Source organism: Solea senegalensis, linkage group LG3 (assembly GCF_019176455.1).
Source record: "Solea senegalensis isolate Sse05_10M linkage group LG3, IFAPA_SoseM_1, whole genome shotgun sequence".
Taxonomy (NCBI): domain Eukaryota; kingdom Metazoa; phylum Chordata; class Actinopteri; order Pleuronectiformes; family Soleidae; genus Solea; species Solea senegalensis.
Window position 1 is genome coordinate 32,900,128 of NC_058023.1, and position 55,263 is coordinate 32,955,390.

The window sequence follows — 55,263 nt, forward strand, 5'->3', positions numbered from 1 at the left end:
GTCGGAGTCTGAAAATAGTGCGTCCACAACGAATATGACACAAATATTCCAACAAAATCAACACAAAGAAAATTTGCCAATTTTTTTTGTCAAATTAAAATTCTAATATGGTAAAGTTCTTTCTCAAATAACGTGGAAAAAATACGCCAGCCCCCGCCTCTAAGTCGCGATACATTTTTTTTGCATATTTGGATCCGGAGTTATAATAACGGGCACTTGATTCATATTCACTCAACAGAAACCTGAGAAGTGTTGGCGCCATCTGGTGGCGACAGCTAATAAAAGCTAAATAATGGTTATTCACTTGTAGATGGAGCAACAACAAGAAAATGTACTGTAACAACAGCAGAATTCATAAATAACATAATATTTAAAGGGTTTTTGACTGTTGGGAAACCGTGGCACGTTCCAGTTGTCGTCAGAACTCGGAATTTTCAAGTTGTTTCTTTTTTTAAGTTAGGAAACTGAATATATGTACGCTGACTCAGATCATTTGTTTTTTTTTTGGTGCATTCCAGTTAGTTGGAAGTCGGAAAATTCCAACCAAAACGCTCTCCATAATTTGGATTTCTAACTCGAAACTCAACGTGAACAATGGCTAGTGTGAGATACTTTGCTCTTCCGACTTATAAACTGGAAAGTGGAGGCGGTGGTGAAGCCACTCCCATTTCTGACTTCTGACTTTCTAGACAAAACTTGTAAATACTAACTCCTCCCAAATGATCGGCCGATTTTGACCGTAAAGGGCATCAGCGCTAGTCCACAGCTTTTCACATTAGTCGTCGTAGATTCCGAAATATCTGAAATGATCTAAGATGCTAAAGATGATGCTAATGATGCTGTTTGGCAGAACTTTCCATCGGGATGACTTGCACCAAAGTTAGTGTTTGTTGCTATGACATCAACACTAAATGTGTGTGTGTGGGCGTGTTCTGGGTGGGCGTGGCATGGCGAGATACTGAAGGCACAAAGTTACTCCTAGACTCAGCACTCCTCACTTTAAAAAAACAACAAAAAACGTAAGAAAAACTTTAAAAACACAATCAACAAACCAATCAAATCTTTAGAAAACAAACACAAACATCAGAGAGGACCGCCCCCCACACGTTCTCCTCATCCTCCTCCAAGAGGGGGCGGAGCTTCCCCTGAGATGGGCGGAGCAGGTAGTGTCTGTGTTGTACGTTAGAAGTTCCTTCTGTGAGTCGCATCTTTGTCACCGCCCTGCGATCTTCTTCATCTTCCAAGTCGTCGTCGTCACTGCGTGGCCCGATTATCGGGGTACGTTAAGATACGTTAGCGTGTTTTTTTATGTGTTTGTGTGAGGGAACAAGCTTTTCAAAAACATCGCACATACCCACATTCAAGTATACGATATAAACGGCACTCGATCGTAAATATTTAGATAAATAAATATCAATTAAAGTGTACTCAATAAATAAGAAGCATCTTTTAAACAATCCTCCCCTTCTCGCGCCAATCACACGGATTGATCTTTAATACTAAACTGATCGACACTGATTGATCAGAGTTTCTATAACTGGTCATTTTGATATTTCACACGTTGGCTGATGTCTACGATATCTTAGGAACATGTTTCACGTCTTTATCTCAGCGCTAAGTCAAGTTTGTAAACCGCTCACTCTCCCACACCAAACCCCATAGAGAAAACCAGTGATTTTAGCTCACGGGGACACAGGAGCTGCTGGTCTACTGCTGCCTCGTGTGGTCACTTTGTGTCATTGAGTTAAGTCTCAACGATGGATTTCAAACGCCAAAGTCACAAAATAAGACATTTGAACTTATTGATGGAGGCAGCAGTGGATCAACAACTGCTGTGTGCTGTGACGTTAAAATCGCTGATTTTCTCAATGGAGTTTGGTGTGAGTTTGAAAAACAGTCTAACAGTGAGATTAAGTGGTAAACTTTTTTTTAATTTTATTTTTTAAATAGCGTAGAATGCAGTACGTGTTCTTTACTTGGTATGGACTCGTGTGCGTGCGTGTGACCAGTGTGGAAATTAAAATCTTGGTTCAATGACATGCAGAACCAGAAGGTTAGGTCTCTATAAATGGCAAACTTCTTCAGACCAACAGTGCAGTAATGCAGTGCTACAGTCTTTGGTCCTAAAATATGACTCCGGACGGAGCCTGTGTGTGTGTGTGTGTGTGATAATTTGAGGCAGCTGAGCTCAAGTTACAGTAAAGTTGAAGAACTCTTAAACTCCCAAAACTTAACAGTCGTCTAAACAATACAACTGTGCTATGATGAGACTTCTCTGCGCCTGGAATTTGACTCGCTTAAACAATAGCTGTTCCTTTTAAAATGCTCTTACTGTTCGTTGTCTGTCTCTCATTCATATAAACAAGACTTTGGTTTCTAAAACTTTTTTATTTTCTTTTAAATTATAAAAGCCCTTTGATTTATATATTTTTTTACTTCCATTAAACCTCCTTTTGTCGACTTTCCTCTTCTTTTTCAGCAGCCATTTTGTGTCAGATGTGGTTGATTGAGTGAAAATGCTGCTGGTTAACCTGTTTCCCTTCTCTTTCACCTCCTGACTCACTCTGCTAACCTTCACAACACTTTTTAAAAACACAAACATATTAATATGAGGAGTTAAAAAAAGATTTCATCATTCTGTCTGTGCTTTGTAAGGCTGGGCAGTGGAGAGCTAACAGGCTATGGCTAAAAAGAGGCTAAGGCTAGCTACCCAGACTGCCAAAAGAAGGCAAATATTGAGCCAGCTGTTGCTAGCCGACCGAGTCAAAGTTTGCTAGGCTAACAGTGTGACGGCTAAACACAAACCAGTAGCTGCCTAACGACGACCACTGTCGGTAAACAGTTAGTTAGCTAATCTGACAGGCACAAGGCTAGCTAAGAGAGTTAGCTGCTAACAGGTAGATCAGGTGCGTAAGTTAACCAGGCGCACTAGAGTGAGTAGCTTTAGCATGCTACTCGTTTTGTAGCCTCAGTATTAAAAAAAACATGGCTGGGCACTGAAACCTGGTTCCAATATGGCACCAGTTGTTGTCGTTAAAATTGCAGTTAGCATTTAGCATTTAGCATCACTGCCTCCTTCACTAACCACTGAATCACACTGTAAATGAGCTTTATACCTTACTTAATTTGAATGCCCTTATTTTAAGGGTGTATTTTGAATTATTTGTCAGTTTACTTCATGGACCTTCTTTGGTGTTTTACGTCGTTTATGTTGCAACACTGCCTTCTTCTCTTTTCTTCCCTGGCGACGCCTCACACAAGCACAAACAAGTCTTTGCAGATGATTAACTGAAGGTTTTATCGCTGATTAACCTTCAGAGTGGTCAGAACAGACGTGCTGCCGCAGTGTCAACCGAGGATAACATGCATTCAGAAAGATAACTATCCCCTGTTATTATCAACTGTAACCTTATTTTATTGAAAGGTTTGAGGGTTTTTTTCATGTCTAGGTGAATCCAATCTGTCTGTGAAGATTCCCAGTCATCCAGGTCAATGTATCTTCCGGAGTGTAGATCCAGGCAACTGGACTTAACCCTTCACCTCTCACCAGATGTGGCCTCTTTGGTCCTGAGAACCCTGACCCATTTGGATGAGAGGTGAAACATCTAAACTCAAGCAGGTCCAGATGCCTACATGTACGCTCGAGAACGGTCCTTCAAACCTGAAGAAAATAAGGAAACCATTTTATTTTTGAAAACTGAGTCCAGAAATCCGTTCAGTGTTTGAGAAAACTGCAGTTTGACCTACTTCTTTGACCCAAGTATCAAACGGCGCCCTGTAAGCACTCGCTATATTTGAGAGTTGCATTTTTTTCCCTCTGTGGTCGCGTTAAGGCAAAACTCGTCCAGTTTCTCTCAGACTTGTGTAGCCCCACAAGAACCTTTGGAGCCCTCTAACGCGATGCAAAGGCTATCCTCAAGCTGGACACGCTACATAGCGAGTTGAGACCAGGCTTAAGTTCAACTAAATGGATTTATGCTAAAAGAAAACAAAAAAGCCTTGTTCCCTCCTTCAGCACCATGTTTATCAGAGTGTGTTGTATTTGTGTTTGGAGCTACAGAGAAGTGTAGTGTGTTAAATATTTGTTGAGACTGACAACGCACCCCGGTTGATCAATCAGGTTTCCTCATGCTCCACTTACGTCCAAGTCTTGCCTTTCTGCACACGTTAGCATCCCAGTGCAAAGCTCCTACGATTGTGTTAGTTTTGAATGCACCCCAACAACGCTGTGAAAAATCACTGCGAAAAAAAACAAGCACTCCTCAGAAATGGATGAACCAGCTGTTTTCAGGTCAGTCTGGTTGCTCACCACAGCGAGTGGGGTGCATTCAATCTCAGCTGACCAGTTTGGGCAGAACTGTTCTAGGCTGGATGTTTCCATTGGCGTCAGTAATTGTGGCTAAGTTAGTCCTGGTTTTGGAGGTGGATGATATGGTGGTTGAGGAGGTGGTGGCTAGTTTGGGGATGGAGGTGTTGGCACCTTCGGAGTTGCTTGTGGCCCGTTTGGATGACGAGCTCTTGTCCCCTGTGGTGGTTCCTGCTGGCGGCTTCGGAAGCCGCCTCCTTAGCCATGCGTGGCGCAGAGCTTGACTGGGCGTCATCCTGATCGCCGGGTCCCACTCCAGACACTGTTTGAGGAAGTCAAGGAACAGTGGGTCATCGCAACCTTTCAGGGCTGCATTCAAGTTTTTGCTGCCTGGCGGGCCGCGCACTTTCCCCCGCCGCGACCGTCCGCCGTTCAGCACAGTGGTGCCGTCAGGCAGCGTGGTGACAGTGCAGTACCGTGGGTAGCCTTTGGATGACACAAAGTTCTTGGCTCGTTTGGAGGAGTCGAGGAGCTTCTGGCTGGGCATGCCCAACAGTTCGACGATGCAGGCCATCTGGTCAGATTCATCCTCACCTGGTAACAACGGGTAACCAGTCAGCAGCTCAGCCAGAATGCAGCCCAGGGACCACATGTCGATGGGCATCCCATACCTGGAACCTGGAGGAGAGGGCAGAGGTCAACCAGTGCTAATGAATCATTTTCCAGACCAAACCAAAGGACTATGTTACCTTCCAGGCAGACTCCATACAGAACACTTCCATAAAAATCGACTTCCAGAGAGGTTCTGGAAGTTACTGGCACTGTGACTGACTTTGAATTCAGGATTTTTGTCACAGTAGCAGTTAGCCACCCAGGTGAAATTCTGGTGGTTGCAAAAAAAACCTCAAAGATTTGACTAAGGGTCTTACCTAGAATGACCTCTGGAGCTCGATAGAACCTGGACTGGATGTAGGTGTAAACTCTTTGATGTTCATAACAACTAGAACCAAAGTCGATGACCTTGAGACACAAGAGACGGACAACAAAAATGTTTCAGAACAACCTTTAAAAACTAACACAGGTAAACATCAATCTCTTGGCTGTTTTACCTTGATGCCACTGCGTCCCTGCTGCTTCAGTAAAATGTTCTCGGGCTTGAGGTCGCAGTGAATGATGCGGCTCTTGTGCAGCGAGTCCAGGCACTGCAGGATGGAGTGGGCAAACTTCCTAACCAGCGGAAGGCTGAAGCCCTGGTACTTGTTCTTCTTGATGAGCTCGTACAGGTTCATGCTGAGCAGCTCGAAGGTCATGCAGATGTGGTTCCGGAAGGTGAAGTTTTCCAGCATGTGGATGACGTTCATGCTCGAGTCCTTGTCCTGCTTCTTCAGGTGCTCCAGGATGCGGATCTCCTCTGCCACCTGCCGGTGGAAGCGCTTCTCGTTGCGCACCATCTTCAGGGCCACGTGGGTCTGCGTCTTGTGGTCGAAGGCCTTCACGACCTGCAGAGAAGTTAGAAACACAACATAATATGTTGTATTAGTCTTAAATATACAATAACTTTAAACGTTGTGAAATCAAAAAAGGAGCTCATACTTGTCCAAAGCTTCCTTTGCCGATGACCTTTAGGGCCTCGAAGCGGTAGGAGATGTGGTCATGTGGGACGTGGATGTACGACCCTTGATCGTCGTCATATCCCCCGTTGTTGGCTCCGCCCATCACCCCTGTCCTCTTCTTAGCATTGGGACCAACAAAATATACTGGAGAGAAAAAGCAGTTTTGATATCAACCAATGGAGATGAAGGAATAGTTGACGACACAGGTCTACGATTTCTTAAGAACAATATCTCTTCAGATATCGTAGACTGAAACTGACGTTTATTTTGGAAGGCGAGTGTTTTGTTAAGTGGCTAAAACCCTCACCTTCAAGGTAACTGAAAACCTCGTGATGTTCATACGTGGACATTTTGGACATGAACTGCTTCATGGCCTGCTCCGGAGACATGGGGGTGGGCTTTGGCTTGCTGTCCGCCGACTTGTTGGAGGCAGCGCTACCCTGGCGGCAGTGGTGGGCGGGGTCTGAGCCTGAGGACGGCCGGTCGGACAGTGGCGGGCCCGGCCGCGAGGAGCTGAGCGGAGCCAGGCCGTTGGGCTGCGAGGTCAGCACGGGCCGCTTGTTCGTGTTCTCCTCGTACAACTGCGTGATGTGCACATGTGACTGGACCGAGTCTGACATGGTGGTTTTAGAGCTTCCCTAAAACAGATTAGAGAGAGCTATTTAGCCTCTTTCATGCTAAAAAAGCAGGTTTTTTATCTGCTACAACCTGAAACACACCAGAAACAAAACGAATCAGGCGAAAAAAAGAAACCGACAACACTATGAGGCTCAGTGACGATGTTACCTAACTCCCGGTGGACTGTACGCTGAAAGGTACAATATCGCCCTCCTATGTTCAAAGTTCTTATTACAACATATTTATTCTTGTTCTGGCAAAATCTCGCCACAACAGAAACCCCACATAAATCATACTTTACGATACGTGGTTTTCAGTCGGGAAAAGTGCGCTAACTTCTCTAACCGTTTCTTTTTAAAACTGCGTAAAGAAAATTGCGATAAAGATTTCCCATAGGAATAAACAGGGAGTGTCATGTTACAGCAGTTAATCCTTCCTCTGCTGCGATTTGTTTACCGTTCGTTCTCTCGTCTCCCTTCGTACCTTTTTCGGACACCAACTCCTCCCACACCCATTCGGATAACAAAACTTGTGGCTTTCACAGGTTTTTGTAATTATTATTATTATCTGTCGTCGTTGTTGCTGTTTTACTGAAACATCGCATCACTGTCTCCTCCCACTTCTTCTCCTTCTATCCCCGATGATCCTTAACAGGTTTCACGTGCTTTTCCAAACATTCTGCGCCGGCTGCCATTTTGTTTCCCCCATTGAAAAAAAAAATGAACGCAGACAAAAAACACGGTCGCCTGCCTCGTCGTCATCTGAGCACAGAGAGCGGTGGTGACCATCATCTGCCTTTGATCCACGCCGGCAGCAGACGTGGATCAAAGGCAGCGGCGTGCATCCTTAAGAAGACGAAGAAAACTTTGAAATCATCTTTAAACTGTGACTGAATAAACGCTTACGAACAACTGAACTGAAACTAGACTTTCAAAAAGTGATACCGATAATAGTCCGACCGTCGTTTCAGACCATTCATGAACGTATGATGCCGAGTCATTTCAAATACAAACATAAAAGACAAAAATAAACAGCCCAAACATGACTCAGCTAAAATGCATTCGTCATAGTCCATAATAAAGCGTGGTATATATATATATTTTTTCATCGGTCTTGATATCCGATAAACCGATATTCCCTGTTTTTTTTGCCGATAATAACTGAATAATACACTTTATTTGAAAACACCCACGGACACAAAAAGCAAATAAAGTATAAAAACAGTAGCGATGCACGATGTTATCAGCATCATATCGGCATATTTGATACATATCGGCAAACACTTAAAATCCCTTGATGTGATTAAGCTGCTAGTGCCCTCTACAGCCATTCATTTGTTTTACGTCTATTTATTTTTGCACAATTTCACGACAGGTAAAACATACAAGAGAACTATAAAATAAAATTATAACTTAATGTTAATGACAAACATTGACAACATTGAAATTAAATCAAATAAACGTTCACCAAACTGCTGTCGTGTATAGGCACGTGAATAAAAATAACGTTAAAAACAAAAAATACTGTAATTATACCGCAAAGAAAACGTCCATTTAAATCTATTTTCTTCAGAGAAAATGCAGGTAAACAAGCAGCTCGATCAATTTAATAATGTCATCATAAATAATCAATATCGGTCTGTCTTTGTCTCCTGCTCAGTGAGTCACTCCCTGTTGCCACAGCGACCAGCACACCTGGGCCCTTTCACATGACAGGCGGAGCCTTTGGATTCAGTTCAGTGTTTAAGCACACACACACACACAGAGACACACACACAGACACAGACACAGACACAGACCCACACACACACACACAACCAGTTTCTCAGAAATGCCTCATTAGGACCAGGTTTTAGTCTCTTGGTCCTGACAAGGTCAGCATTTATTAAGGTCCTGAAGAGGAAACAAGTACAGGAACACACACACACACACACACACACACACGGCAAAGTGACCCAGTTCTAAGACCGTGTGTGTTATTGTTTGAATAATTTCCTTATTTTTACACCACACACACACACACACACACACGTGTGATTGTGTGTGTATATGTTGTCACTAGTTACAGTGACACGTGAGAACAGAATGTTTGGCTCTCATCTGACTCACACACACACACACACACACACACACACACACACACACACTAACACACACACACACACGACCAAAAGTATTTGTTCCATATTGATCGATCAGCTGACTTCCTCCTTGATTGAGTGATCGTACATTCAGTCCTCAATAATTAAATAGGTCAGCCTTATTCAACTGTGTGTTATCATGACTGAGCTGTGAGCGCCCCCTGCCCTGAGAAGCAGGCAACTGATGTTTGTAAACCACTCCGCTCACTCCCCCCACACCAAACCTCATAGAGAAAATCAGTGATTTTAACCTCACACACAGGAGTTGTTGATCCACTGCTGCCTCCATTGCTAAGTTTAAATGTCTTATTTTGTCACTTTGGCGTTTAAAATCCTGCATTTGGATTAACTTCAGTGACACAAAGTGACCACACGAGGCAGCAGAGGACCAGCAGCTCCTGTGTCCCTGCGAGCTAAAATCGCTGATTTTCTCTATGGGGTTTGGTGTGAGTGAGTTTACAAACTTCAGTTTCTTGTTGATGAGTATGGGTGTTATGAACGTGATGATGATGTAATATCCACGCGCGCACACGTGTGTGTGTGTGTGTACCGTCAGTGGGTGGTGGTTGTTGTTCCGCAGCGGCGGCAGGGCGGCGGGCGACGTCGTCTGAGAGCCGCTGTGACCAGGAGAGTAGACCGGCTCGCCCACTTTGCCTGGAAATAAACCACAAAAAAAAGATGAGTTTCATCATTTTATTTTGGAGGGTGAGTGCGATTTCCTGTCGGTACAAAATATGAGTCCAGTGTGTTTTTGCTCTGATGTTTGAGTTTAAATTTGCCTTAAAAGGGCTGAGAAACACAGGCAGGATGAACATTAGTGTTTGATTTTTCTTCAGAAGTTAACCATAAACCAATTATTTTCTTTATTATTTTCATAAACTGTCAATTAGTTTTAGTTGTTTGTTCCATAAAAAGTTGAAAAATGTTTCTTGTTTTTGTACACACACCAAAAAAGGATTGAGTTTTAATGATTTCTTCGTTTTGTGGCGCAAAGAAACCAGAGAATATTCACATTTGTGGATCTTTTTGCTGTTTTCTGCCCATAATGTATTTTAAAATGACATTTAACACACTTCTTCAACTTTTTAATCCCAACAATTATCATTACTGACTGATTTTAATCCGTTTATGTGACCAATTAGTGATAAAAATAATCAGTAGTTGCAGCTGTAGTGAAATGTGATGCTGGTTCTGCTCAGACCGGAAAGACCCAGGACCGGATCACATAAGAGGATGAAGGTTTTAATATAGACTGATAATCCCACACACACACATTCTCTCGCTCAGGTTTGCATCGTCTGCCTCAAACACCAACAGTCGTCATCTTATCAAGGAACTATGGCGATCACAAGAAGATTAATCTACGATCACAGGCGCGTTTGTCTGCTTTCAGTCAGGACGTGATGTCACAGAGGGGACTGCGGGCGAGGGGCGGAGCCTCGCAGACAGATGGCGCGTGCTGCCGCCTTTAATCTGAGCGAATAATCCTGTTAATGGAGATGAGTACGAACGTCACACTGTGACCCAACTACACAGCAGAGAACACACACACACTTATTTACTTTTTTCAAACAAGGAAGCCCCTTTAATCTGAAAAATACATTTTATCCATTTGACTAAAAGGTTCATGTAATAAAACTACATCAGTTTAAGTCTACAGTATCGTTAGAACACGTTTCACGTCTTTATCTCACTGTGAGACGGACTTTTCCAACAGGAAACTGAAGTTTGTAAACCGCTCACTCTCCCACACCAAAGCCCATAGAGAAAACCAGTGATTTTAGCTCACGGGGGACACAGGAGCTGCTGGTCTACTGCTGCCTCGTGTGGTCACTCTGAGTAATTTAAGTAAATATGAACGCCTGATTTTGAATGCCGAATTCGCAAAATAACACACGTGAACTTAGTGATGGAGGCAGCGGCGCATCAGCAACTCCTGTGTGCTTGTGATGTTAAAATCACTGATTTTCTCTATGGGCTTTGGTGTGGGAGAGTGAGTGGTTTAAAAACTTGAGTTTCTCGTCAGAAAATTCTGTCGACATGTTCTTCAGACATCACAGGCTTTAGCTGATGCAGGTTTTTATTCACGTGTCCCTCGCAGACACAGGGAGTGCCCTCATGTGTATGTAACAACAATTCAGAAACTACCCCTTTAAGGCACATCTGAAGATGCAGTGTAACCTATCGTGACCTATATTCAAATTACACCTCAATCATTTTTTTTCGCAGCTCTGTCCTCCGTCAGCGCCGCCTCCACACTGTACGGAACACCGGAGAACACGCGCGCCATTCCTCGCCACGGGCCGCCTGACAGATGCACGCTAACAGAGTGTAACAGCAGCGCGCTGTATGTGAACCCGACACCAGGCTGGAAATGCCAGAGTGCCGGCGAGCGGCCGCGGCATGCTGCTCGACCGGACGGGTGGGAAAATCTGGAGCAACGTCTGTGTGTGTGTGTGTGTGTGTGTGTGTGTGTGCAGCTCAGAGAGGTTCACACAGTGACCTGTAAAGTACGAAGGAGGAGGAAGTAAGACATAATGTCCCTTTAATCGTTTTAACTGTGTCTACGTCCCAACGAGGCTCCTGTAGAAAAACACCTGGCCACAACTGTCAAAAAGCATGAACTCGATAATAATTCCCACAACATCTTTACACTGTAAAACTTCACTGAACCTGCATTAATTTAAATCTGCGATATCTGCTTTCACAGAACACCACTCACTCTCCCACACCAAAGCCCATAGAGAAAATCAGTGATTTTAACATCGCAGCACACAGGAGTTGTTGATCCACTGCTGCCTCCATCACTAAGTTCAAATGTGTTATTTTTGTGAATTCGGCATTTGAAATCCAGCATTCAGATTTAGTTAAATGACACATTCTGACCACACGAGGCAGCCGTAGACCAGCAGCTCCTGTGTCCCTGTAAGCTTAAACCATTGATTTTTGGTGTGGACCTGGATAGTCCATAATATTTAGCATTTGTTGGCTCAACTTTAGACATACTAAGCTAAAGTGTGTTTGAATATGTGTTTAATTTCTTCAAAATAAGAATATTGTTTCGTTTTTGTAGACTTAGAAAGAGCCTTTTAAATGTACTTTGCACAGAAGAGTCAACTGTTTATGCAATCTGCATTCTCACCATTACATGTCACTAAAGGCCTCATCGACACGGAAAAACTTCCCCAAATACGATCTTTATCCTTTTTCGTTCTTTACAACATTTTCTGTAAACACAGTAATGTTTTTAAGAAATTCATACATGGTAAAACTCTCCAAAAATGACTCTAAACACTGTCGTACATTTGCCGGGCCTGTATGTGGCGCTGTAACACTGCTATGGAAATGATGCTAGCACTGTGTACAAAACTTCAGGTCTTGCACTTCAGGTCTCCTAAACGCAGATTCCGCGTATCAGACTAAACGTTACGATACGTTACAAAACTTCTGCGGACTGTCACATTCTTTGTTATCGGAACCCGGAATTTCTGGATACCCACCATACAAACACATGAACACTTCTGTCGTATTTGTTTCACGATTAAATCAGTCGTACACGTAGTACTATTAAATGTTTAGTCGTAAACATGTTGCTATGCTATTAATGTGCACTTAATACCACATTCAGCATCCATGTTCAACGGGAACACAGTAAACGCTGACTTCCCAGTTCCGATTTTAGCGGAAACACAACGTAGCATTGTTCTCACACACTGGACCTTTAACTCCGAGTATTCACAACAAACTATTTCTGATTTTTCTTAAAAATGCACACAGATTGCTAGATACATTTGTTACTAATAATATACTTTTTACGACTTCTCAATCAGAACGCGATACACTCCCAGTTCCGACTTCCCAGTTCCGATGTAAGCGGAAACAGAACATAGCACACTGGACCTTTAACTCCGAGCGTTCACAACAAACTATGACCGATTTTTCCAGGTAACCAGGTTACGGGCAGAACGTGACATTGACACTCGTAATAACATACCATAATAACAACATTACGAAGCTAAAACACCGGGTGACCTCACACTGAACCGAACCGGAGCTGGAGGCCACGGATTTACCCCAGCAACCGAAAACACCCTCACGAAAACAGCCAAACACGGTCCCCACGAAGCAGAAAAAGACAAAAAGACACGGGGGGGAAATGTGTCCACGGGCCGCGGTGGTGTTATAAAGGCATCATACAGCGTCACAGTGTGGATTAAAGTGGCAGTAAAACACTGGAGAGCTGTCTCGATCTGCTGGTTAGCTCTCTAAAAATAAACCTGACAGACACAGAGAAGAAGAAGCTGGAGACGCTTTCATTCTCCTGTTTTTTACCCCTTTAAATCCACACATTCACACCGCACACGTCTCCCTTTCATGACATTATACTGTTAATTAAATTAACACGGGGGGACACAAAAAAAAGACAATTTCTGTGATAATCCCTGTCTGTTTTGTTAGTGATTGACCGCAGCTGCTAGCTTCATTCACTCATCCCCTGTCATTTCTCGTAGACCACACTCGGCGGCGCGTCCCTGACACACTGCCCGGGCTGAGGCGCCCCGCGGCCGGATACACAGGCTGTGCTCACCCGTCGGAAGGACCGAGGCTCCGGGCTTCTTGGTTAACATGGCGGCCGCTCCTCTCCTCTCCTCTGGGCACACAGAGGCAGGACGCCTCCTCTTCCTCCATCCGCAGCTCCTCCTCTTCCTCCTCCCACTTCCCCCTCCCCTCCGGAATCACTCGTCAACTCACGGCGTCACTGACGAAACAATAATAATAACACTTATGTCAACAACACCGTCATAATGCACGTTTTTCCCCTTTAAATTCACTGTTTGTACACGTGTCGTTACACACTTTGAATTTGTTTTCTAATTTAAACGCATGTCTTCAAATCTTATACGATTTGTATGATTAGAAACTTTGTGAAATAATATAAATGAAAATATTATGATGATATTGCACTGATATCACAACAAAAACTGTACACTAAGCTAAGGACATTACAATTACTACATTATTATTAGTACTATTTAAAATGTACTTACAAACAAATTTACGATTCGAAAGTTATTGGTACGCTTTCTCAAAGAAATACATTTTGTGACTGTGCAGACTGGACAGTGTGCACTGACTGTGTATGATCGCCATCTGCTGGACTGGAATGAGAGCACAAATACGCGTGTGCAGAATGCTAGACTGATGCGTACCTGCGTCTTATTACAGCGCCCCCTACACGTAGACCTTGCATAGGCAAGCTCGCTCTCAGACTTTTCCAACAGGACACTGACTTGTTTCCACACCAGAGTCCATGGAGAATATCACTGATGGAGCTGCTGGTCTACTGCTGCCTCCTGTGGTCACTTTGTGTCACTGAGGCAAATCTGAACAAAGGATTTCAAAAGCCGAATTCTCAAATGGATCAGTGCAGTGGATCAACAACTCCTGTCTGCTGTGAAATTAAAATCACTGATTTTCTCTATGGGGTTTGGTGTGGGAGAGTGAGTGGCTTACGAACTTCAGTTTCCTGTTTTAAATGTGTTCGCAAGACATTGCAGACGATCAAAGATTGAACTTTGTGTCAATATAACACAAATATCACAAAATATCAACCAATCACTCTACCACACCAAAGTCCATAGAGAAAAGCAACAATTTTAGACACAGGAGCTGCTGGTCTACTGCTGCCTCGTGTGGTCACTTTGTGTCACTGACGGAAAATCTCAATGAAGGATTTCAAAAGCTGAAGTCGAAATAATAACACATTTGAACTTACTGATCGGAGGCAGCAGTGGATGTGTGTGTGTGTGTGTGTCTGTGTGTGTGTGTTAAAGCCTGTTGTTAATTGGCCGAATCGTTCTGCTCGTCTTCATTCACTGTTTTCCATCATCTTTTTACTCAGTATGTGTGTGTGTGTGTGTGACATTGTTGCCTAGAGACCAACAACATGTTTACATCAGAGAAACAGTTTCGCCGACCTGCTGTTGCTCCTGGGCCATGAGACGCTGACAGTCATGTTTGTTCTCCCTGTGTGTGTGTGTGTGTGTCTCAGGTTTCACAGCTTTTAGTTAAATTACAGAGTGGATCTCACTTATGCAACACTGACACACACACACACACACACAAACATGATCTGACTCAGCAGAAAACACATGACATCATCCTCTGTCTGACTCTGTCTGTCCCAGGTTTTAGTAGAAACGTCCTGGATGACGTCACTGAAGATTTTGTCTGTGTGTGTGATGTCATCACCACTTAGTCTTCACTCCCAGGTCTGTTTATTTTATTACTGTGAATATGATTAATAAACAAGGTGTGTTCGTATTGGAGAGCACATTGTTCATGATTTTTAAATGTTAAAGGACATATTTATTTGCTATTTGCATGAGCCTTGTGTTCGTGTTGTCACCTGAAGCAGACAACACGTCGAAAAGTAAAACTTTCTTTAAAAGGAGCCTATTTTATGGAGAATTATGTAATTAATTTAAAAAGACAGAGCAGAATTACTGTATATTTTACTATAAAAACATTATTACATTAGTTTAGAAATATAGAGCTGATAATTATTCTTTAAAAAAATGTCAAATTGTTTTCCAAAAACAGCTGTTTTCTTAACATTTTAAAGAAAGAAATATTAAATTAACAATACTTTTATGGGAACAAATATTTCATTCATTTACAAAGACAGCTTAATTGTATTTGACTATAAAATTGTTTGATTTTGAAAGAAATCTAACTCAAGAAAGAACTTTGCTAATTTTCCATCAAATAACCTCATTAATTTATAGATTTTCACAAATAAAGAATAAATATATCATTATTTCACAAACACGGGCCAGAAATTCAGTTTTCATGAAAAAACCTTTGACATAAATTCAGCTTTCTGTGATTCTGTTTTTTACAATGATTTAGAATTATGTTATAATGGCAAATTTCTAATTTTATTAGAAATGATGTCATTGAACAAGAAAAACACCAGATTGTTTTATTGAAAAAGTGTCTCATGAATTCAGAAAACTGCATAATTTCAGTCTGATATTAGAAAAAGTGATTCATTTATTTCAGAAAACACGCAATGGTTCTTAAATTGTTCATAAAAAGTGTTTTGTCACAATTACGTATTTCATGTAGAAAAACAGACCTTTTTATTCAATCCGCTCGTAGAATCTATAAAACCACAGTTTTTAAGATACAAGACTGCCATCTGGCGGTGTGGTGGTGTTATGACTGCGGACGGAGGAGAAATAAAGTGGCGGCAAAAACCAATCACCGGTGTCAAAATGGCGGCCGGACGCGGCGAGTTTTACTCGAGTGTTGCGGAGGGTTTTCTGAGGCTGTCTGCTCAGCTCGCTCCACCGGCTCCTGGTACACGAGCACCGGCTCTCAGCAGCAGAGGAGTGCCCGGTCCCGGCAGACGACAAGCCGAACCGGAGAGAAGACGCGCAGGAGGCCGAGGGAGGGGGAAGAAGAGGGGGAGACAACTGCCGCAAGCAGAACCGCCGGCTGGCAAGGTTGAAACCAGGTGAGCCGCCCGCCATGTTGACGTCACTGTTTTACACTTTTAATTAAGGATAAGAAATATTTCCTCTTGTGTTTATTAATAATTTTATTTATGTATGTATTAGCAACCCAAAAGAAGGAACACGCACAAAACACGGAGCAGATTTACTCAAAGTCAGAGATTCTTCATCTAAAGACAACTACTTGGAAAGGTGAGTCAGCAAATTAATGCTGCCGCCATCTTTGTTATTGTGCTTTGAAATACATTTAAGCAGTTAGCAGATGCTTTTAATCCAAAGCAACTTACAAAAGAGGAATAAACTACATATACTTCACTAGATAGGAGCGTGTTTGATTGTTAAATGTGTGATATTTACGCAGGTTTATCGGCAGGAATTTTACTTATTATACATGGATAATTATATTTAAAGTAAAAAACCGTGTGGTTTGAAGTCATTTCCAACTTCAACCAAGACATTATGATCCTAAAGTTGTGGTTTTGCGTGGATAAAAAGCTACAAAACTTTTGCAAATTCTCCTAAAACTTGTTGTGTATAAGCATTAACTGTGTGTTCCATTTGTAGTCGCAACTTGGAATTTCCTACTTGTTAACCTGGTTAATAACACTTCTGTCTTATTTGTTTTTCACGGAAATCAGTCGTACACGTAATACTGTTCGATATTTTTTTTTTTTATCTGTGGACATTTTGCTACATGGTACCGACTGATATTGCTAAGAACGACTAGCCCAGGATTCGTTTGTGCCAATATTTTTGTTTTTGCACTCTAGCTGTCGAGCTAAACAAAACATGATATTAATGTTAAAGGGATAGTTCTTTTTTTTTTTTGAAGAGTCATTTAACTCCATGCTACCATGTTTTCAGTCTAATGATATTTGTCGTGCTTCAACCTCCCTAATTGTCCGTGGTTTTTGATTGGCTAAATCACACGTGGAAAAAACAACTGTAACAAGTTGTTGCTTCTTCTTTTTCCTCAGGTTACCGACCGAGATCCTGATCAAGATCCTGTCGTACCTCAACGCACCTTCACTGTTCTGCATCAGTCATGTTAGCAAACTCTTCCTCCGGCTTGCCAACGACGAGTGAGTCCAACACGTTGAACACAACGTGTACTCTCTTTAAATGGGTTAATTCAAATGCTCCCTCAGAAGGAGGCGGGGCATTAAGTTTGTAAAGTATCTGCAGCTGAACGTCTGGCAACCTGTAAACGTTGTATCATCGCAGCGTCGTGTGGCAGAAGATTTACATGTCAGAGTTTATGAGTCAGACGTGGAAACCGAGGACGGCGGACGTTTTGGAGACAAAGGGCGTCGCCACGGAGATGGAGGACCAGTTGGTGGGTCACTGGAAGAAGATGTACTTCAGGACTGTGGCTGGACAAGAGATGGACAAGTGGAGGAGAGAACTGAAGGCCAAGAGTCCATACACGGGGCTGCCGCGCCAGACCGAGTGGGTCCTCAGGTACCGCAGCAGATTTAAGAACACAACAAAAGTGATTACTGCTGAAAGTAATCTGATTACATCACGTGATGGGTAATAAATGGGTAATCCGATTACATAATATATCTCAATAAAAGGGTGATGAATTTGTTTAAACAGGTAATCTGGTTACATGATTTATCATAGTGAATTGGTGATTAATTGGTCTGAACAAATGACAACATGATGCATTTCAATTAAAGGCTAATCGGATTAATTTAAGAGGATTGGAAAACAGATAATCTGATCACATATTGCAGTTTGACTAGTAATCTGATTACATAATGAACCTAATGTATAGGTAATCTGTTTACTCGACACAGTTTGAATAGATTCTGTTTGTATAATGCAGATTGGTTAATGGCTAATCTGGTTATTTGCTGTTGATTATAAACAGGTGAGTTACATTGTGTAGTTTGATTAATCGGTAATCTGATTTTAAAATGTAACTCATTACATGGATGCAGAATGCACTTCAATAAAGGTGTAATCTGATTAATTAATGCAGATTAATCAATAGGTATTGTAACTATGGAATTCTGATTTCTAAAAGTGTAATCTGATTAGTTAAAGGGGTTGTTGAACAGTTAATCTGATTACATGATGTAGTCGTCTAAAAGAAGTTAGGTTGATCACATCATGCATCTTAATACAACAACATTATGTGGCTTTTATAAATGGCTTGTCTTTTTTATAATCTGATTTGTAAATGATCTGTTTGCAGATTAAACAGGTAATCTGAGTACAGGACACAGTTTGTGTGTTTGAAACCTCCCCTCCAGGAACCTGAACATGAGTTGGGAGTTGACGGTGCACGACCGCTCTGGCTCGGAGAGTTGCCTCCACATGAGTCGAGCGCACTTCTCTGAATCGTCGGTCATCGTATGCTGGAACAAATGCAACTTCTCCAGCCATCGACACATCGCCAGTATCCAGCTGCACGGTGTCAGGAAGGAGGCGCCCAAGAGTCTGAAAATCGGGTAGTAAAAAAAACAACAAAAAAAACACATTTACCTGCAGCTCGTCCACAAGCGTCACCTGACCTCCTCCTGACCTCTGTCACGTCTCCAGGAAGGACTGGAGGTCTCTGATTTTAAGAGTGGACAGGGATTCGCCTCGCCGCGTCATCGGCAAAGACAAACTCATGAAACTGGTTCATGTGTCGCCCGGTGTTATCATTGGTGTCTGGAGGGTAAGAGTTCACGGGGGAGAATGGCGAGGATTCAGCTGGTACCATGTATGAACGCATGTGTGTGTATGTGAGGACAGGGTCAGGGAAACGTGGCCTTCATCATGATCAGCCTTCACTTCCACAAGCTCGTGGAGAAGAGTCTGCTCGGTTCTCCGGCCTGGTTCGTTCTGATCCTCCTCCGCACACAAACAAGTTTCATCAGTTTGAGTCTGTTTTAAATCTAAACTCGTCTTCCTCTCATAGTCCGTACTCTGGACCCGTGGAGCGACCGCTGTCCTGCAGCTGGGACCCTAAACTCGGTCTCCACGGTTACACGCTGCACTTTGTTCTGCACAACACGGGCACGGCGATCATGTCGGGTCACTCCCGCCAGCTCTCCTGTCGCACAGGTAATCTGATTACACCACCACCTTTGACAAGTGGGTAACCGGATTCCATAATCTAAAAATCTAAACACAGGTAATTGGGCTAAATGATGCCGTTTGATGAAAGAAGTAATCTCATTACAATGCCAGATTGATTGATAAATAAGTAATCCAATTTAACAGAACATGGGTAATCAGATTACATGTTACAGATCCATAAATATCTGACTACATAATGGAACAATAAGCAACCTGATTACATGATGTCATTTTAAAAAATGTAATCACGTGCAGTTTGATTTACATGTAATCAGATTACAGGTAATCTGATTAGATGATTCTGCTTGGTTAACAGTTGATCTTCTGACTGAGCAGTGTTGCTCAATTAATGGGTAACCTGATTACAAAATGTATCTCAATTAATAGATAATCTGATTGCATTGTGTAGTTTGGTAAATGGATTACCTAGTGCAGATTATAAATTTGAACAGAGCTACTGGCAGCTCTTCGTCTGGTTACTAAACACAGATTGTATCGTCCGATTACATATTGTAAATGCTTGTTGACAGTTTTATTGCATGTTGTGATTGAATTGTTTTTATTTCGTAAACAAAATGAAGTCGTTTTTTTCTGTGAAAAAGAAGAAAAGACGATTTTCATTTAAATGCGATGACAAAACCGACGATTTTGAACCTGAAACCGAACGTCTGTCATGTGACTGCGTTCAGTTCAGATCCAGCACGGACTGTTGGAGCTGAGGTTCATCAACCGGACCAACGTGTCGCAGCACAGGTCGCTGTCGGGAAACGTGAACCTGCCGTGGAAGAGCGACTCTCTGGAGGGTTCAGTGGAGGTGAGACTGTCACACGCGCTAACACCCGCCTCTCTTTAGCTCCGGCGCTTATTTTATACATCGACGACTGTCCGACAAACCCTCAAGACTGTCTTTAGTTCTCGCGCTTCTTTCTCGCGTGGCACAGAACTGCTGCATCATGACGATGACGCTCCTCGACGAGTCCCAGGAACCCTTCTGGTGCGTCAGCTCTCCCATCTGTATCCGGATGGCAGAGAAGCCGCCGCGCTCGGACTACAGCGGCGAGTGCTTCCTGATGGACTACCGGGACGCCGACGGTAAGGTGAAGATGGAGCTGGTGTGGCTGAAGGAGGAGAAGCAGTTTTTCCTCTTCGGCCTCACTGTCTACGTCTCCGTTTTTAAAGTCTACAAATACTACGGCCGAAGCAGCTGAGTTTGTGACGCGACGCTCTGACTCATCAGTTCTTCTTTTCTGTTCAGAGGAAAATTTCATCACTTGTTCACAAAGTGAATAAAACATTCATTTGTACACGACGCAAGCATTTCTTTTATTTTGAAACAAACACTGAGGTAACCAGATTAAAATTACCATTTGAGCGTAGCTATACTCTTAATGTTTCAATTGCGTGATGCAGATTGTAAAGTAATCAGATGACGTAATGTAGCTAATTTATAGATAATCTGATAACCCAACACAATTTGATCAACATGTTCTGATTGCACAATGCAAATTGGCCAGTGTGGGTAATCTGATTAAGTAATCCAGATTGATCGACTCGGCTAATCTGAATACATAATCTACTTTGATTTGCAGGTAATCTGACTATATGTGGCCCAGTAAATGGAGCTTAATGTCCTTACATCACTGTTATCAAGAGATAATCGTGTTATATAATTACACAAATGGTAATCTGATTACATAAAAGTGGGGGTTGGTGAACAAGTGATCAGATTACGCGAGGAAGTACATACAGCAGATTTATGTGCAGGTAACCTGATTACAGTAGAGAATGCCTGTGCTCATATGTAACGTACTTGGGTGCCATCTAGTGGAGAAACATGGTACTGCAGTTAAGCCACAGTAGTTTATTTTTTCCAATCATCTCAATCTGAAAAAGCAACTAGAGATTATTTTCATTATTGGTTAATCACAGATTAATCTGATTATTGTAAGTGTGACGGCCATTTATTACTGTGATTTTTGTCGGTATTTTCGTGTTTGTGTGTGTGTGTCTATATGTATATGTGTGTATATGTGTATGTGTATATATATATATATATATACATATATATATATATACACACACATATGTATTTATATGTATATATATATGTGTGTGTGTGTGTGTATATATATGTGTGTGTATATATATGTATGTGTATATATATATATATATGTATGTATGTATATGTATATATATATATATGTATATGTATATATATATATATGTATATGTATATATATATATATATATATGTGTATATATATATGTGTATATATATATATATATATGTATATATATAAAAAAAAGTGTGTGTGTGTGTGTGTGTACACATATGTACTGTGTTTTATTTGAAATTGACATTTAAAGCCCAGGAAAGTGTTGATGCGCTGTTGACACAAAATGGCCGCCTCCCTAAAAGTAAACACTTGAAACGATGACACCTTATTCCTCTGAAAACTGCTTAAATTTCAATTTGAAAGAAATTATTTGATTATTAATCAACAAATTCACGCCTTCTCGATAGTGTCTGTCAACATTTGACAGTTTCTGCTGCTTTGAGAACCTGACAAATGTTGATTTTTAAAGAAATTATAAACAAACGTGAGGGTGAATTTATTCAGTTTCTGCCAGCAAAGTTTCCTAAATATTACAATCGTAAGTCATTTGCTGCCAAAATCCTTCCTCATCCATGAATTTATTTCTTCTCTTCTATAAATGGAGTTTATTTGACAATTTATACTGCATTGAAAATCAGTTCAATTTAAATTTTAAAGAAATGACACATATATAAACAAACGTGCGGAATGTATTCAGTTTTTGCCAGTAAATGGTCCTAAATATTACGCACTGGACCTTTTTTTTTTTTTTTTAAAGAAAAGAGTGAATTCATCTGTTAGGTAAATAGCTTGCGCTTAATTTTCTAAAATTTCTTTTCAATTACTTCACGTCACATGTTTACATCAGTAATTCTACTGCTTTAAAACCAGTTAAATTTTTTTTTAAAGAAATTATACACAAACAAACAAAAACGGTGTCCGTGTTTGACCAGTTTGACACTGTTTGTCAGTTTCTGCTACTGTGAAAACCGGTTAAATGTAAAGATTTACAGAGATGATACACGTATACAAGCATCGACAACTTATCCATATTAATGAACGTGTCTGTCAGTATTTGACTCATTTGTCGTTCAAAACCCAGTCAAATGTTGAGGTTTAATGAAATGATACACACAAACAAACATGAGGTGGAAGTTTATTCGGAGAAGAATCCTCCTGGTTTGTTCTCTTTGGCGCCACCAGCAGGTCGTGTTTTTGTTTTTATTCACTCTGATGATTTGTCGTCATGTTCTTCACAGTCGTCAGATTTGACAAATAAATAATAATAATAATTAAAAAAAAAGCAGGTGAAGAAGTGAGACACAGAAGAAGAAGCTAAAGAGAGGAGGGAGCAGGTGAAAGGAAGAGAAAGGGAGGGAGGTTTCTGTCCGAGGCGAGGGAGGAAACCGGCAGAACAGGTTGGTGTTGACTTGCCCCCGAGGGAGAATCTCTCTCTCTCTCCCTCTCTCGCTCTCTCTCTGTGTGTGTGTGTGTCTTTATCTGACTCCACTGTGTGTGCGTGTGTGCTCTTGTCCTGAGTGAGAAGCCGCTGCAGCTGCTGTGAACGAGGATCCATTAAAAAGAAGAAGACGAAAGAAGAATTAAAAACCATGGCTGTGAATAAGTGCGTCAAATATCTGCTCTTCTTCTTCAACCTTCTTTTCTGGGTGAGTGTGAAAAACCTCTTACATCCTCTTCCTATATGTCTGCAGGGTGAAATAAGTGAGCCACGCGTTGATGTTTCACATTTCTCGACACGTTATTTAAGTTGTTTTCATTATGAATGAGTTCCACAGGTCGTGGGCAGACGTGGAAGCTGAAATGTACTTTTAATGTCAACTTTTTTTTAACCTTTTTTTTTCTTCTCTTAAACGCTTTTATTTTGCGCGTAAAGACCTGCCGCTCCGCTGTGACCTCTGTCCCTCTCCACCTCCCTTTTTATTCATTTCAGTTAGTTATTCATGCGTACGTTTCTTTTAAAGTTACCTCTCTTTATTGAAACTTTTTTTTTTCACGTTTGCTCCGTCTCCGCCGTGAACATCGTCCCTCTGTAGTTTTTGTCTTTTGTGTGTCGCTGGTGTAGAACAGGTTGTATTATCTCACTGCCGCTCCCTCCACTGTCCCCTCACACACACACAAACATTTGCTCAGTTTCAGGGCGTGGCCGCACCCCCTCCCCTCCCCTCCCGTCCCTCGCATCATCACGTCTCATTCCTTCACCCGGTCTAAACTATTTTCTCGACTCTGATTTCCTAACATTCTCCTCAGGGAGGGTTGAGACGCTAAGTTAACCCGCTGCTCCACTGTGTCGGTTGCTCAACACAAACCTGACGCTGTTTGTTGATAAAAGTCTGTGTTTTTTTAAAAAGATAACGTGTAGCAACACGCAGCGCGAACAAACACTTCAACGTAAACATGGTGGTTTTCTTTATCAGCAATTACTTTGAAGAGTGAGACAAAAGATTATTGCGATAATACACTAAGACACAAGGTTTGTTTGTTTGTCACACGAGATAGGACACGCCCCTATTGTGCTAAAAACAAGATAAAACTTTTTTTTAAATTAAGGTAAATGAATAAAAAGTGAAGTAAATTAGAATATAAGGAAAACCGTACCTAAGAATAAAAAAATAGTGAATGTTTTTGTAACGTTTCCACATTTCTTGGCAATTTTTTTGGGACCATCAATATTTTTGTAACTTTACATTTCCCTTTAAAAAAGTGTTTTTGTAACATTGCGTAATTTTTGTGAAGAAAAGACAATAATGGTTTTGCGACATTCTCTAACACTTTTTTGGAAATGTAACTTTCTTATTGGTAACATTTTTGTCACTTTCAAAAAAGGTTTTTTTTAATGTAGAAACGTTGGTAATATTTTTGTCACATTTTAACATTCTGTCACAGTTTTTGGGAGGAGACATTGGTGACATTTTTGTCATGGTTCAAAAAATTTTTTAAAAGAAAAATGTTGAAATGTGACAAATCAGTAACATATTTGTTTCTTAACACTTTGGAAACGTCAATGTTTTTGTAACCTTGCATTTCATTCCCCCCTACAATTTTTTAGGGGGGAAATAATTTTGTTTTCCATCGTTTTGCAACATTCTTTTTTTGGAGATGTAACTTTTTTGGTAACACTTTCACATTGGTAAAATTTCATAACACCTTTTGAAATATCAGTAATATTTTAACATTTCAAAGTTGAAAAAAATTGAAAAATGTTTTTGTAAGAAGAAGGAATGTTTGTGTAACTACATTTTGTAACACTTTTTTGGAAATATCAAGAATTGTATGTATCATAACATTTCTTTACTTCAACACTTAATTAATTTTTTTTGTAAAGTATTTTTTGTTTTCTCACTAATGTTTCTTTGGAAATGGAAACATCAATAATGCTTTCGCTGTTTCAGTAACATTTGAACATTTTGTGATACTTTCGTCAGCCATGTGTTTTTCAATGATCACAATAATACCACAAATTATTTTGGGTAAAGAAAATGCTAATGTTATCGTTGCTCATTGAGGAGCTGGTGCTGTGTCATGTTAAACACAACAGTGAATAAACGCTGACTCGCCTCAAACAGAATCGGAAACTTTTGGACGTAAGACATGAATTTTCATTTTAAGAAACAGACGTGACGTCGTTGGCCTGAACAGAGACAGAACACGAACGGCAGCAGCAGCAATTAGATTATTTCATAAGCAGCTGCTGTTTAAATGACACTGATATAATTATATTTTAATGACCCGAGATGAATCCGTCGCCATGGAAAGAAAAAAAATCTGCTTCATAGACTCAGTCATAGAAAGAACCTCGAAGACATACAGAGTAAACACCTGATATAAAAGTCCTGACCGAGACGTGCATTTTTAATCACTTTTATACAAAATAACTCACATTTGTGCTGATGCGTTTATTTTTGGTCACATGACAACAGATTACGTCGTTTCTTCACCCCCCCCAATTGTCTGATGTCCAATCCAAGGTTTTCTCCGTTTTAGTCTTTAGTTCATCTTAGATCTTTAAACCCACAAGTTACCCCATTTTAAATGAGCAGGGGTCGCAGCCATGCACCTGTTGGAATGTGCTAGCTGTCAACCAATCACGTCATTTGGGTCGTCAAAAACATTTCCTGAATTTTTATCTGCCTTTTTCTTAACATAATGGAAATAATTTGGAGTTGTTACGTAAACGTCAGTAAAAAATGTACAAATTGGTGGCCACATTTTTAGCTGAAGACGACCGGAAATTTTAAACTTGAAATGAAGTGACAAACTGACTTTTGACACTGATGAGATTACAGCGTTCACAAACGTCTACATTGGCATTGGTTTCTGTTGCTTTGACAGCTCAGGAGTGTTGCTGCTCCGTTGACCCCTCCCCCAAAGATAAAGGTCGTCTTTTGTCCAAAATAAACGTAGCGTTGATTTGAGTTTGTGTCGTCGCTCGCTCTGGTTATTTTCAGTCACATGTTCCCAGAAACAGATGTGAATCGATGTTAATTTGATTTCAGCCACTCACTGGACACAGTGGAGTTTTTCCACTGTAAAAACAAACCTCTTTACTGTTGTTTTTAAAAAGTGTTTACTGAGGTCGACGCTCCCTCATCCCAGAATCCTCGGCGTTCCCGTTCTTTGTCCAGGGTTCCTACGGGTCCTTGAAAGTCCTTTAATTCTGTGCAAGAAAAAGTTATTTAGGTAAATGTCTCCTGCTGCCTATGTGCCCTTCAGTGTCCCCACAGGTCCTTGGAATCCTTGAAAGTTTGTGAATTTGAATAAAAACTCCAAGGGCCTTGAAAGTTTTTGAAAATCACCTTAATTAGACATGTCTCTTTCTGCCTATGTGCCCTTCAGGTTTCCCACAGATCCTTGAAAGTTTGAGTTTGGAAAAAAAAATCCTTTGAAGATCGTCCATAAATAGACATTGGTTCATTGGAAGTGATTGAATTTTGTGCCGTAAACAAGTGAAGTTGAGTCATCGTTGAGTCCATATCCTGTATGAATAATAGATGCTGCGTTCAGGGACCGTAGCTGCTCGGGAAAGTGCTGAGCCGAACACAAACAGAGTAGAACCTGCCACGAAACGTAGGTTTTTTTGTTTTTTTATTAGTTTGTTCCACAGAATGTTCTCAAGCTTCTTGTTTTGCCCACAAACCAAAAAAACCTCACTTAACATTTTTCTGAGCACTTGATGACATCAATTTTGTCAATTATGGACCAGTGTAGAGCCATAATTTAGCTTCCTTAGGTGGGACTGTTGTATGATTGACAGCAGGTCTTGGGTGGCTCTGCCCCTTCTCTTCCAAATATGGTTTTGTGTTTGTTTTAAAACAACAAAAAGCTAAAGTGCAGGCTTTAAAAGTGTCTAAGTGAGCCGCTACACGAGAAGGCGTAGATTAGCTTTTAGCGTGTTCTGCCTAAAACACGGCTGTAAATAATTGAGACCAAGTACAACCTCTTTTTGAAACACAACCCTCTTGTTGTGACCTTTTTTTTTTTTCTTCTTCACACTGCATCACTTCCCCCGTGAGCTTTAGATCGCTGAAGCAGAGAGGGAGTGCTCATCCAGACCAGGTGTAGGTTTTCGGTCTGTGCCATGAGCTGAGACACCAAATCTATGTCCGTTTAAGTCTGCGACGTCTTAAGAACACGTTTCACGTCTTTATCTCACCGTTAGACAGACTTTTCCAACAGGAAACTAAAGTAGTGTATACCACTCACTCTCCCACACCAAACCCCATAGAGAAAATCAGCCATTTTAACGTCACAGGAGTTGTTGATCCACTGCTGCCTCCATTGGTAACTTGAAATGTGTTATTTTGTTAATTCGGCATTAAAAAACCTTCATGTTTTCATCATGTTGCTCAGCAGGTTTTTTTTCTGTGTAGATTGATGGTTTAACCTCTGTGCATGACATGTTTGACTCATGTTTGTGTTGAGTCTACCTTTAAATACGACAGCTCTTTATGAATGAACTGAGGGTTTATCCTCTGGAGATGTTGATGGGGGTTTATCCTCAGGAGGGATGTTGGATGTTTATCCTGATGTCATCTTTGTGTATATTTTTATTTCCTGTTTTTCCATAGTGTTTTATTTAAATTTAAACTTGTTGACTGTTTAAAAAAAAAAAAGTGGTTACACTGGTCATAGTGTGCATGTGTTTGTGTGTGTTTTCCGGGCGTGGCGACTCTCATTGTGAAGCCAAAGGTCGTGTCCTTGAATCAAACTCGTCCCGTTTGGTTTCCGTTGATTCAGAAGTCAAATGGAAAAACGATCCGTCACGTTTGATTGAGACTCCTCCCACATCTGTACTCTAGAAACATTATTTCTGCTCTGCGCCAAAACACAGGCAGTTTCTGTTTCAATGGTTGAAAATTGTTAGTTTAAATTTTCACTCAAATGTCACAAAAACAAACAGTTTCTTAATTAAGTGGTTTGAGGTAAATCTCAACTCCTAATACCAACCCCGTGTTTTGGGATGGACCCTTTCTGGTATTAGCTCCTCCCACCAGATTAACAAAGACATGTGACTAAAATAATCTCTTCATTTTTGAAAAGCCTCACTTGTTTACTCATTTTACAAATTTTTTCAGGTTTCTATGTAGCATCAGAAATTGTTACTAATGCTATAAAGTTTAATTGTGGTGTTCCTCAAGGCACGATCTTAGGCCCCACACTTTTTTTCAACAAACTCGCTGTTTGACAAGACAATTTTTGTTTGTTTTGATGTGTAGGCAGTTTTTACCGCTGCTGAAGTTGAAGGTTATGATGTCATTGACGAACGAGTATCACCTACCCCAGCTTTAAAGTCTCTAAGCTTTTGTGTGAAACACAAACGTTCTTGTTTTCACATCAGACTCGACATGTGCTGCGTTGACAGTTTCAGGTTTATACTGGAAACATTACATTATATTACATGTAACGAACAGGACATGCCGTGAGTGTGTGTGTGTGTATGTGTGTGTGTGGGTTTGTGGTAAATCAGGGTCATAATTTCCTGGAACTCTAGGTACCACAACAACATCCTATAATTATGTCAAAATATTTTTTTATATTTTAGCTCAACAATGCTGCTAATATTCTTATGTTTTTTTGTTTTGTTTATTGCCTCCAAGAAGGTGATATTTTGTGTGAGCAGTTTAACTCAAAACTTAAAGGACTGATGTGGAGGACATTTTCTGCAAATGTAGTTCATGACGAGGTCCAGGAAGCTACAAGTCGGGATTTAATTTTTTTTAAAGAAAAACTGCAGTCATTGATTTATCTGCATGTATTTTCATGTCATTTTGAAAATGTAATAATTCTCTCTCCTTTTTTCTCCAGGTGAGTGGCTGCATCATCCTCGGCGTCTCCATCTACTTGAAAGTCCACAAGGACAGTAACGGGGTGAGACACTTTATTTTTTTGACTGATCAGTGTGAATTCCAGTGAATTCCAGTGGAATAATCTGTAAATTCTATATGTTCCAGTGAAATAATCTGTAAATTATTGATGTTCCACTAGAATAATCTGTAAATTCTATATGTTCCAGTGAAATAATCTGTAAATTATTGATGTTCCACTAGAATAATCTGTAAATTCTTGATGTTCCACTAGAATAATCTGTAAATTCTTGATGTTCCACTAGAATAATCTGTAAATTCTTGATGTTCCTCCTCCTCCAGCTCTTAAATGAATCGATTCCTGGCATCGACCTGTTGATTGCCATCGGCGTCATCATCATGGTGCTCGGGTTCCTCGGCTGCTGTGGTGCCATCAAAGAGAACCGCTGCATGCTGCTTCTGGTGAGTGAGGTCACATGACTCACGGGGGCGGAGCTTTGTTTTTTTAAAAGTGGTATGTTTCCAGGTTGTTCTGGTCGTTAATCTCCTGGACGACTCTACTAGTCAAAAAAAATATATGAAAAAGATTAAAGTCAGATTTATCTCAGAATTCCAGCTTTTATTCCCACAAAAACTAAACTTCTTCTTGTTTCCACTCAGTTCTTCGTTTTCCTGCTCCTCATCTTCATCCTCCTGCTCGCCGCAGGAATCCTGGGAGCCGTGGGCGAAGGCAAGGTCAGGAAACTTCACCTTTTTCTCCTCTGAACGACCGTTGTTTTATTTTGAAACTCTAACTCTGTGTGTGTGTGTGTGTGTGTGTGTGTGTGTGTGTGTGTGTGTGTAGGTGAAGGACTGGGTGAAGGAGCGTCTGGAGAAACTCACTCCACTCTCTAAACAACCAGCTGACGTCAGGGAAGATCTGGAGAAGATTCAGCGCGAGGTCTCACACACACACACACACACACACACACACACACATACACACACACTGATCAGCTGTAGTCACCATTAAGATCCACCGGATAGCACCAAACCACCAGATTTTTACTTAATCTGATGAACAGACTTCCTTTTTTTCTGTGTGAATGATTAAATAGATTTAAGCTCCAGTCTAGCTGTCCAGGCTCCGCCCCCTTTTAGGATATTAGGAGATTTTTTAAGAAACAAAATAAAATATAAAAAAGGCCAGAATTCTGAGATTAAAGTAAAGAAAAAAAACTGACTTTAATCTCAGAATTCCAACTTTTTTATTTCTGTTTTCTCAGATTAAAGTCAGATTCATAGAGTTCTAAATTGTTGTTTTTTCCCCCCAATTTTTTGAGATTAAAGTGGAGTTCATCTCATGATAATTAAGAGAACTGTTCAAACTAATTGTTTAAGTAAAAGAATGAACATATATAATTAAAGCGTTAACAGTGCTTAACGACTTGGAAATGCTGACTCTGATTATAACCCCATTATATTTCTAAATTAAATTATTATTTAAAACCTGTAAATGTGATAAATCTAATGTTTTATTGCATTTTGTTGTCGTGTGACGCGCCGCTAACGCTAACTCTCTCTCAGCTGAAATGTTGCGGCCTCGTGAAAGGACCTTCCGACTGGGACAAAGTTCCCGACTCGTGTCTCTGCAACGGCACCGACTGCACGGGGAAGTACAACACTGAGGTGAGAACATGAACGCACACACACACACACACACACACACACACACAGTGATGATGATGATGATGATGATGTCATTGTGTACCTGCAGCCCTGCACCAACAAAATTGTGAGTCTGATGGAGAAGCACATGGAGGTGGTGATTGGGATCGCCTTTGCCTTCGCCATTCTGCTGGTCAGTGCACACACACACACACACACACACACACACACTGTCATGAAGTTCGCAAATCCATCCAAACTTTGTTAAACAAAAAAAAAAAGGGACTTTAGTCTCAGAATTCTGACTTTTTTTCAATTTTCTGAGATTAAAGTCAGATTTTGTCAGAATTCTGACGTTTTTTTCAGTTTTGAGATTAAAGTTGGATTTACCTCAGAATTCTGACTTTTTTCCCCTCAAAGTTGGAATTATGTGACTGTAAATCAGAAAAAAGTGCAGAGTTCCGACTCTATTTGAAAATGCGGTAAAATGTTAACATTCTTGTGAAGAAACCTGGCTAACATCGGGGGTTTCAAATAAATCGCAAAAATCACGACCAAGTGCAATATCCGACTAAAGAGATTGGCTGCGATTATTAAAGATAACGTTTGTGAAATTCTCTCGCTCGTTATCTAATTCAGAGAACAATTTGTTTCTGCTTTTTTGAAGAAGTAAATTAATTCACAGGGTTATGGTTTTCTTCATGAAAAGTTGGAACCATTTTCAATAATTTCACAATTTCATAATCTGTCAAATGTTTTTAGAAATATTCTTAAATAAAAATATGTGTTATTTCTAATGTGTTTTTTTTCTCTCCACAGATCTTCGGCATGGTCTTCTCCATGATCCTCTACTGTCAAATTGGCAAGAAGGAGGGCGGAGCCACATCCACTACTGCCTGAGGCCCCACCCCCTCATCGCCTCTCAGCGACCAAACAACCCATGCTCCGCCTCCGTAACGTTTTATTGTGAAGGAACACATCAGTTGCTTAAAGTTCATGTAAATTAAAAATAAGCCCAATAATAATGATAAACAGTGACGTGAAAATCATTTATATGTGAAATATATTCATTGTAAATTGCTTTTTACGTAAAAATTGGAAAATGTATTAAAATTTAAGGCATTTCTTTTTTCAAAAAGAAGGTAAAATTCAATAAATTGTTGATTTTTCTGGCAATGTTAAAAAAATTGAGAACGTGAACAAAAGCAGTAAAAGTTGCTGTACAGTAAAAGTCGGTGTTTAGATTCACGTTCAGCCTCAAAGAACAAAAATCTGCGACGCATAAATAAGATTTCTGTACGGGAGCTCATCACTACCAAAAAACACAAAGCATTTTTATGCAAGTAAAATCGCAAATGTTGTCGTTATTGTCATTACTTTATGAGACGTGTCCACTGGTCTATGAAAAATGTTTTGGTAAAAAGAAGTTGTACTTTTATTTTCAAAGATGTTTCTTGTTTTTTGTCGAGTTAAAAGTTTTTCGTTGTTACTCACGATTTTCTCAGGAAGTTGAAGTTTGTGCTTGTGTGAAAATAATTCCTTCAAAATAAAAAAACAAGCTATAACGATATTTACGTTAAAATATAAAACATTTTAACATAAATCTATCAAGAATATTATTAACTTTGGTGATTTAATCTTGTGGAGAAAAAAAAAATCTTGGTTTGTTTTTTTTGGCAAGCTATTTTTCTTTTTTTTGTCTCTTTTAGTTAAAATTGTGAAAATGTTGTGAAACATGGTAAATTTTTATCGTCACCTACTTGAAATAAAATGTGTTCCAGTTGTAATCTGGGGTTGTCAATTTCCCAGTTTACAAACAGGAAATTTGAACTGGAAATTGAATAAATGGGAAAATATTAAATAAAAATATATTGTTTTTCAGGAGGATTTTTTGATTTTACAAACATTTTATGACCTTTGATTTATTTATTAATTTAAATAAATATAAGTAACATAAATTGTCTGCAAAGCAAAACTTTTCACTAACAAAAATCCAATTTGCAGTGATAATCAAAAGTCACTTTATTAATCCCTTAGGGATTAATAAAGTATAAAAAGAGATTTGTTCAGATCTTAACTGAACAAAAGTGTTTGATTTATGTAAAAATCTCACACTGATCTTTGCTGTTGGTCTCAATACACAGTGAGTGTCATGTAGCGCCCTCTGTAGGCCGACTGCACATGTGAAAGAATGAACAAAATGAACTTTTTTTAAAGAAGGCGTGTCCTCACTCGTCACATGACGCAGATGGATGACATTTTTCCACTGAGTGTTGAGCAGCTGGAGAGTTTAACATCAGTGAGTGTGTGAGTGGGCAGACACACACACACACACACACACACACACTCCGCTCTGTTCTCCTCAGATATTTTTAGTCTAAAGTAAACTCTGTGCTGCGTTTAATGTCTTCACCGAATAAAAGACAAAAATTAGTTTAGAATTAAACAAAGTTTTAACGTCATGTCAGAAATGTTGACTTCAAATGTGTCTGAGTTTACTGGATTTAATCCAGGATTATTTTTACTTCTGTATTTAATCTGTATTTAGTTTTTTTTTTAAATTATTTTTCTAGTGCAAAACTTGACTTGAAAATGTTATTTTTTCCGTTTGTTTTTCCTTGATTATTTCAGTCAATAGAGGGGGGCACTTACATTGTAGTTGATTTATGAATAAGTGACTCTCATGTGATCATAACCTTTTAGGAGTTCCTCAGGGATCAGTTTCATTACGCTGATGGTGCGACATTTTACGTAGCCAAATAAAAGAAAGGTTAAAAAAAAACAAAAAGCGGAAAATGTTCAAATTTATGAAACTACATCTTTAATTTGACTTCAAATAAAATTGTTTTTTCAGTCACTTTAAGTTTTATTTTGAAAGTATCCTTCATCAGCATTTAACTTCCTACTGATTTATTTGTACGGCGCCAAATCACTACACATTATATCGAGGCTCTTTCCAGAAGGGAAAAAGGGGGTGGAGCCAGGATAAGCAACAGGAAGTGGTAACGAAGGCGCTGCAGCTGCTTCACCACAACAACAACAACAACAACAACAACAACATCATGGACGTCTTTGTTTTTCATTGTGACATAAAAATCCACATGTTATCAGATGAAGATGAAGATGCTCCTCCCTCACACTTGAACTTGGTTTTCCATCCTTATGTCATCATATTTATGTTTTTCTTTAAAGTCATCTCCTCTCCTCTCCTCCACTTTTTTCCTCTCCTCTCTTTTCCTCCTCATGATCTTCCAAACTTGGTCATGTTCTTGGTTCAGCAGCCAAACACACACACACACACAGTGGGCTCTGCTCTTTACTCTGTTTCTATTTTCACTCCCTCTCTCTCTCTCTCCCTCTCTCTCTCTGTTTTCCTCTGTCTCTCTCTCAGACCGTGGTCATGGCTCGCTGCAGGAGTTACTTACGAGGTCTCGCCATCTGTGTTACCGTGTTGCTACTGGTAAGCTAACTGGTAATTGCTAGCCGTGTTTGTGTCGCAGCAGGAGCGAGAACTTTATCACATAATTTTAAAAAAACAAAAAACATTTTGACCTTGAAAAGTCAGATTTTTCTTTTTTTTCATTTTTGGAACGATTACTTAAATATGTGTCAAATGTTCATTTTCTAATGAACTGTATTCAATTAACACCATTTTTTTAATTAAAATTTTGACAAAGGTTTAACAATTTTCTTATAATGCAGTTTGAAAGACTACACGTTGTTTGTGGTGTTCCTCAGGTGTCGACACTGGAGCCGCTCAATTTTGTCACTCTCAGTTTATGCTGATGTGTGTTCTTTAGTCTCACTTATAAATACATTATTTTTACGTTATTTAGTCTATCGTGCTCTTTCTATTTCTTTTATCTCTTACAGTGAATTGCAAAAAGTCATTTAAATTGTGTTTTTATTATTATTTTTATGTAAAGTAAAATGTGTTATTTTTCATGTTTATGTTTCAGTGTTGTTATGAAATCATGATATCAACACACTCATGTGTTTGTGTTTGAGTGAAAGAGTGAAACATTCCTTTGTGCTGATTTCTCTTTTCCTGCTTCCTGTGTTTTTATTGTTTACATCAGCTGATTAAAGTCATTAACTGCTGTTTCACATTAACTCCACTCTAGCTGGAACTCGAGCAGCAGGAGCTTTAGCTTATTTTATGGGTTTTATTTTTAGATATTTTTGGTTTATTTCAGTTTTTCCACCGTGTGAATGTCGAGCCACTGTTTTATTTCCTGCTGTGTTGCCGTGGAAACGGAGCCTGATAAGATCCAGATAGACTCAGTGGTCTGGCGTGGTGCTTGTGAGTCCACAGCTGATGACGAGCGTCTGCTCTGTGTCTCCGTGGAGACGGAAGTGTCTCAGGAGGGACGTCGTTAAAAGATTTCACCTCAAACTTTTCTCCTTCATTATCTCCACAGGCGTCTGGTGTCGTCATGATCGGCATCGGCTTTTCCTCCATCGATGGCAACGTACCAGTCGCTGAGGTAACTCTGCCCCCTACTGGTCTGATCTTTTCCTCCAAAGACAAAAATGTGTCAATCACATTTTTAAAGGAATAGTTCAGGTTTTTAGTGTTAATTTTGACGGCAAATTTTGTCTCTGTCTCTTTTTCTCTCTGTCTGTCTCTCAGTTGTTTGACCAGTTGTCCAGCAGCGACGGTTTACTCGTCCTGCAGGCGTTTGGTCCAATCACAGTGATTTTGTCGCTTGTGGGCATCTGCGCCGCGGCTATGGACCTGAAACCTCTGCTGCTGGTGGTGAGACACAAACACACACACACACACACAGAGGCATGTACACAGATACACACTGTGAACCTGTGGTTGTGTGTCCTTCAGTTCTCTGCTCTGATCTTCGTGGAGTTCGTGGCTCTCATGGTCGTGGCGTCTCCACTGGTCCAGGTTCAGGCTCAGGTAAACATCTCTGTGTCTCTGATTATCAGCATGAACTGTGTTTTATTAAAAAGTTGATGCTTTTGGGATAAACAATAAAGGTTCACTGTGGCGTGTTGTCGTGTAGATGGACAGCGCGGTGGACGAGGTCTTCCTGAACGTCACTCCTCTTCATAAAGCAGATCTTTACATCCAGACAGAACTGAACAAACTCCAAACTTCAGTTGAGTCGTTTCATTGTTTCATCTTTAAACTTTTGTCCGGTGTTATTTATTTATTCATGTATTTATGTCACTTTACTCAGTAGAAGCAGTGGAACATTTTACAAAAGCGAGAAATAGTATCACAGTTACTAAGTAGAGAAGTCCCGACTGATGTTTTTTTCTTCCTTTAAGATGATGTTAGCAAGATGGACAGCAAATTCAAAATGGCCGACTTCCTGTTACGTTGATGCCATGGTCCCAATGGACTTTTTTGTTCGTCCTAGCCTGTGACATGTTACCACCAAGTTTCATGAAATTTGGTGCCACATAGTTTTGGCTTTGTCCTACCAGGTTTCACCTTTGGGGGCGCTACTGAGCCATCTTGCACCACGTTTACATACTTATATTATAACATTTTTCTCCAGTTCTGATTTGCGTGCCAATTTTTGTCCATTTTTGCCAACGTTGAGTACCCCATAAATGTGAAAAAAAAGAATTCCAGGAACACCCAAATTATTACCCTTTCTGAAAAATGATCAATTGATTTGAAACGATCAACGTTTCACATCAAAGATCGCAGATCAGAGTCTTTGTTTGACTTATCTGTGGCTAAACTTTACGTCTGACAAGAAACTGAGAATTTTTTTTTACAAATAAATCAGATTATTACGTAAAATGTTTCTGTGTCTCAGGACTCTTGTTGTGGTCTGAGGAGTTTTGAAGACTGGGACAATCAACTTCCTGTTTCCTGCGTCTGTGCAACACCAACACCACCTGTGACCTCTGACCTCCAGCCAAGGTCAGAAAAACCCTTAAAAAGTCCTGGAGTTTTACATATTTTGAGGTTTCTGAATTTCCCGATCTGTCAAAATCATGTTTTTTTGGTGCAATTTCTGAAATTAGATTCACAGTTTCTGTGACTCGTGAAGACTGTTAAAGTTTCAGGAGAGAAATTTATTTTAAAAAATCATCAGATTTTTTTGAAACTCCAACATCAGAAAGATTTTTCTTTTGGATCTTCAGATCTTCCAGAACAATCTGTCTTTGTATTTCTACTCGACGTTGAAAATCCCCTGTTCTTGAAGAGATTATCAGATTTTAGGTGAAATTTACAAATGTAGTAGAATTTAAATTTGTTATTTTGTAAATTCCAAATAGTTAAAAAACAATGTTTTTAAACACATTGAATTATTCAAACATGTTTTTTTGAAAAATAAAAACATTTGAATCTTGTTTAAAAAAAAAAAAAATCTTTCTCTTACAAAAATACAAAAATAAAATTTTGTTTTGACTTTGTGTCTCAGATCTGATTATGGAGACTCTGAGAATCTCTGTGTGATGGTCGGCAGTGACCTTTACCCTCTGACCTCACAGGTCACAGAGAAGTTATGGGTTCACTCCAAGGTAAATTTTCTGGAATTCTTCTGGATTTTTTTCTGGAATTGTCATCAGTGTGACTTAGTTTTTTGTGTGTCTTCTTTTGTGTGTGTGTGTGTCAGCCCTGTGGTCCGATCCTGAAGAGTTACCTGAGTTTCCCAATCAAACTTAGGATCGGAATCATCTCGGCCTTTGCCACCATCGCGGTAAAAGTTGCCAAATCCTTTTCTTCATGAATTATTTTTTATTTGATTAAATTCAATTTTTTTTTTTTTTTTTTAAATGTTGAGTTAAATCATGATTAATCTGTGTCAGCCGCTGAAGACGAACACGAGTTAGAAACTAGTGTTAGAGTTAAAATGAAAAATATTCAGATAAAAATTTTAGAATTTTTTTTGTTCAAGGTTTAAAAATTCTACACACATATTTTGTGGAAAAAAAAGTCTTTATTTTTTATTTACCTGTACTACTGAAATTTTATCTATTTCAGTTTTTAGTCTATTTCTGAGGAGTTTGTGAAAATGTGTAATTTTATAGTTCATTGTTTACAAGTAAAGTTTTTTTTTTTTTAAAAAAGTGAAAGTTTGGTTATTAATGATTTGAGTTTGTGGAACGTTTTTTTTAAAACCTTTTAATATTATTCTATGTATAATTATCACACATGCACATGATTATTTCTTGATTAAGATGTTAAATGATAGTTATTTACGAGACAGAAAAATTACTTTTAGTGGTTGATTGTTTCAAATAAATAACAATACCATTTTTTAATGACATATTTGTTAAACACTGTATTTCTTATATTTATATTGAAATGATTGAAAACGTGCTGTAATTCCCCTGGTGTCCTGCAGATGGCGGCCATCGCTCTGTGTCTGACTCTGGGTCTGGAGGAACACTGGAAGACGCCTCCGGTGGAAATGACGGTCGACGACTTCAACAGAGTGAAATATCAACCCAAGCCCTCCCTCACCTGACCCCTGACCCCTGACCCCTCCTCCCTGCACTGAGGATCGCAATAAGTATTTAGTAAAAACACAACGTCAAGTTTTTTAGTTAGTTAGTTTGACAGATGAACTCGTTAGGGCGAGGTTTAGGTTAGCTTACCTAAGAGTTAATATGTGTAAGGTTAAGTTTGGTTTGGTTTAGGTTTAAGTTAGCTAAGATGCAAGTTAGCTGTTGGCTTGGGTTAGGTTTAGCTTAGCTTAGATGAGAGTTAGCTTAGGTTTAGCTTAGCTTAACTCTTATGTTAACCTAATTAAACCTACATTTGGTTTAGGTTTAAGTTAGCTAAGATGCAAGTTAGCTTACATAGAGTTGGCTTCGGTTAGGTTTAGTTTAGCTTTTCTTAGATGAGTTAGCTGAGCAAAGGTTACATTTTTGTTAGCTTAGAATATAGCTAGCTAAACTAGGGCTATAGTTATGTTAGTTTAGTTGAGTTATCTTAGGTTGAGTTGAGTTATCTTAGGTTTAGTTGAGCTAGCTTAGGTTGAGTTATCTTAGGTATAGTTGAGCTAGCTTCGGTTTAGTTGAGTTATCTTAGGTTTAGCCTCGATGAGAGTTTAGGTGAAGTTAATTTTAGGTAAGACAACAGTGAGCAAAGGAAAGGTTAGGTTAATAAGTTATGGTTAGTAAAGTGTGTGTTTGAGATAACATGATATTTCAAACATGTATAAACTCATAACATCACTGTAAATGCAAAAAAAAGAAAAAGAGTTTAATTTCTGAACTTCCTGTCATCATAGTATCTCACAGCTCTGTGTGTGTGTGTGTGTGTGTGTGTGTGTGTGTGTGGTCTTTGGCCACATGATGGCAGCAGTGTGCAGCATTAACAGTGTGAACAGCATCAGAGAGAAAAGCTCTGTGCATCTGTATTTATCTGTATTCTGAACCACACTTTTACACTCAGTGGTCACTTTATTAGGAACACCAACACAACAGGAAGTCTCCTGTTCTACCACGCCACAGCTAGAGGTCACTGTTACACCGGTTATCTGACGACTTCTGCTGCTTCTCTGCATAATATTATTCAGATTATAATATTTATTATTTAAAATGTTTACATGTGACAGAATATAATCTGATTACAACTCACGTCTATGTTTCACCCACTGCTGTGAAAACAAATAACATCAATAGTCTGGTCTCGCTCTTATCTAAGATAACGTAACTCTGAGATAAACTTACCTAAACTAGGCTAACTCTCATCAAAGCTAAGCTAAAGGCAAGTTTAAGTTTGTCTTAGCTTTGATCAGATTTGATTTAGGTTTAGTTTGGCTTACATAAGCTTTAGTACAATGTTGGGTCAGTTTACAGTTTACAGCGTAGGTTGTGTTAGGTTTAAATTAGCTATGACTTCATGAAGAACAACAACAACACACAACAGTTACAGAATATAATCTGATTACAACTCGTGTCTATGAATACAATTTAGGTCAGAAGTTATCTTAGGTTTCGGTTATCTTACATTAGAGTTAGGTTTAGGTTAACTCACGTAAGAGTTAACTTAGGTTATCTTTAGATAAGCTTCCATAAGAGTTAACCTAGGTTAGGTTTAAGTTAGCTAAGAGTTTATTAGGAACACACAATAATTACAAAATATAATCTGATTATAATTCACGTCTATGTTGCTGTGAAAACTGAGATCAGTAATCAGATTTTAGAAGATACACTGATTGATTGATTGATTGATTGATATTAAGAGTCTAAAGTTTGTGTCTTGTTGTAAATTAAAACAGATTTTTATTGATCTTAAAAAAAAATTCCGGGAGACAAAACTTTTTCTTTGCTTTTTTTTGTGTGTGAAACATTAAATAATCGAAACACGTGACTTTGACTTTGAACATTTATTTAAATATAATCTGGAATAAACAGATGTTTTTAAATTAGAAAACAAAATCTGTGACAGTCAGATTATAACATAAAATCTAAGGAAAGAGAAGACTTTCACTCATGTTTGTTTCCGTATTGTGAGTCATTTACAGCCTGTGGTTGTTGTTGTTGTTGTGATTGTTGTTCACAGTGAACCAAAGGGAACTTTCACTCGTCAGGAAACCGTGGAATTTACCTCAGTGTGTTTGAATCTCTCAGACTCTGAAGACACAGGTCAGAGGATTTCCTGTGGGGGCGGAGCCAGTGACACACACACACACACACACACACACACACACACACACACACACACAAAGAAAAAGAGTTTAATTTATTTGTGGAAGTATTTCATTCAAGAAAGTATGTAAATATGTTTTATTGGTTCATGAGAAACTGAAACTAAATGTTTATAGTTATATAAATAAGTAAGTAGATAAATAAGTAAATAAGTATATAAATAAGTTATAAGTAAATGTCAACAAGAAAAGACAAAAAAAAACACGTTCGGGTTCAAACACGTTGAATTCGTTTTCAGTCATGTGAAGAGTTTTCATTTAGAGAAAAATGAAAGTGAAAAAAGAATCGATTCCTTAGAATCTCTTACATTTGCTGGTAATAGAAAGTGCAAAACCAAGATTATTTTATTTTTAGGCTCAATATATAGGGACACTTTTTTTCCTTCTTCCTTCAAAGTCAATTTGTTCACAACTTACTGAAACAAACAACAAAAAACAACTTATACATGGCACTTATGACTAGCACTTCATAGTTTGGTTTACTTGAAGCTCTTACTTACCTCTAGCTCTTATTTGTACCCTAATGTTTAAATGCACTTATTGTAAGTGCATTTTTATTATTATTATCATTATTATTATTATTTATTTTGCTAATTTAGCCTCAGAGATTTTACAAACTGTAACTTTAAGTTGAGTCTACAATGTAACCTGTGACTGACTGATGATGTACTGAGGTTCACAGGAATTCAAATTCTGGCATTACATTTTTAATGCTATTTTTAGCTGACACGATTTTAGCGTTAGCGCATCATTTCCTTATCAAACATTCATTGTCATTTTTTTCCCTCTTCCATTTCCTGCGTTGATGCGATGATGGAGTTAAACTCCGCGCAGCAGATGTTGATCTGAGAGCAATAAAACGGGCGGTGGCTAATGTGATTGTAGCTATCACTCATCAGCAGATGAGAACACGGAGAGAGCGGCTGCTCCTGAACGCAACACAACAACAAACCACAGCCTTTAAACTTTAGAGTCTCACATTCACTTAAAATCACTTCTAAAAAAAATCTGGATTTCTTTTCAAGGTCTGTTTTTTAATAAAAAATGTTTCCCCGGGGAATTAAAGTAGAACTTTAAGTAGAACTAGATTTTGGAATTATAAGTACATTTTGGAACTTGGAACTTTAAGTCGATTTTGGAACTATAGGTCGATTTTGGAATTATAGGTAGATTTTGGAATTATAAGTAGATTTCAAGGCTGGTTTCCAGGGGTTTGGACAAAACTACCCACAGTTCAGTTTTTACATTACATTACATTACAGTTTCCGTTGAAGAACAGGTTTGTTCCTTCGTTTTCTCACCACGTTTCCACCTGTTCTACTTTTCTTCTGCTGCTTTCAGTCATCAAACAATCGTTAACTGTAAAACCCACTAAATTCACAGAAGGGGGCGGAGGTGATGGGGGCGGGGCAGTGTCTCACTCAGTCACACGGAATCGGTTGATGGTGGTGGACAATGTCTGTGGTGGGAACTTGAAAGCCGTTGGTTTTGATTAAATAGTTTCACTTCCTCAAATAAAAGTCACTTCTTCTCCTTAAATATTCACACAAACCAAAAAAAAAAGAAGAAAGTTGATGCTTGAGTCTCATCTCCAGGTTCTTAAATAACAAGTTTTTACAAGACAAGAGGTTTTTGTAAGTGTCTTTAAGTGTGAGGCACATGTAAAGGGGATTTTGAACGCATCATCCAACCACATATTATCTTCCCTAACAATTATACAGCTCAGACAGATCACACACACACACACACACACACACACACACACACACATAGAGCCTCCCCTCTTTAAACATCCGATCAGCTTCACTGGAGCGTTCAGGTGGGCGTCGCTCCTGGAGGGGAAAGCAAAAGAGAAAGTGCCATGTCTCTGTGTGGTACGCACTGAGACAAACAAGTCCACACGTGAAGTCTGGAAAGACATCAAGTCCTGCACGTCCATAGGCCACGCCCACTTTCCCAGACAGAGACGCCACTCTGCTCAGGATCACGGTTAAACTTTCAACTCGTGACCTGTTCTGGATGAAAAGGTTTTTTCTTACTCGTTCAAGTTGAGAGTGTCAACCATTCAACTCTCCCCCCACCTCATCCATGCGATGGTTTGCTCCGTCCTGTCAAACTGTGTTTCAACAATGACCTTGACATTCTCCTGCGTGTGGAGACAAACTTCACACGCATAAAAAGCACAACTGATGCTGATGTTTGTGTCTGAAGCTCGCTAACGTAACTCGCGTTTAATCTTATTCGGTAAAATCCTCATTATGAGAGAGAGGCGACTGTGATCGCAGTCGTCACATGTTCATCGCTAAAGCAGCAATGATGGGAGGAGTTATGAACCTAGCTTTATGGCTTATTTAAGCTTAGCCCGAGATTTGCAGATAGGTACTGGGCGGAGCATTTAATTCACTCTACCTCCAGGTGGTTTAACTGTAAATGTTTTCATGTTACAAAGAACAAAGAATGTTGAAGAAAATGTTCATAAAAATACATTACTAATGTTTAAAAACGAATAAAAATACATTACTAATGTTTAAAAATGAATAAAAATATATTACTAATGTTTAAAAACGTATAAAAACACATTACTAATGTTTAAAAACAAATAAAAACTTGTTACTAATGTTTAAAAACAAATAAAAATACATTACTAATGTTTAAAAATGAATAAAAATATATTACTAATGTTTAAAAACGTATAAAAACACGTTACTAATGTTAAAAACGTATAAAAACACATTACTAATGTTTAAAAACAAATAAAAATATATTACTAATGTTTAAAAACGAATAAAAACATGTTACTAATGTTAAAAACGTATAAAAACACATTACTAATGTTTAAAAACAAATAAAAACTTGTTACTAATGTTTAAAAACAAATAAAAATATATTGCTAATGTTTAAAAACGAATAAAACATGTTACTAATGTTAAAAACGTATAAAAACACATTACTAATGTTTAAAAACAAATAAAAACTTGTTACCAATGTTTAAAAACGTATAAAACATGTTACTAATGTTTAAAAATGTATAAAACACGTTACTAATGTTAAAAAACGTATAAAAACATGTTACTAATGTTTAAAAACGTATAAAAACACATTACTACTGTTTAAAAACGTATAAAACATGTTACTAATGTTTAAAAACGTATAAAAACACATTACTAATGTTTAAAAACGTATAAAAATACGTGACTAATGTTTGAAAACATATAAAACATGTTACTAATGTTTAAAAATAAAAAACACATTACTAATGTTTAAAAACATATAAAAACACGTTACTGATGTTTAAAAACGTATAAAAACAAGTTATTAATGTTTAAAAACGTATAAAAACACGTTACTAATGTTTAAAAATGTATAAAACACATTATTAATGTTTAGAAACGTATAAAAACACATTACTAATGTTTAAAAACGTATAAAAACACGTTACTAATGTTTAAAAACGTATAAAAACACGTTACTTATGTTTAAAAACGTATAAAAACACGTTACTGATGTTTAAAAACGTATAAAAACACGTTACTGATGTTTAAAAACTTAGCATTGTACAAAAACAAACAATCAGTTGTTTTGGGGGTGGAGCTTTGACCACAGAGCTGATGGGAGTGGGCGGGGGCACTAACTCACTTACTTGAGCTTTAAATGCTTTAATTTTTTCAAAAATAAATTGGTGTCTTTCTTTTTATGCAGAGGCAGTTTTTATTTCAGTAAAATGATTTACACGACACGATGATGATGATGATGATGATGATGACGTCGTTTACTGTAAAGTATTGTTTAATCTGGGTTTCTTCCTGTTTCTCTAATTGTTCCCTCCTTTTTTCCAGCCAGTTCTCTGACTCAGTCGTTGGTGTTCAGATTCTGATGGTGTTGACCCCGCCCCCTCCCTCCCTCCCTCCCCACACACACACACACACACACACACACTTGATGAGAGAGCCTGTCCAGCCCCTGACTCTGTGACCCCTCCCCCACCCTCACAGATTCTTCATGGTCAGAAGCAGAACATTGTTTTCTTTTCTTGGGTTTTTTTTCCTCTCTGACCTGAACATTCACTCTCTCAGAGGTCGCTCATAAAGGATGCAGCCATGCTCTCCCTCTCTCTCTCGCGCTCTCACTCTAAGGGGGCGGGGTCTCCTCCATCAGACCTGTTGTAAACACCTCATAGATCTGCAGCAGATAGAGAGGACACAGTGCAGCAGGAATTCAACTGGAAACATTGTTTTCCTGCAGTTTCTTTTACACCCTTCATCACATTTTTGTTTAAAGTTGTCAAATATAGCACCAAAGTGACCAAAGTGGACTCTGATCCTGATAAACTAACCCCTGATGGCTCGTGGCTCTGAGCCCGATCAAGTGCTTGTGACCTGAGATACTGTACCAGGAAGAGGAGGAGATACGGTGCCAGGGAGCCAATCGCAGTCACGGCGTCTGAGCTTCACTTTCTGTCCAAATATTCATTCACAACAAACAACAAAAGAGAAAAACAAGTTCCGTTCAAGTCTACGACATCTACAGGACCAGTTCATGTCTTCTTCTCACTGGTATGTGAGACACACAGTGACCACACGAGGCAGCAGTACACCAGCAGCTCCTGTGTCCCCGCCAGCTAAAATCACTGGTTTTCTCTATGGACTCTGGTGTGGGAGAGTGAGTGACACTCACACAGACAGGAAATGTCATAAACAAGGAATGAGGAAGAAAAATGAGTGGAAGTGAAGATAATTTAACTCAAACAAAGGCAGGAAGTGGAGCTGCTTCTGTGAGAGGGAAAAAAAGGCGTGGCATCCTGTCACGGTGAAGAGCAGCTCTGAGCACCACAGAAGAAGAAAATGATTGAAATCTTAAATGTGACAAATAAATCAAAAATAAACACAAACTTTCCCCCTCGCTCTGTTCATTAGAGACACAGTGTTTAAAAAATCCTGAAAACACTTATGTCAGCGCTTCTCGTCTGTGATTTTTGTAAAAAGTGTTGTAAAAAATCTTTTTGTACTTGTGCAAATGTATTTTCATGAATTTTGTAAAAAATTTATCTCGTAAAATGTGTTTTTGTCTTTTTTGTTTTGCTTTATTAAATGTTACAAATGACAAGTTTTCAAAATGTCTTTTTTAGGACATTTTATGGTTAACAAAATCAGAAAAATATAAAAACTTTTTTTTTTACAGCTTCCTGTAAATAAACTATTAATTGTAAATTATTAACATAACATTTTTTACTTGAAAGGTAACGTTTCCTGTTTGCAGCTGCAGATCAGATCTATGTGTCGCAGTTCTGTGTCTGGGCTCGACTCTGCTGCCTATCTCACACACACACACACACACACACACCACCCACTCTCTGCTCACAGATGAACACACACACACACACACACACACTCTCTCTGCTCACACACACATCTTCATCTCCTCAGAGAAAAATCAGCTAAAATCAAAGATGGGGAAAATTAACGGATGCCTCAAATGTCTCTTCATCTTCTTCAACGTCGTCTTTGCAGTGAGTACAAACATGTCTTTATTTTTGATATAGAAAAAAATCTCCTTTTTTGTTTTTAATTGACTTTTTAAGTGACTTAGTTTTTAAGGAGAAGACGTTTGCACAGAAAAGACAGGAAGACAGGAAGAAAAGACGAGAGCGAGTCTAAAAAGTAAAAATTATGAAATTTATGAAAAAAACGAATAAATGAACAATTTGTTGCCTCGTGAAACGTCTCAGTTTTGATTGTTTTGTTTTTTTTAAACAAACCGTTTGAGTAAAGTGAAGAAAACGTGTTTCTCAGTTTTTTTTAATTAAACACAGATGTTTGAAAAAAAAAGGAAAAAGTAACAATGGATCAAAAAAACAAAAAAACTGCAAACAAAGTAGAAATAAATTCAAAAAACAAACATCGAACCAGATGAGAAAAAGGGAAAAAAACGTGATGAAAGTTTCATGAAATGCTTTGAGTCGTGCGTGCACACTTTGTCTTTCCTCTTTTTTTCATCAGTAAAGGCTCATTTCCAGTAAAAGAGAGTGAGACAGGTTCGTGTTTCAGTCTCCGCCCACAAACACAAGCCCCCCGTTCTTCTCCTCGCTAATGAAATTTCCCTCCTCTGCAGCAGATCCTTCACTCTGACGCTGACTAACACGACAGGAAGAAAAGAACAGAAAAAAGAAAAGAGTTCATTTAAAAAAGAGGGCGGGGCCTGCAGCATTTACACGCACCTTTATTACAATGACAAAAAAAACAGAAATAAAACTTTAAGACGACAAACTACGACAGAATTTATTTATATATTCAGTAAAAACATCTGCTTTCGTCTTTGATTCCTGTTCCTCGTGTGTGTGTGTGTGTGTGTGTGTGTGTGAGTGTGTGTGTGTGTGTGTGTGTGTGTGTGTGTGTGTGTGTGTGTGTGTGTGTGAGTGTGTGTGTGTGTGTGTGTGTGTGAGTGTGTGTGTGTGTGTGTGTGTGAGACATCTTCAGGTCGATCATGATGATGATGATGATGATGATGATGATAAATGACCTCTGTCTCCCTCTGGTGTTTAAATACTAACATGACAGGAGGCAGGAAAAAAAAAAACAGTGAGGAAAAAAACCAAAAACATTTAGTGAAAATAAAACTTTATAATATTTAAAGTTGCAAAATAATATACAGTATTTAATGTATTAGTTTATTCATGAAGTAATGATAGTTTGTAATGTTTAGTCAAGTTATCTCATTATCTATCATATGTACATACATATATACGTATATATGTATAGTATACGTATATATGTATATATATAGTGTATGTTTATATATACAATATATATATAGTATATATATTTACACGTGTGTGTATATGTAAAATAAAAAAGTCTCACATGTTAAATAAAATCCAAAATGACCACGTTAATACCTTTGTCTTTTTTTCTATTAGTTTTAAATGTTAAATCATGTGAAGTTACAAGTTCAAATAAATCAAATCAAAAAATGAGACAAATATATAAATAGGTACGACGTTGTTATTTTATGCTAACGCTAACTTGTGTTGTGTCCTCAGATTGTAGGATGTGTCCTCGTCTACGGGACAGTGAAGGCCACGGCCTACAGTGCCCAGGTAACGTTCACATGTCTCCTCTTTGTGTTTTCACTGTGTTTTCACTGTGTTTCACTGTGTTTTCACTGTGTTTTCACTGTGTTTTCACTGTGTTTTACTGTGTTTTCACTGTGTTTTACGACGTTTTTAACATCTGTGATTTTTGTGACATTTGTAACGATCTATAACGCGTCGTGTTTGGTGTTCAAAAAAGCAACATTGTTAGCAGCTAGCATGCGGCTAACATTAACCTTACCGCCGATCGTTAACAACAAAGAGAAAAATTGTTTCATTGGAAACTTCTGAAGGTTTTTTTTTAACTATATATTATACATGTGTATAATATATATGTGTAACTTAATATGGACTTTATTATGCAAAGTCATTTTTCAAGATGTTAGCAAGCGCGTCCATATATCGGGGAACTCTGACGTCGAGGGAAAACTGGTCACAAAGTCGCGAGAACACAAACGAAACCAAACGTATGAACTTTAATGAACGTTTATGAGATTTTTAAAAAGCCACAAAGTCACAGACTCAGCAATGTCGCCATTTTGCTAACTTTAAGCTAACTGTTAGATAATTGATTGATAGATAGTTAGTTAGGTAGGTATATGGTTGGTTGGTTAGTTAGTTAGTTAGTTAGGTAGGTAGGTAGAAGATTTGTTGGTTAGTTAGGTAGGTCGACAGTTTCCTGGAACAGAAACAAGACATTTTCAAGACATGTTTGGAAAAGAGTTTTCTCTGCAGCAGAGTTTACATACCAGGCTCTGCACTGTAGAGTAAACACTTAACTGGAGCCTGAGGGTAATTATCTTAGCTTACTTTAACCCTCACTCTGAGACCCCGCCCCCCCCCCACATACACCATATAAAGAGCTGTGAGAGGAGCTGAAGTGTGTTTCGGACTTCTGATCCCATGAAACTCCTCCTGAAACTCCTCCACTCCTCCCATGTTCATTATCTTTGACTCAGGCACATGCACAGACACGCACTTCCCGGCATCGCTTATTATGGGATTTCCCTCTTCGGCAGGACAAGCAGCGGGTTCACTGTGACGCGAAAGCTGAGTCAGATGTGGACGAGTTTGAGTGAAAGATTCTCGCGTAACCGACGGTGACGGAGACGCAGCTGTTTTTATGTTTTTGTCGTCAACATCTGAGACCTGTTAGAAAATGTTTAAAACAAGAGGAGGAGGAGGAGGAAGAGGAGAGCAGCTGCCCACATGTTGTAGCCGAGGCTCCCACTTTTCTTTTTCCAAACGCAGACCAGATGTTTTTGCTCGGGGGAGGTTTCCGCGCTCGCCGTGGATTCGCTGAGAGGGAAACAGGAGGCGACTCTGACGATGTTATCACATCAGAGCTGTTTGTGTCCGTCTGCTTCAACAATGTGTTTTTCTTTTTTTTTTTAATGAATCACATTTACTCTCACTTTTCTGAAGGGTTTTATGTTTCCTGCAGTCCCGGGAGGCGGGGTTTAAACGGGTTAACGCGGTTCTGTCTGAGGAAGAAAGAGAAAGAAAGAAAAGATGAAAATGAGGCAAACGTCTCTTTTCTTAAAGTCTTTGCCAAAAAGAAAAAAAGTCATGAAATCTGAGCCGACTATGACTCACCTCTTCAGGCAGTTCCTCTTTTATTTTGAAAATGCATGTTCTGCACTTCCTGTTTCTCACTCCTGCCACTCACATGGCTACGCCCACTCCCTCCCATCCCTGCTATTGTCTCCTGAAGAAACCGAGGTGGAAAAGTTATGAATTACATTTACTCACTTCGCTGTAATGAAGTTCAATTTTACGATGAGGACAGACAGGTGAACGTCAAGGACTGACAGGTGAACGACAAGGACTGACAGGTGAACGACAAGGACAAGTTATTGACGAGGACTGACAGGTGAACTCGACAGGTGAGGTGACTGACAGGTTGGACAGGGATGAATACTGACAGGTGAATGACAAGGACTGACAGGACTGACACGCGAGGACTGAACGGGACTGACAGGTGACGACAAGGACAGACGGATGAATGGAGGACTGACAGGTGAACGGGGACGACAGGTGAACGGCGAGGACAAGTGAATGATGAGGACTGACAGGTGATGGTGTGACAGGAATGATGAGGACAGACAGGTGAATGACAAGGACTGACAGGTGAACGACGAGGACAGCTGACAGGTGAGGGACAGACAGGTGAATGGACGACAGGTGAATGACAAGGACTGACAGGTAAATGATGAGGACAGACAGATGAATGATGAGGACAGACAGATAAATTGGCAATAATTAAGGTCCCTGACTGAGTGAGAAAGTGAAATCATTTGTGACCTTTGACCTTTTTGACTGACACGTTATGTGTTTACATATTTTATTTTAATTACTTTAAAAAAAATAAAACTACTTCTTTACTTTAACTTGAGTTCATTTTTAGATCAGTACTTTTGTATTGTATTTTACTTGAGTGGAATATTTCAGTAACTCTTTCCACAGTCAACAAAAAACAAGTCTTATTTTTAATCGGATTTCTTGACAGAATGTAACTTGAAAAGGTTTTTGCGTCGCAGATGTCGGCGTTCGGAAGTCCTGGCCTTGGTTGGGCGTGGGTGTTTGCCATCGGAGTTCTTGGAATCTCCTGCCTTGGAATCTATGCAGCCTGCTCCGAGAAACCGCTTGCCCTGAAGATCGTACGTACGAAAAGAAAAATCAATACATCAACATTTGTGGTTGTTGTCTTTTTTTGACAAATTGTAGCCTCATACATTTGAATTGTTGTTGTGCAGTTTGCAGGCTTCATGGGGGTCGGAATGCTCATCACCATGATCTTTGGCATCATAATGGTTGTGACAAGAAACAGGGTAAACAACACATTTTCAGCGTTTTTCATCATTTATTATACATGTGGTATGTTAATCCAAAAAAAACTACATCACAAATACATCCATTTTTGCTACCTGAAATGCTAACATCCTCGTTTAGTCTACTAAAGGTTTTTCTTTTGTTTATTTTGAGTTATTTTGAGCTCATTTAAGCAGCTTTGTTTCATTAACAGTGCAATTTTTTTGTATTTTTTGTCTTGATCCTGCTACCTTTGCTAATTACTCTTGTTTTTGACGCTAATATGACAAATCGGTTGCTAACAAAGGCCTTGTCCCAAACTTGCTTTATTCAGGATTAACTTGTTTTGAATTGAATCTTGTATGCTAATGTGATTTCCTTTTATCTAAATGTTGTGACAAAACATCGAGACACTGAATCAGTTTGAATTTGTCTTTAAGAAAATTCTCTGTGTTTTCTACAACTTGCTAACACAAGCTAACGTTGTCCTCGTTGTTCTTCACAGATCAGAGAGCAGTTTAACAGCGCCTCTGCCGAGCTCACTAACGTCTTCATGGACAACCCCGACCTGAAAAGGACTCTTGACGCACTGCAGGAATCTGTAATAATCTCTTGAGGATTATTGTCCCGTGTTTATAGCGATGACTTTTTTCTTCACTTGGTAGAACTTTGGTTGAAAAAGCTCTGTCTCTGTGTTCCAGGCCCAGTGCTGTGGCGTGGTGAGTGCTTCAGACTGGGGCAGTGACATCCCTGCGTCCTGTGAGTGCAAGTCTTCATACGGAAATGACAGGTTCACGCCATTTTCAAGTGGGAAATGTAAAGCCAGACCTCAGGTTAGTTCTGTGAAATGGAAAATGGACAAATCGGTGTTTTTCATTCGCCTGCAAAAGACCGCGAGCTGCTCAAACTAGACATTTCCGAGGGAGCTGTAGCTCCGTTCTCTTCTTCTTTGGTAGGAATGCGTCCTATTCCCTGCGCCCAGATGTGAAGTGGTGAAGTGTGATACTCCAGAACCCTGACATGCGAGAATACCGCGGCCCGCGTTCTGCGACGCACAATGCAACTCGCACAATGCAACTCGCACAATGCGGCGTGCGTGGCATTTGCATGGAAGTGTAACACAGTGCTTTCACACCAGTATAGTTTGGGGGACTCGGCTCAATTGGGCGGGGAATTCATTTTCACTATTGCAAGCAGACCAAACCACCTGGACAACGTCGCGCAGTCAAAACAGCTGCGGACTATCCGAGGAAACAAACTCTGGTCCGTTTTAAAGTGGACCAAACAGTTCTGGTGTGAAAGGGTCCTTAAAGCAGAACTGGTGCAGGATGTTTAGAACTTCAGAGTCATTGTGAAGGTTAAATGTCTTATTGTGGGGAAATTGGGGGGCTGTCTCCTCTGCTGGATGGATAATGGATGGATGAATGGATTGATAATAAGATGAAAAACCAACCAGACGTGCAAAGTTCTGTTCCCTTTGAAACTTTTCTTGACTGAACCATTGCTAATCATGATCGAGACATTTGTTCTCTTTTCCCCCCCAGGGAACCACAGGCCCCGCCCAGATTTATGAAGAGGTATTTAATCACTGACCAAAAAATACCACTGTACGAAGCTGCGATGTTTTCAGTGCGTGACTCTTCTCCATCTGTTTTCCCGACAGTCCTGCAGCGTTTTCTTCATGTCAATCATCAACTTGCTCTTCAACATCCTCATGGGCTTCTTCTTTGCGTGCGCAGTCACCGCAGTAAGTTCATCTTTTCTTCTGCTTTGTTATTGTTGTCAGAGAACGACAAAAAGTTCAACCCCTTTTCTTCACTGGACAGAAATGTTCTTAAGTTCTACATAAACGTATGAGGAACCAGTAAAAGTCTTCTTATGTCTTCCACTTTGTTACCTGTATTTGAGGTGGAGTCTGTTATTTCTTGAGCTCCACAACTCAAACAGACAAACAACACAATATTTGTCGCAACTCACCTCTTGCCTTTGCACTGAGAAGACCTGGGTTTGCCCCACAATGGCCGTTGTGCATGTTCAGCCCGTTTGTACGTGGGTTTTCTCCCAGTTCTCCAGGTTCCTCCCACAGTCCAACAAACGTTAGCTTCAGTGTTGTTGCTCCAGTCTTACGGTCAAGTGTGTTGTCTCCACAGCTTCTGGGTCTGCTGATCTCCCTGCTGATGATCCACCAGGTGAGACGCCACGACAACGCCGGCGCGGCGTCCATCGCCATGAAGGGCTATTAAAGGCAAACCACCTTTCGACCCCCTCCCCCCCCCCGACCTTTAACCTCCGCACTGTAATTAGGGGACTCGGTGGTCAAATTCATGTCGTCGTAGTTGTTACTATCTTAAATGTAATAAATCCTGTCCTGTATGAAGAACGATGTAGAGGAGGATGCCGGAGACGGAGCAGAGCGAAGCGCCGAGAGGAAAATGATTGTTTTCTTGTAGAAATTCTGAATAGCAAACATATATTTTTTTGTGAAGTATATACTTTATCTTTTTTTGTGTTATTTGAATGTAAGACGTATCATAGAAATATCAAGCTTCACACTTCATATATGACTGAAGCTCTTTTATCCCGAGGAGGTCACAACTGCCACTTTGTTTTTATTAGCGCGTTCCCGTCGCCACAAACATCGCAGGATAAATATCAGAACTGGGAATGACGTCACCCCCCCATTGCCATCTAGTTGTCTAATTTAGTCACTTTAATAAACGTGTTCATTGGTTATTTGATATATAAAAACAGACATTTCTGCGTGTAAAAACAACAGCTTTAACTCCGCTGATTCAGCCACCTTGAATCGCAAACTCGGGGGGAATGAGGAGTTCAAACAATTTGATGAATCAGTGAGTCATCTTGTAACTGTGAAACCATCCATGACCTCAGAATGCAGCAGAAACTGTTAGCTTAACACAAAAAATGAGGTAGCCCGTACCCAGCTAGATTTGTGGAGACACCAACAAGCTACGAGCGACTCGTCCTGAATTATCCAAATAAAGGCCCTGGTACACTTACACATCAGGTGTGGAATGGGTAACGCAGCCCAGAATTTTGGAACTGCGTGCAAGGAAACGCGTTGGTTGTGCGTGGACGTCGCTTAACAACTTATAAGCAATAGCGAGCTACCGTCCCAAAATTTAGTATTAACTTTAAATTCCAAAGGAGAGTTCCAATGAGTTGAAACCATCTGGAATGCCAACTGTAGGGGGCGCTCCGAGTGACACCACCCAGTAGAATTCTCGACAATCTCAACGTTAATTCAGAACACCACGTTTGTCGACCTCCTCGGGTTAAAATGATCACATGAGAAGAGTCACCTATATATGTAAATATATGTATACGTCTCTGTAAAACCACTTAAGACATTTACAGTTCCCATAAGATGAAGGCCACCGTTTTCACAGTCAGGAACTTTTCTGTTTGATTTCTTCTGTAGAGAGCGGGTAACGTTGGAATTAATCCCAGCAACATCTGCGGCACTGACAACAACCAAAGTTAGCATCTCATCTGTGTTGAAAGTACAATTTTCCACAATTTGTAATCGTAGTGTAAACGTCTCCAGACTTATACTGAGGATGAAGCCATGTGACCGAAACCAAAATAAAAACAACATAAAACATCGACTCAGGGTTCCTTTTTTTTTTTAAGATTTCAGTGAAAACAACAGTACAGCTACAACCGGAGGCAGAATTTAAAGTTGTGTTATCGTGTCGTCTGTATTTTCTGAATAAAACAGAGACTCAACACCTACTTTGTTTTTTTTTAAGTGTTTTTATTAAAGTGTTTCATTAAACTGTGTGTGATATGTTTTTGTTTCTGGTTCAGAGAAAACTTTGGGTTTAAAACATAACTATTAAAATAAATTGAAGAACTTACAGAGATACAGTAGTTTCAGGTCGAATGAGGCCACTTCCTCTTTTTAAACGCATCCTGGTCACCGTGATGTCACTTCCTCTTTCACCATGTCACCTGTGAGTCAGAGGAACTTTAACTCACCTGAGTCCAAAACAACGTTTAAAAGTTAAAATCAAAAATTAGTTCATAAAAGATTTTCCTCCGAGTCAGCAGTGAGTGTCTTCATTTACGTTGTTTGATTTTGACAATGACATTTTCTGTTAGCCAATTACTATTTTGTTTGTTAGCCTGGTAGCATTTTCTGTTAGCCAGCTAGCCCATTTTGGTTAGCATGTCAGCATTCTCCCTTAGGCATTTAGCTTTTCTGTTAGCCTGGTAGCATTTTCTGTTTTCGTGTTTAAATGAATGTATTATTTAATGTTGATTGCTACAGATTCATGATTGACAAATCATTTTTTTTCTTGTGACCTTTGACCTGAAGGAGCGGCGACGACGACGTTAGAAACAACCAAGAGAAACGGACGCTCCCTTCAAAAGTCTGGTAGCATCATGAACTCTATTTTAACTTTTTTAACTAAAACTGGAAAAGTTCGACTTTATTTTAATTCTTTTTTGTACTTATCATACATATTGTGTATTTGTACTTAAATATGTTTCCTGGAACCAAAACTATTTGAGCTGCATTATTGTGTCATTGACCTCTGACCCCTGCATGACTTTAATGTTGTCCTTCATGTGCATCTTGAGGACATATATATCTCTCTGTATATGTAGATGTATGTATGTATATACACACTATATATTTCTTTGGCATAGTCACTTATTTATTTTAAGACCTGCGTTTACCTGGTTTGTCCAGTAGAGGGCGCCATTGAGCCACTCTTCTCAAACTTACAGCAGCATCAGAGGAAACAAAAATCACACATGGACTCAGTTACAGACGCACTGTCCTGGATTATTATTATGACAAATAATCCATGTTTTAGATTTAAACATTTAAAAGATAATTAAATTGTTTTTTTCAGTTTTTATCCTTTATTTCCTTTATTTATTGTTGTAACTTGTTTTTATTCATGGAACACTTTGTGGCGCTATATAAAGATTATTACTATACATATATATAATTATGTTAATTGCCTTCCGTACAAGAATAACATTAAAACACATTCACATCAAACGTTATTATAATCAAAAACACCCACATTCTTTATGACTCTCTTTTAAATTTAAGGCCCTTTTTGAATTTTGTTCCATGTCATGTAATAATCTCGTTGTCCAGCAGGTGTCAGTGAATGAACAATCCAATTATTCTGGATAAAAAACAAACAAACAAACAAACGCCTCACACATTCTGTCAGCATGTCCAAACCCCGGGGGGCGGGTCCACGAGGCACCGCAGGGATTTTTTACATCCCATAATATCCTGGAAATGACCGCAGGGGCCGCTGCAGGCACCTGCGGAGGAGAAGTGACGGACGACGGCGACGCCGCGTCTTTGTTTTCCTTCTGCTCACTGAAACACGGGA

The 55,263-nt window shown here is 39.3% G+C and overlaps 5 protein-coding genes across 7 annotated transcripts; 4 read left to right on the plus strand and 1 right to left on the minus strand.

Annotated features, from left to right (window-relative positions):
- Positions 1-2,066: 2,066 nt before the first annotated feature.
- On the minus strand, positions 2,067-13,346 carry dyrk2 (dual-specificity tyrosine-(Y)-phosphorylation regulated kinase 2). The gene is made up of 7 exons (XM_044021721.1): positions 13,266-13,346; positions 9,228-9,331; positions 6,227-6,557; positions 5,900-6,063; positions 5,416-5,805; positions 5,236-5,326; positions 2,067-4,984 (listed from the first exon to the last, which is right to left on the minus strand). Exons 1-7 carry the CDS (start codon positions 13,303-13,305, stop codon positions 4,335-4,337), a joined length of 1,770 nt encoding a protein of 589 aa, XP_043877656.1. The 5' UTR covers positions 13,306-13,346; the 3' UTR covers positions 2,067-4,334.
- A 2,555-nt stretch (positions 13,347-15,901) lies between these two features.
- Positions 15,902-20,581, plus strand: LOC122766244 (F-box only protein 15-like). 3 transcript variants are annotated; one of them, XM_044020948.1, is made up of 10 exons: positions 15,903-16,199; positions 16,303-16,389; positions 17,175-17,279; positions 17,422-17,658; positions 18,459-18,656; positions 18,748-18,868; positions 18,946-19,028; positions 19,112-19,257; positions 19,962-20,086; positions 20,214-20,581. In XM_044020948.1, exons 1-10 carry the CDS (start codon positions 15,958-15,960, stop codon positions 20,478-20,480), a joined length of 1,611 nt encoding a protein of 536 aa, XP_043876883.1. In that variant the 5' UTR covers positions 15,903-15,957; the 3' UTR covers positions 20,481-20,581. The 3 variants fall into 3 exon arrangements, with proteins under 3 accessions (XP_043876884.1, XP_043876883.1, XP_043876885.1); XM_044020950.1 differs by having other exon boundaries at positions 19,967-20,086; positions 20,214-20,441; XM_044020949.1 differs by lacking the exon at positions 16,303-16,389 and having other exon boundaries at positions 15,902-16,199.
- A 2,264-nt stretch (positions 20,582-22,845) lies between these two features.
- Positions 22,846-32,204, plus strand: LOC122765819 (tetraspanin-8-like). Its single transcript, XM_044020255.1, has 8 exons — positions 22,846-23,035; positions 28,692-28,754; positions 29,033-29,152; positions 29,351-29,425; positions 29,535-29,630; positions 30,257-30,358; positions 30,447-30,530; positions 31,157-32,204. Exons 1-8 carry the CDS (start codon positions 22,979-22,981, stop codon positions 31,235-31,237), a joined length of 678 nt encoding a protein of 225 aa, XP_043876190.1. The 5' UTR covers positions 22,846-22,978; the 3' UTR covers positions 31,238-32,204.
- Positions 32,205-33,646: 1,442 nt separating this feature from the next.
- Positions 33,647-39,588, plus strand: LOC122766106 (23 kDa integral membrane protein-like). The gene is made up of 9 exons (XM_044020731.1): positions 33,647-33,797; positions 34,759-34,824; positions 34,971-35,096; positions 35,178-35,252; positions 35,359-35,454; positions 36,127-36,233; positions 36,739-36,838; positions 36,934-37,017; positions 37,666-39,588. The coding sequence occupies exons 1-9, from the start codon at positions 33,738-33,740 to the stop codon at positions 37,786-37,788; spliced, it is 837 nt and encodes a 278-aa protein (XP_043876666.1). The 5' UTR covers positions 33,647-33,737; the 3' UTR covers positions 37,789-39,588.
- Positions 39,589-45,337: 5,749 nt separating this feature from the next.
- Positions 45,338-53,505, plus strand: LOC122766872 (tetraspanin-8-like). The gene is made up of 9 exons (XM_044022079.1): positions 45,338-45,484; positions 47,015-47,071; positions 49,606-49,725; positions 49,822-49,896; positions 50,382-50,477; positions 50,578-50,709; positions 51,421-51,453; positions 51,540-51,623; positions 52,027-53,505. Exons 1-9 carry the CDS (start codon positions 45,425-45,427, stop codon positions 52,117-52,119), a joined length of 750 nt encoding a protein of 249 aa, XP_043878014.1. The 5' UTR covers positions 45,338-45,424; the 3' UTR covers positions 52,120-53,505.
- Positions 53,506-55,263: the final 1,758 nt, after the last annotated feature.

Bases quoted from the DNA above. Each gene is read 5' to 3' on its own strand.
- LOC122766106 (XM_044020731.1), top strand. From the start codon at position 33,738: ATGGCTCGCTGCAGGAGTTACTTACGAGGTCTCGCCATCTGTGTTACC. The intron at 35,097-35,177 runs GTGAGACACAAA...TGTGTCCTTCAG, and splicing joins TGAAACCTCTGCTGCTGGTG to TTCTCTGCTCTGATCTTCGT. The intron at 35,455-36,126 runs GTTGAGTCGTTT...TCTGTGTCTCAG, and splicing joins TGAACAAACTCCAAACTTCA to GACTCTTGTTGTGGTCTGAG.
- dyrk2 (XM_044021721.1), bottom strand. From the start codon at position 13,305: ATGTTAACCAAGAAGCCCGGAGCCTCGGTCCTTCCGACGG. The intron at 6,558-9,227 runs GTACACACACAC...AATCTGTTTTAG, and splicing joins ACAACCACCACCCACTGACG to GGAAGCTCTAAAACCACCAT. The intron at 5,806-5,899 runs GTATGAGCTCCT...ACTTCTCTGCAG, and splicing joins GCAAAGGAAGCTTTGGACAA to GTCGTGAAGGCCTTCGACCA.
- LOC122766244 (XM_044020948.1), top strand. From the start codon at position 15,958: ATGGCGGCCGGACGCGGCGAGTTTTACTCGAGTGTTGCGGAGGGTTTT. The intron at 16,200-16,302 runs GTGAGCCGCCCG...TGTATGTATTAG, and splicing joins GCTGGCAAGGTTGAAACCAG to CAACCCAAAAGAAGGAACAC. The intron at 17,659-18,458 runs GTACCGCAGCAG...CCTCCCCTCCAG, and splicing joins CAGACCGAGTGGGTCCTCAG to GAACCTGAACATGAGTTGGG.
- LOC122765819 (XM_044020255.1), top strand. From the start codon at position 22,979: ATGGCTGTGAATAAGTGCGTCAAATATCTGCTCTTCTTCTTCAACCTT. The intron at 28,755-29,032 runs GTGAGACACTTT...CTCCTCCTCCAG, and splicing joins TCCACAAGGACAGTAACGGG to CTCTTAAATGAATCGATTCC. The intron at 30,531-31,156 runs GTCAGTGCACAC...TTCTCTCCACAG, and splicing joins TTGCCTTCGCCATTCTGCTG to ATCTTCGGCATGGTCTTCTC.
- LOC122766872 (XM_044022079.1), top strand. From the start codon at position 45,425: ATGGGGAAAATTAACGGATGCCTCAAATGTCTCTTCATCTTCTTCAAC. The intron at 47,072-49,605 runs GTAACGTTCACA...TTTGCGTCGCAG, and splicing joins CCACGGCCTACAGTGCCCAG to ATGTCGGCGTTCGGAAGTCC. The intron at 51,624-52,026 runs GTAAGTTCATCT...TTGTCTCCACAG, and splicing joins TTGCGTGCGCAGTCACCGCA to CTTCTGGGTCTGCTGATCTC.